Source organism: Ambystoma mexicanum, chromosome 8 (genome assembly GCF_040938575.1).
Source record: "Ambystoma mexicanum isolate Mex_15411 chromosome 8, UKY_AmexF1_1, whole genome shotgun sequence".
Lineage (NCBI taxonomy): Eukaryota > Metazoa > Chordata > Amphibia > Caudata > Ambystomatidae > Ambystoma > Ambystoma mexicanum.
The window spans coordinates 1,019,567,352-1,019,639,440 of NC_090929.1; positions in this window are offsets into that span (position 1 = coordinate 1,019,567,352).

Sequence of the window (72,089 nt, forward strand, 5' to 3'; positions counted from 1 at the left end):
ATGACACAAGAGGGCACTGTAAGCTAAGTTACTGCTCTATTGGGTCTCTAGCCTTCTACAGGCCCTAGATACTCTTTTTGGATTGTAACTGATCGGTGCAAGTGAATCATGGACGGGAATAGTGGCAGCGATCGTTTCTTGTGTTTTGAGCTCCTTTTGGCGTTTTAAGTGCGTTTCTCGCGCTTAGCCCAAAATGGTGGCCTGGCTCCCAAAATGGCCAGACCACGAGGCTCCTTTGTCCTGTCCGCTGACCGTCTTGCTCCCTTCACCTTCCCCAGGTCGAGCCGACCCGGGGCCTTCCTTATTTGGGCATGTACTTTCCTGCGAAACACGGATGCTTTCGCGGGCTTCTACAGGCCTTGTGTGTGCCTCCAGGATGTGGGCTGGGATGTCTGGTCCCAATACACATCCTGGGTGCCAGAGAGTCTAGGGTGGTGTGAATGCCTGGGACCACCGTGGTCCGTGATAGGTCCACGTATGGTGTGAGTGTTGATGAGCGGATCTCCCATTGGGTCCCCTCCGTTTTGGCGCGAAGGGAACCGTGGATAAGAGGGGGCTGTAAACGCCACTACCATGTCGATCTCCTGAGTTCTCACGAACGAAGGAATACAGGAGCCAAGTATCCTGCAACCAAGAGGCTGAACCGAGGAATCGCTGGTGACCCGCTGAAGGACTGCTACTCTGCACTGCTGTCGCCTTGTGAAACCCTTTAAACCTCTGATCGAACCAGAAGGCCTGTACTGGTACTTCGACTCTTGGAATAGCGGGGACAGCTATTCTCGGCATCTTCACCATCTCCTGCACGTAAGCCTTCAGAGGTTTCTCTGGGCCATCCAGCAGACTGACCAGCCTACCCAGGAGTCTTGCTCTGTAACCGCCGCCAGGTTGTGTTGTATTTCAAGTCCTTGTCACTCTCACACGATTCGTACACTTGGCGTTCCCAGGTCTGAAGTGAGTAGTGTACATTTGGCTGAGATACACACGGCCGCTCCGTTGCCCTGCTGTGGTAACAAACTGCGGGTTCACTTCGTTTGGGACATCTTTAACTCAACTCTGCTGCTGCAGAATCTACACGACGACGAGACGTCCCCTGCTCTCCTGAACCTGCCAGCACTGAAACTGACGCGGAGAAGCCTGGGTCTGCTTGCATCGGGGACCGGTGAGTAGCATAGCTAGGAACTGGTCACCCTCCTGCAGGAGCCCATAGCTTTTCCACGCTGTGTCAAAACAGCACGCCTTTCCGTACTTGCGCTCTGCTTCTGCCCACAGTGGAGGCTGCGCTTGAGTCGCGGAACTCTGTTCTTCTTCATTTGTGCACTAAACTGAACTGCCTGATTCCCTCGAAGAGACTCCCCTTTTTGCCCGTTGGCACCAGCGTGTGCAGGTACTTTTGAGCACAAGGCTCCACTCTTCGTAGGGCTTGGACTTCCTTTTAGTTAGGTGCCTCTGAAGGCGGACTGGGTCTAATCATTATTTTTCACTGCCTGTTTTCCTCCCCTTCTAGGTGGACTACACATTTCGTGCATCTAACGCTTTAGACTTGTTTGTATTTGTATATATATTGTATTGGTTTGGTATGTGTTGGTTTACTAGAGTTTTATTGTGATTTCTCGCTACGGTCATTATTGCAAAGGCCTTGGAATAAATGTGTATATATTTTTAATATAACACCTGTTTGGAGTAGTTTGTAAGTGTCCTTGCTTTGTGTGCTCATTGCGGGCTTTCAGTCACCCTCACCCCTCTTGAGACCTAGTCTTGACCGCCGCAATCGCTACCCTGATTGGTCTGGCTTGTCCAGAGGTTACCCTGTTCCAAGTAATTAGGTTGGCCTTCTGAACTTCTGCGCCGCCAGGACAGAGTTCAGAAATCCGTCTTAACAGCCAGCGACAGCTAGAGACATACTCAGAACCAAGCTCAACAAAATGGTGAAGGAGGGCACCATTGAGGAGGTCGAAGCCTCAGAGTCGTTGATCCCCATCGTCCTTATCAAAAAGCAAAACTCAAAAGACTTGATAGTGTGCATTGACCTACACAGCCTTAACTTGGAGGTCATTTCAGATAGCTACCCCCTCCCGAGCAATAATTAACTCATCCTCATGATGAAGAAAGCCAGAGTGTTCTCCAAGCTGGATATGAGGGATACATATCATCAAATTCACCTGCACAAAGAATCCAAGCCACTCACAGCGTTTATCACCCCGTTTGGCACATATCAATTCACTAAGATGCCTTTCGGTTTGTCGTCCGCAGCTTCGGTGATTCAGCGCATGATGGACGTACTACTACGTGACATAGGAAAGGTGTCCTATTTCCAGGACGATATACTGGTCTATGCTGCGGACGAACACATGCATGACGTCACTCTGAAAAGAGTTCTCACCAAATTACAGGATGCCGGAGTCAAATTGAGATGCGAAAAGTGCGTCCTGAGGGCACAATAGGTTTAATATTTGGGGTAAAAGATTTCTTCCCGGGGTATAAGCCCCAAACAGAACCTTGTGCAAGCCATTGTCGAGGCTCCAGAGCCAACCAACAAGGAAGAAGTGAGGTCATTTCTGGGACTCGCAGAATATTATGCCAAATTCATCCCTAATTTTTCAGCAATCACGACGCTGCTCAAAAACCTACTGAAAAAAGGCACAGAGTTCACATGGCTGGAGGCCCAGAAGGAGGCCATAGAGATTATAAAAGGATGGATAGTGGAAGCACCGTGCCTACAGCCGTTCAATCCAGCATGGGATACAATCATTACCACAGATGCCAGTGCATGCCGGCTAGGCACCGTACTCACCCAGAAGAATGGGGACACTGAACATGTTGTGGCAGTCACCTCTAAAGCCCTGTCCACGGCTGAGAAGAATTACTCCACAGTGGAGAAAGGGATGCTAGCCTGCGCATGGGCTGTAGAGCATTTCAGGATTTATGTATGGGCACCAAGTTGAAACTGGTCACCGACTATTAGCCCCTCATTCATATGCTCAGTCCAGGTGGGACAAAATCGTCTACACCCTGGTTGGCATGCATCGCAGCCAAACTTCAGGAATACACATTTGAAATTACCCACCTAGCCGGGTGGAGAAATGCCCAGGCAGACTGAATGTCAAGGTTACCTGGGAACAAAGAGAAGGCCATGACGTTCCTGCAAGAGGAATACATTTTAGCATCAATCCAAGACCTCAGGGGCCCAGAATTCCTAGAATTAAGTGAAGGACATAGGAACGAAGAGGACAGTAAAGACACCAACATGGTGACACTTAGAGAGTGGGTTAGGAACGGATGGGCAGAAGAAAGGGCCATAGCAGAAGGCATGAGGCTGTATTGGAAAGTGGCGGAAGAAATTTTAGAGGTGGAAGGATTGCTCATTAAGGGAGATCAAGTTATACCACCGGTGGGAATGAGAAAAGTCATACTGTGCAGGGCCCACTCAGGCCAATTAGGAAACAATATGACACGGCGAAGGGTGAGAGAAGTGTACTGGTAGCCTGCCATGGACCAGGAAATACTCTTCATGATTGAGAGATGCCATGAGTGACTCAACAGTGACAAACGCTTGAAGACCAGACAAGCCCAGATGATATTACGGAGATCCCAGAAGCAGTGTGGCATAAGGTTGGGTTGGATATCATAGGACCATTGGAGGCAATGGCTCCTGAGCATCGGTATGGCATAGTACTGGTAGACTACCTGTCAAAATGGGTAGAAACAGAATTCATCCCCAACATTACCACGGCTCCAGTCATAGAAGTCCTCACATCTATTTTTCAGAGGGAAGGTCCCCCCAAAGATTTAGTCACAGTCAATGGAGTACCGCTCATGTCACGGGAAATGGAGTCAGTCCTGCACAGACGCAACATAAAACAGAGTAAGGCCCCACTGTACCATCCCCAAGCGAATGGACTAGTAGAGTGGGCGAATAGGTTCATCAAAGAAGCCATCCAGTTTAGCAACTGCTTCCGGTATGGATCACCTCAAAACAGTCAAGGAGGCTGTTGTGGTCCACAGATGAACTCCCAAAGGCATCACCAAAATGTCACCATTTCGAATGCTGGGGGGGTGGAGAGCAGCATCCACACTGGCGCCACCATGGTTGACCAGAGTAAGAGAAGATGTTGAAGTAGACATGGCTGAAGTAGTTTGGAGGCTGGAAAGCGGCAAAGTATGCATGAACAGATGGAGTGATCAGAAAAGAACGACCCAAGGCAGCTTAGTCAAGGAAGGCGATTGTGTCAAAATACGACTACCAAGCATGGACCAAATGACAGGTTCGAAGTTCAGTCAACCAATAAAAGTAATCCACAGAGGGACTAATCACATTTGCACAGAGGATGGCCGCACATGGAACATGGAGCACGTGGCAATGTTTGAGAAGCATTGCGAAGCTGAAAGTACCCAAGAGGAACTCAACCTTTGTAAAAGCCCTGACAGAGATGCCACAAGAGAGCTAGAACGAAAAGTCACCACAAGAGAAATCACGGAGGAAGAGACAGAAAGATAGGTGTCAGAAACATCCCATGAACCGAGTCAAGCACAGGACACAGGTGGTAGGAAGAAAGATCGTCTGAGAAGGGAGCACAGAAGACGGTTGAAGTATGATGACTTTGTAATGCAATGCATTTTGCTGTGTTATCAAAGGGAGGTGTGTTGGGAACTCGTGAGACGCGCTACAGTGTAGTCTTGCGAGTCTTCCTGTGCAACCCGGCGAGAGCCGGCAAAGCACACAACGAAAGGAGACTGAAGGCGCGAATCACACGGAGCAGGTCGCTCTACCAGTGCTCCTCTTATCGCAGTAATTAAAGGACTATTATGGGACTCCATTGCTTGCACTCAGTTGCATTGTTTACTTTCTTTAGTTCTTGGACATTTAAAGAACCATTGCAGTTTTGAACTGCCGAATGTTACTGCAGCAATAAAGTTGTTAAATCCAACAAGCTGATCCCCTCCTTTTATGCAACAGCAGGGAAAGGCAAAAAGCACGTCTTTGCAGAATCTGGCTGCTTACCTCGGAATCATCGAGTGGCTTACCACGAGCATGGCGGTGGAGCCCTCTACACTGCCAGATGCCCGTTACCCATGTCTGCCACTGAAAAGGAGGCCAGGGCTGGCTGGCAACGATGATGCACCGGGCACGGGCCAACCATGATGTGGACCATGGGGCCAACGGCTGGCGTGCTGGTGCAGCAGGCCCTGCTGCACGGCTCAATGTTCTGCATGATGGTTGGGCCTGCATCCAGCCTGCATGGACGGTCTGACTCGGTGGACCACACCCACCGTCTTTCCGAATCCCAGCTAGCGACTACAGTACTCACCTTTGAAGCAGCAGAGCTGAGCTCGTGCCTGAGGCAGAGGCGCTGTTTCTGCTGCTCACACACGTGCTACTGCTGTGCTGGCCTGGATGCTAAACAAAATGGAGCTCAAAGTGGCCATGCAGCCAGTGCCTCGCTTTCGATTTTGCCACTAATCAGCATGCTGGTTGGTGGATTGCCAAGGGTCACAAGGGATTGGTTAGGGGTCTCAAACTAACAGGCAGTGGTCACAACGACGACCCCTTAATGACGTCCCTGCTTTGAACACAGGTTTCATATAATGCCACATTTCCACTGGGATAAAAGAAATCCTTTCTTCAACAGAGGCACTGGTGGCCTTGTTTGATTCCCTGCCAGAAGAATCCAGCTGGGAGTTCGGTGCTCCCGAACAGACCACCAATGACCAGTCAGGAAGCCTTATTTTGAGTTTGCTGTATCAACCCAAGCATGCAGCTGAGAAAAGGGCCTCCAACCTCCCAGTATCTGAACCATCCCAGCTGGAGTCCCAGCCAATCTGCAACAGTAGACCCAGATCCTAAGCTCCCTTTGAAGGAGTGAGCAGAATTTGTGTTTCCCATTGTGAATAATTTGCCCGTGTGATGGCTACTTGATGGCATTGGATATGCTTTAATGTATGTGCACGCTCATCAATTCCCTAGTCTCTTAGACTGGCCTGGACAAGAGGGCACCGTTCTAAAGAGATTAAGGGCTTGCCAGCAATAGGAGCTAAGACACCTGCTTTTTTTGAACATGTGTGTTGTTTAAATGGCTGTTTTTTTAAGGTTATGTTATTAACAGGGTAATTCATAGAATTTCGCACAAAAGTGGCGCACGCGGCTGGCGCACAGTGTCCCCCTGAAAATCCTTTTCATCACACAGCGTATTCATGGATTTTAGCCTCAAAAACCAGCTGTGGCGCAGAGTGGCGCAGCGACCCTGCAGCAGCGCCAGTTACGCCCCAAAGAACGCCCCCGCGCAAGGAAAAGCCGTCAAAATTCCCAAATCATCGCAAAGGGCTGCGCTAACCCTGGACCAGTTCACAGGGCAGCCAAAAAGCAAACGCCAAGCGGGGAACGTGTATTTCAGTGGTTCGCGGGAAGTTTCACACGCGATTCCATCAGGGTACGTGTATTTCAGTGGTGCGCGGGATGTATCACATGCAAAATCAGCAGGGTACGTGTATTTCAGGAGTGCGCGGGAAGTATCACACGTGATTCCATCAGGGTACGTGTATTTCAGTGGTGCGCGGGAAGTATCACATGCAAAATCAGCAGGGTACGTGCATTTCAGGGGTGCGCGGGAAGTATCACACGCGATTCCATCAGGGTACGTGTATTTCAGTGGTGCGTGGGAAGTATCACACGCAAAATCAGCAGGGTACGTGCATTTCAGGGGTGCGCGGGAAGTATCACACGCGATTCCATCAGGGTACGTGTATTCCAGGGGTGTGCAGGAAGTATCACACGCAAAAGCTGCAGGGTACGTGTATTTCAGGGGTGCGCGGGAAGTATCACACGCGATTCCTTCAGGGCACGTGTATTTCAGGGGTGCGCGGGGGGCACTACACGTGAATTGCCCGTGTGGGTCCTCCCAGGTGTTCCCTCTACACCCTCCACGGCCCCTGCAGGCGGCCCACACCATGGGGGACTACCCTGCACATGTCCCGCAGGCAGCCCATCCACCATGCCCCCCGGCCGCCCACATGTCACCTTGCACTACTGCCCACCAACGCATGTCCCTGGACCCCCACCCCCCAGCACTTTGGTTCACCCTCCACCAGGCCCCCACTCATGTCCCCCTGCACCCCCACCCCCCAGCATCCAGGGGCACCCTCCACCAGGCCCCCATTCATGACTCCCTGCACCCCCACCACCCAGCACTGTGGGGCACCCTCCACCAGGCCCCCACTCATGTCTCCCAGCACCCCCACCCCCCAGCATCCAGGGGCACCCTCCACCAGGCCCCCACGCATGCCTCCCTGCACCCCCACCAGTCAGGGACACCCTCCACCAGGCCCCCACTCATGTCCAACTCATGTCTCCCTGCACCCCACCCCCCTGCATCCAGGGGCACCCTCCACCAGGCCCCCACTCATGTCTCCCTGCACCCCCACCCCCCACCAGTCAGGGGCACCCTCCACCAGGCCCCCATAAATGTCCAACTCATGTCTTCCAGCACCCCCACCCCCCAGCATCCAGGGGCACCCTCCACCAGGCCCCCACTCATGCCTCTCTGTACCCCCACCCCCCACCAGTCAGGGACACCCTCCACCAGGCCCCCACTCATGTCCAACTCATGTCTCCCTGCACCCCCACCCCCCTGCATCCAGGGGCACCCTCCACCAGGCCCCCACTCATGTCTCCCTGCACCCCCACCCCCCCCACCAGTCAGGGGCACCCTCCACCAGGCCCCCATAAATGTCCAACTCATGTCTCCCAGCACCCCCACCCCCCAGCATCCAGGGGCACCCTCCACCAGGCCCCCACTCATGTCTCCCAGCACCCCCACCCCCTGCATCCAGGGGCACCCTCCACCAGGCCCCCACTCATGTCCAACTCTTGTCTCCCTGCACCCCCACCTTCCAGCATCCAGGGGAACCCTCCACCAGGCCCCCACTCATGTCCAACTCATGTCTCCCAGCACCCCCACCTCCCTGCATCCAGGGGCACCCTCCACCAGGCCCCCACTCATGTCTCCCTGCACCCCCACCGCCCAGCACTGTGGGGCACCCTCCACCAGGCCCCCACTCATCTCCCCATGCACCCCCACCCCCCAACAGTCAGGGGAACCCTCCACCAGGCCCCCACTCATGTCCCCCTGCACCCCCACCACCCAGCAGTGCAGGGCACCCTCCACCAGGCCCCCACTCATCTCCCCCTGCACCCCCACCCCCCAGCACTGTGGGGCACCTGCCAGCAGGACCCCACTCATGTCCAACTCATGTCCCCCAGCACCCCCACCCCCCAGCACTGTGGGGCACCCTCCACCAGGCCCCCACTCATGTCCCACTCATGTCCCCCTGCACCCCCACCCCCCAGCACTGTGGGGCACCTGCCAGCAGCCCCCACTCATGTCCAACTCATGTCCCCCAGCACCCCCACCCCCCAGCACTGTGGGGCACCCTCCACCAGGCCCCCACTCATGTCCCACCCATGTCCCCCTGCACCCCCACCACCCAGCACTTTGGTGCACCCTCCACCAGGCCCCCACTCATGTCCCCCTGCACCCCCACCCCCCAGCATCCAGGGGCACACTCCACCAGGCCCCCACTCATGTCTCCCAGCACCCCCACCCCCCAGCACTCTGGGGCACCCTCCACCAGGCCCCCACTCATGTCTCCCAGCACCCCCACCCCCCAGCACTGTGGGGCACCCTTCACCAGGCCCCCACTCATGTCTCCCAGCACCCCGACCCCCCAGCATCCAGGGGCACCCTCCACCAGGCCCCCACTCATGCCTCCCTGCACCCCCACCCCCCACCAGTCAGGGGCACCCTCCACCAGGCCCCCATTCATGTCCAACTCATGTCTCCCTGCACCCCAAACCCCCTGCATCCAGGGGCACCCTCCACCAGGCCCCCACTCATGTCTCCCAGCACCCCCACCCCCCAGCATCCAGGGGCACCCTCCACCAGGCCCCCATCATGTCTCCCTGCACCCCCACCCCCCACCAGTCAGGGGCACCCTCCACCAGGCCCCCACTCATGTCCAACTCATGTCTCCCAGCACCCCACCCCCCTGCATCCAGGGGCACCCTCCACCAGGCCCCCACTCATGTCCCCCTGCACCCCCACCCCCCTGCATCCAGGGGCACCCTCTACCAGGCCCCCAATCATGTCTCCCTGCACCCCCACCCTCCTGCATCCAGGGGCACCCTATACCAGGCCCCCACTCATGTCTCCCAGCGCCCCCACCCCCCAGCATCCAGGGGCACCCTCCACCAGGCCCCCACTCATGCCTCCCTGCACCACCACCTCCCTGCATCCAGGGGCACCCTCCACCAGGCCCCCACTCATGTCCCCCTGCATCCAGGGGCACCCTCCACCAGGCCCCCAATGATGTCTCCCTGCACCCCCACCCCCCTGCATCCAGGGGCACCCTCCACCAGGCCCCCACTCATGTCTCCCAGCACCCCCACCCCCCAGCATCCAGGTGCACCCTCCACCAGGCCCCCACTCATGCCTCCCTGCACCCCCACCGCCCACCAGTCAGGGGCACCCTCCACTAGGCCCCCACTCATGTCCAACTCATGTCTCCCTGCACCACCACCCCCCTGCATCCAGGGGCACCCTCCACCAGGCCCCCACTCATGTCTCCCAGCACCCCCACCCCCCAGCATCCAGGGGCACCCTCCACCAGGCCCCCACTCATGTCTCCCTGCACCCCCACCCCCACCAGTCGGGGGCACCCTCCACCAGGCCCCCACTCATGTCCAACTCATGTCTCCCAGCACCCCCACCCCCCAGCATCCAGGGGCACCCTCCACCAGGCCCCCACTCATGTCCCCCTGCACCCCCACCCCCCAGCATCCAGGGGCACCCTCCACCAGGCCCCCACTCATGTCCCCCTGCACCCCCACCCCCCAGCATCCAGGGACACCCTCCACCAGGCCCCCACTCATGTCTCCCAGCACCCCCACCCCCCAGCACTGTGGGGCACCCTCCACCAGGCCCCCACTCATGTCTCCCAGCACCCCCACCCCCCAGCATCCAGGGGCACCCTCCACCAGGCCCCCACTCATGCCTCCCTGCACCCCCACCCCCCACCAGTCAGGGGCACCCTCCACCAGGCCCCCACTCATGTCTCCCTGCACCCCCACCCCCCACCAGTCAGGGGCACCCTCCACCAGGCCCCCACTCATGTCCAACTCATGTCTCCCAGCACCCCCACCCCCCTGCATCCAGGGGCACCCTCCACCAGGCCCCCACTCATGTCCCCCTGCTCCCCCACCCCACTGCATCAAGGGGCACCCTCCACCAGGCCCCCAACCATGTCTCCCTGCACCCCCACCCCCCTGCATCCAGGGGCACCCTCCACCAGGCCCCCACTCATGTCTCCCAGCACCCCCACCCCCCAGCATCCAGGGGCACCCTCCACCAGGCCTCCACTCCTTCCTACCATCCTCCCACCCCCCAGCAGTGCGATACGCCTGTGTACGTGTATATCAGGGTTGCGCGTGTAGTCTGACACGCGATTTCAGCAGGGTATGTGTATTACGGGGTTCGCGGGAAGTTCCACACGCGATTGCCCTGGGTACGTGTATTTCGGGGTGTGCGGGAAGTTCCACATGTGATTTCAGCAGGTTACATGTATTACAAGGTGCGCGGGAAGTTCCACATGCGATTTCAGCAGGGTACGTGTATTCCAAGGTGCAAGTGAAATTCCACACGTGAATCCAGCAGCCTACGTGGATTCCGGGGGTGCCGGCCAGTCCTAGAAGTGAATCCGCCGTGTGGGTCCTCCCAGCTGTTCAACCAACACCAGGCGGCCCACACCACAGGGGACTACCCTGCACATGTCCCGCAGGCAGCCCATCCACCATGCCCATGCCCCCCAGCCAACCCACATGTCACCTTGCACTACTGCCCACCAACGCATGTCTCCCTGCACCCCCACCCCCCAGCACTGTGGGGCACCCTCCACCAGGCCCCCACTCATGTCCAACTCATGTCCCCCTGCACCCCCACCCCCAGCACTGTGGGCACCCTCCACCAGGCCCCCACTCATGTCTCCCAGCACCCCCACCCACCTGCATCCAGGGGCACCCTCCACCAGGCCCCCACTCATGTCCCCCTGCACCTCCACCCCTCACCAGTCAGGGGCACCCTCCACCAGGCCCCCACTCATGTCCCCCTGCACCCCTGCCCCCCAGCACTGTGGGGCACCCTCCACCAGGCCCCCACTCATGTCCCCCTGCGCCCCCACCCCCAGCACTGTGGGGCACCCTCCACCAGGCCCCCACTCATGTCTCCCAGCACCCCCACCCCCCAACAGTCAGGGGCACCCTCCACCAGGCCCCCACTCATGTCCCCCTGAACCTCCACCCCCAGCACTGTGGGACACCCTCCACCAGGCCCCCACTCATGTCTCCCAGCACCCCCACACCCAGCATCCAGGGGCACCCTCCACCAGTCCCCCACTCATGCCTCCCTGCACCGCAACCCCCCACCAGTCAGGGGCACCCTCCACCAGGCCCCCACTCATGTCCAACTCATGTCTCCCTGCACCCCCACCCCCCTGCATCCAGGGGAACCCTCCACCAGGCTCCCACTCATGTCCACCTGCACCCCCACCCCCCAGCACTGTGGGGCACCCTCCACCAGGCCCCCACTCATGTCCCCCTGCACCCCCACCCCCCAGCACTGTGGGGCACCCTCCACCAGGCTCCCACTCATCTCCCCCTGCACCTCCACCACCCTGCATCCAGGGGCACCCTCCACCAGGCCCCCACACATGTCCCCCAGCCAACATGTCATCACAATCTAGATCCCTGGCCCTTATGGTCAGCCTCCAAATGCCAAACACCCACCCGAGTATTGCATCCACCCACCTAAAAGTGGCAATAACATCATAGAACCCCATTTGCAAGTTTGGAAATGAACACATGTCCCTCACATACACCCAATGGGTGTCAGTGAATGTCAAAACCCATATCATGATATGCATGAAACCAATGAGATGATACTACACATTGAAGTTTGAAGAAAAAATATGTATTAAAAGCAACATAAATTGAATCAAAAATAAACAAATAAAAATGGGAATTTTAAAAAAAAAACAGGATGTCTGTGAAATAATGCAAAACCACAAATCATAATCCAAAGGAAAGGTGTCCAAAGTCACAGTCCACAAAAGTAAATCCAATGGAAAATTAAAATCGAAAACCATTGCTCCATGGGTAAATCATAAAAAAAAAATGAAAATCCAACAGTCAACTATATACAGATAAACAATCCAGGATCCATGATCCCAACAGAAGAAATGAAACCTATCTAATAACACTACCTAATAAAAAAAACTATATACAAATATGTGGCCCATTGTCCAAAAGGTCCAAAAAAAAATGCAAAACCAAAGGAAACCTAACACTAACTACAGAACTATTTACAAGGGCAACGGGCTAGTCCGACGGCTCACTTCGGGATGTTCCGGGCCAGGGCATCATCGAACTCCTGCTCAATGTCCCGGAGGCGGTCCTCCTCCATGGCCCCGAAGGTCCGCAGGGCCGTCGACATGTTCACCTCCAACTCCCTGCGGAATGCCTCGAGGCACTCGGCCCGCCTCAGGGCTCTCTGCATGGAGTTCTCCGCCCTGACCATCGTGAGCCGTGCCTCTTCCGCCCGCTGCCGCTCCGCATCTATGCCGTGGCCCAACCGCTGCCACACGGAAGACACTTCCCGTCCTGGGTCCTCCTGCCCTCCGGCCGATGCCTGCCCCTCCGATGTCGAAGGCCCCGAGCCATCATAGCTCCCACCTCGTTGCTGCTGCTGCTGTGCCTCTGCCCGTGCAATGCCTCCTGCTACCTGCACATCCTCCACTGGCTGGGGTGCAGTCGTTGATGTGGCCACCCCTGCTGGACGTCCGACTCCCGACTGTGGCAGGGATGCCTCCTCCATCAGCCTGGCCGCACCGTCAGAGGCAGCTCCACAGGGCACCCAGGTGACTAATGGGTGGGAAGATGGCACGGAGGACGACTGCCGCATAGGGGGTTCAGTTGAGGAGGGGGTCTGAGCAAGCCCCATCAAACGGAGGAATCCGGCCTGGGTGACCTGTCCCAGTAGGCCGACGCGGTCAACGAGCCATTCGAGATGACGTGCAGTCTCCTCATGAAAAGACTGCAGGTCACCTCGCATGGCCCGTTGACGCAACGCCACACCAGTCAGGACAGGCTCAACCCGGACCCGGATAGCCACGTCCGCAGGCAGAGGAAGGCCAGTTGTTGTGAGCTCATCCCCTGCCTGAAAACGGGTCGGGACGTAGGCATCCCTGCTGGTGCATGATGATGCAGTGACAGGATCAGGGACAGGATTGCACACAGGCACCTCCGCGGCGGCCTGTGCTGCCTCCTGTCCCTGGTCCTGCACTGCACCACTAGCACCAGTGGAATCCCCACCTCCAGACCCCGTCTCTGTTGCTTGCATGGCCTCCTCCTCCACCAAACCCCCCACCAACCTGGATGACTCCGTGCCATCTTCCCCCATTGGGCCCTGTGGGGTCCCAGCTGCCCCTTCTGCTGCCGAGGAGTCCAACTCCAACCTCCGCCTCTTGGACCTCCCCCCGGCAGCTGCGGCCTGGGATGCGGCACCGGACTCCTCACTCCCCGACGAGATCACAACCTGAGAGGGGAGCCGGGCCTTGCGTCTCCGGCTGGTGGTGCGATCCCCGCCGCTGTGCTCCACAGCACCTTCTCCGCCCTCTTCATCAGTTGACGCTGCAGACAGGGAGAAATAAAGCACAGGCATCAGGGCCCTGTACAATGGACACATACACACATGACAGTTGTACATGAGTGGCATTGGCAAACCTCAGACATGGCATCACAATCGCCAACACACATGTCATTTCAACTTGCGCACATGAGCCATACCACAGCCATATCGCAACTGCCAGCACCATCCATACACATACAACAGCATGAGTAGGCAAAGGTGAGCCAGACATCACATGCAACACAGGGAGTGCACTACACATGCACACACACCACCACACTTGCATGCATGTGTACACCTCTGCCAACTGTCGCAGTGTTCAGATGGGCATCCATGTCACATCTGCCAATCAGGCTTCCACATCCCGCTGTCACATGCATCCATGTTGCATCACTGTTGCACCCTTGTCAAATACACACACATGCACATGTACACAGTGCTGATACATGCAGCTGAAAACAACATACATGCGTGACATCACGAACATGCCTACTTACATACACATTCATACAAACATGTGTGCCCACACAACTGCATTTGGCATGCAAGCCTACACACACAAGCACCATCCATGTCTCACACATGACAGCCCTCACATGTGTTAGGCTCACGGCCCTGTACACCCCCACCCATACTCGGCCCCATACAAACAGATGTGCAACCTGCACACTACTGGCACATCACCACATGCACAGCTTACAATCATGATGCATGTACACTTACCGCTCGACTCCAGACAGGTGTCACGCTGCGCGCACGCGCACGCGCACCACTTACCTGTTCTGGGGTCCCGGTTCCTCGGCCGCGGAGGTCTCCCTCATGGAGACTGTATCCGCGCTGGCGTCTTTCCTCGCGACGTCCCGCGGTCCGGGCCGGCTCCATGGGAGCGGCCATCTTGAATGCTCTGCGCATGCGCGGATCGTCAGTATCCGACGTTTTGCGCATGCGCAGTAGCGGGAACATGCGTTCCAGGCCTCGCTTTGGCCCCGGACTATAAAGAGGCTCTGCATACACGGGAACATGCGTCTCAACGTGGTTTCCCGTGTATGCGCTGCTGGAGCTCTGCTTGTCTCTGCCTCCAGTCCCCTTCCTGTTTCTGCTTGCCAGACCTTGCCCTGCCTCCTTGCTTCCTCCCTTGGGTCCCAGTCCTTCCTGCCCTCTGCCCTGCTCCTTAGCCCTTGCCTGCCCCCTGATCCTGTTGCTGGGTTTCGCTTGGCCAGCCTGGGCTTCCATCTTGCCTTGCTCATACTACTTAGAGTGATCCTTCCCTGGGTGGGTTACTCCTCCCCTCCTACTCTCTTTTCTTGTGATCCTGTCCTGCCTCCTCCTGCTTATGTTGTGCCCTGCCTGTACCTGTGCCAATAATCTCAGTGGGAGCACTGAAACCCATTTCTGGAACACCATACTGGACTCAGCTTGGCCTTCTCTGTCAGTGGTTACACTGTCCCGACGTCACGTTAATACAGAGAAGAGCTCCTCGTGGCGTTGGGAGCTGGTTCAGTTCCATCCTGTCGTTTATCGTCAGGAGGGGGTTGGGTCGGTTCCTAGCGTTGCTCTTTCCTCAGCTATGATACATCGACATACTGGCAGCCTCAACTCAGCGCTCTCCAGGAAAGAAAGGTAACTCAAGCTCTCGTGATGCCTCGTATAACAGATTGAGACGCCTATCCACCAGTCTCGACATGGATGACATGCAGGAAGTTTGTGATGAAATGCGAGCCCTGCGCCTTCAGATGTCTACCCTTCGCCAGGAGAACGACACCCTCCGTCAGGCGATGGGGCGGGGTGTGAATGTTCCTCCACAACCCGAGAATTCCATGGCCTACACAACCCCCATGAAGTTCGATGGTGATCCACGTCGAGTAGCGGAGTTTTGTACCCATTGTAGGATCCATTTTCAGTTTCGATCAAGTCATTACAACTTAGACAAGGCAAAGATTGGTTACATTCTTGGAAATCTGACCGGTAACGCTCTTGCCTGGGCCGCTCCCCTGGTGTCCTCCAACAGTCCCTTGTTAGGGGATTTTGCTGCCTTTGAGAAGGCCTTCCTGGATGTCTTCAAGCCGCCGAATTTGGCAGCCGTGGCCCAGAATCAGCTATTGGAAATTAAACAGGGATCTGGAGACATCATAAACTACATTAGTCGGTTCCGGCAGCTAGCAACCGACTCCCAATGGCCTGAAATCACTCAGAAAACATTGTTCCGCCGTGGATTGCGAGATGAGTACAAGGACGAATTGCTACATATTCCTGAGCAGAAACATTACCCACATTGTTGGAACAGGTCCTCCGCATTGATCACAGGTTGGCCGAAAGACGAAGTGAACGTCGCCGAATAGACCGATACCATCCGGGGCCCTCGGTACATCCTCCAGGATCGACTACCGCTACCGACGTGGGACCCGAGCCTATGCAACTGGGAGCCATTCGTGGACCATTGTCTGAAGCGGAAAAGAAGAGAAGGCGCCAGCAAAACCTGTGTTTGTACTGTGGAGGTTCTGGCCATTATTTAGGCACCTGTCCGCTACGTCCTTTGAAGAAACAGGAAAACTAACGGGCCCGCTGTATGGTGAGAAGGCAGCGGCGGGCCGTCCTTTTGGATCAGACCTTCCTCCGATGCATTCAGTACCTCTATTGGTCTTAGAAGTAGGCATCGCCTGGCAAGGGAAATGCATGAAAACCCGGGCCCTTTTGGATTGTGGTGCATCGGGTAATTACATCGATGCCTCGTTTGCAGCGTCTAATGGGATCCAGTTGCACCGCAAGGAACAGCCTGCGGTGGTAGAGGTGATCGATGGTACCCTCTTGTCTTCTGGCCCGGTGTGCCAACATTCCGATCCACTATGGCTATCAGTGGAAGGGCATCTTGAACGGAGTTCATTAGACGTCATCAAGTCCCCTTCTTTTCCGGTGGTACTCGGTCTACCATGGCTGCTCTATCACGACCCACAGGTCAATTGGACTTCCAGAACCCTGGTCTTTACCACTTCCCGTTGTCCTCGGGAATGTCGTCTTCATGAAACCTTTCCAGCTGCTTTGGGGACAGTGGGGTCCCCAGCCCTTACGACCACCTTTGATCGTCTATGTGTCACTCAGTCTGTACCACAGGAATATGCTGGATTCCTTAAAGTGTTTTCTAAACCAGAGGACATTCCGCTACCGCCGCACAGGCATTTCGACTGCTCCATTGACATTCTACCTGATGCAGTAATTCCCCATGGCAAGATTTACTCCTTGACACAAACAGAAAAGGGGGTCCTACATGAATACATTCAGGAGTGCCTTGGTAAGGGCTACATTGTACCATCTAAATCCCCTGCGGGTTTCCCACTGTTCTTTGTCAAGAAGAAGGAGGGTACTTTGCGCCCTTGTATCGATTACCGGCAATTGAATGAGATCACGTGCAAGGACAGATACCCCCTACCACTCATCCGGAACATCATTGAGTCTCTAAAGTCTGCCCGGATCTTCACCAAGTTGGATTTAAGAGGGGCTTACCACTTGGTGCGGATAAAAGAGGGTGATGAGTGGAAGACGGCCTTCAAGACTCCCTTTGGACACTACGAGTATAGGGTTATGCCCTTTGGACTTTGCAATGCCCCGGCCGTCTTCCAGCGATTCATGGATGTTGTCTTTTCGGACCTTGTTGGAGTTTCAGTGTGGGTATATCTGGACGATATACTGGTTTTTTCCTCTACTCGCATGGATCACGTCACGCACGTTCGGGAAGTGCTCCGAAGACTAGCCGCCAACCATCTGTACGCCAAGGTTGAAAAGTGTCAGTTTCATCAAGAAAGCGTGGAGTTTCTGGGCTATGTTATCAACAGCACGGGATTACGGATGGACCCCACGAAGCTACAAGCCATACAGGAATGGAAGCAGCCCCATGACATAAAGTCACTTCAACGATTCCTGGGCTTCGCAAACTTCTATCGACGCTTCATACCTCATTTCTCTCACCTTACCAACATGCTAACTCGCCTGACTAGCAATAAGGTGCCTTTTTTCTGGGATTCTCTGGCTGAAGCGGCTTTTCAAGATTTGAAGAAATCCTTTACTACGGCTCCAATTCTGAAACATCCGGACGATGAAAGACCGTTTGTAGTCGAAACCGATGCTTCAGACTTTGCAATTGGTGCGGTCTTATTACAGCATGATCCGGACACGGAAACAGAATATCCTGTGGCATACTTTTCACGAAAGCTAACACCCAGCGAAAGAAACTACGCTGTCATCGAGAAGGAACTTCTAGCAATAAAAGCAGCCTTCGAGGAATGGCGCCATCACTTGCTGGGAGGTAGATATTCGGTGGAAGTACGCACGGATCACCGTAACCTTCAATTCTTACGTTCCTTGCAATGCAGAACCACCCGGCATGCTCGCTGGGCCTTTTTCTTCTCTCAGTTTGATTTCGTGGTGACATACATACCTTGTTCACAGAATATAAAGGCCGACGCCCTGTCTCGTTCTTTGGAGAATGACATCGAAAGAGCCAAGAGCCCAGAACCCTTGATTGCCTCGAAGCATTTCTTGTCGATGTTGACTCCTTGGCTTCATCAACTACTAGATGCCACTCAGATGGATCCCTCCAGGTCTCAAATACTGCAACGTACTGATGTCAGTGAACAAAACGGTTGGTTGTTCTTTAAGGATCGCCTGTACGTCCCCACATGGGACCTTCAGAGGATTGTCCTACAAAATAATCACGACTCCGTTGTTTGTGGTCATCGTGGGGTTAAAACCACTCAAGAACTGGTTGCACGGCAATTCTGGTGGCCCGGATGGGCCAAGCAGGTTAAACAATACGTGGCTTCCTGCCCGGTATGTGCTCAAACCAAGATTCCTCGCAAGAAACCTCTTGGCCTTCTGCAGCCAACACCTACACCACCATACTCATGGCATACTATTGCCACGGACTTTATAGTCGAACTACCACTCTCGGGTGGGCATACTTGCATCATGGTGGTGGTAGACTGTTTCTCCAAGTTGGCTCATTTCGTTCCTTTTCCTAAGCTGCCCACTGCCTCTCAGATGGCGCAACGTTTCCTCCATGAAATATACCGTCTTCACGGCCTCCCAGAGAAGATACTGTCGGATCGTGGGTCTCAGTATATTTCTTCTTTTTGGGATCAACTGTGTCGTCATTTGGATATTCAGCGGGCTTTGAGTTCTGGCTATCATCCCCAAACCAACGGGCAAACCGAGCGTACCAATCAAACCCTTGAGCAGTACCTACGATGTTACGCCAATGCCACTCAAGACAACTGGTCAGGTTGGTTAGACACCGCTGAAGTGGCTTACAACAATGCTGTCCATTCTGCTACCGGACTCAGCCCTTTTTTTTGTTCTGTCGGCTTGCACCCCAAGTTGCTACCTGTTCATCCTACGCCTCCCAGTGCAGTTCCGTCGGCTGATGCCATGGTATCTCTTATCCACGACCAGCATCGTCTAGCGGCCAGTACCCTGGCAGTGGCACAAGCACGCATGAAGGACCAGGCCGATAAACGGCAGAGGCCTGAGCCCGACCTTCGGGTTGGTGATAAGGTATGGCTCTCCTCCAAGAACTTACCGGTTCGCAATTTGCCCGTGAAACTGGCTCCCCACTTTTTTGGCCCATTTCGCATCATTGGGCGGATTTCTCCTGTTGCCTTTCGTCTGTCCCTGCCGCCTTCTTGGCGGATCCATCCTGTTTTTCATGTCTCTCTTCTGAAACCCTGTGTACCCGATGTTTTGGGGCGTCCCTGTTCCCGTCCTGCCCCGGTCTTGGTTAGGGGTGTTCCTGAGTTTGAGGTGCAGGAGATTTGTGATTCCCGGATCAGGCGCGGGGTGCTGCAATTTCTGGTCGGTTGGAAGGGCTATCCGGCTTGTGACCGCACTTGGGAGCCCCGTTCCTCTGTACATGCCCCTCGCTTGGTTCGGGACTTCTACCTCCGCTATCCCTGGAAGCCTGGTGCCCCTGGGTTGACCGGGAGGGGGTATGGTGTCACGCTGCAAGCACGCGCACGCGCACCACTTACCTGTTCTGGGGTCCCGGTTCCTCGGCCGCGGAGGTCTCCCTCATGGAGACTGTATCCGCGCTGGCGTCTTTCCTCGCGACGTCCCACGGTCTGGGCCGGCTCCATGGGAGCGGCCATCTTGAATGTTCTGCGCATGCGTGGATCGTCAGTATCCGACGTTTTGCGCATGCGCAGTAGCGGGAACATGCGTTCCAGGCCTCGCTTTGGCCCCGGACTATAAAGAGGCTCTGCATACACGGGAACATGCGTCTCAATGTGGTTTCCCGTGTATGCGCTGCTGGAGCTCTGCTTGTCTCTGCCTCCAGTCCCCTTCCTGTTTCTGCTTGCCAGACCTTGCCCTGCCTCCTTGCTTCCTCCCTTGGGTCCCAGTCCTTCCTGCTCTCTGCCCTGCTCCTTAGCCCTTGCCTGCCCCCTGATCCTGCTGCTGGGTTTTGCTGGCCAGCCTGGGCTTCCATCTTGCCCTGCTCATACTACTTAGAGTGATCCTTCCCTGGGTGGGTTACTCCTCCCCTCCTACTCTCTTTTCTTGTGACCCTGTCCTGCCTCCTCCTGCTTGTGTTGTGCCCTGCCTGTACCTGTGCCAATAATCTCCGTGGGAGCACTGAAGACCCGTTTCTGGAACACCATACTGGACTCAGCTTGGCCTTCTCTGTCAGTGGTTACACTGTCCCGACGTCACGTTAATACAGAGAAGAGCTCCTCGTGGCGTTGGGAGCTGGTTCAGTTCCATCCTGTCGTTTATCGTCAGGAGGGGGTTGGGTCGGTTCCTAGCGTTGCTCTTTCCTCGGCTATGATACATCGACATACTGGCAGCCTCAACTCAGTGCTCTCCAGGAAAGAAAGGTAACTCAAGCTCTCGTGACGCCTCGTATAACAACGGGTCTGCCTCTCAAGGACCTGGACGTGGAGCGCTGGGGATATGCGTTCCAGGACCCTCATCTGATCTTCCGACAAGTGGCCCCGGCGCACCTTAGCATCCGCTGCATTCAAGAGGCGCCGGGCCTTGTTGAGGGTCCTGGACCTGAAGTCCTCCCAGCGCTTCTTGACATGTTGGAAGTCGCGGACTGCCACCTCCTCCGCGTTGATGGCAGTCACGATGTCTGTCCAGATCCGAGTCCGTCCTTCCTTGTCGGCGCGGGAACTTCCGAAGAGGGCATCATACTGCCCCAGGACTTGCTCCACCAGGACACCAACTTCGGTGGCAATGAAGCTGGTGCCCCTCTGCCTCTCTGGCCGGGGGTTGTCAGTGGTGCCAGATGTTGCAGTGCCCGACATGACAACCCCAGAGGCAGGAGTGGGTGGGCAACTGGGTCCTGGGGCTGGGCTGTGGAGCGATGGAATCCCAGTCGGGAGTCTTCGGTTCCAGCAGGGGTGGTCACAGCAACAGCACCCTGGCTGATGTGCAGGCAGCAAATGGCAGGGCACGTGGGCAGCAGGCAATCAGGCATCAGCAGCTGGCAGGTGGGAGCGTGCTCAGGGCTCTGGGGGGCAGTAATTTGGCCTTCTGGGCAGGAGCGTGCTCTTCCGTGTGCTTACGTGTGGCCAGCTTGATACAGAGTGATTTGGCACGTGAAAATCCAGCACGTCATTCGAGGAAAGGGCCTTAGCGCGTAAGAGCGTCAGCACACGTACGTGAATTCATTGGCCCAAAGGCCAACAGCGCGTATGCGCGTCTGTGACGTGCATGCGCGGGCGTTTACCTGTACTCGGTGCATGTTACACGTCCAATGACTGCACGTCAGAGTGTCAGCGCGTGTAATTGGAGGATGGGGCCTTAGCGCGTACACGCGGAAGTGACGCTGGACGTGTGGGCATGTTTAAAAGGTACATGTAGAATGCCATTTCCTTGTACATGCTTTTCGTGGAGAGCGAGTGGGTGAAATCTGTACTTCTTGTCGGTTCACACGCGATTTACTTCACGGCGTTCCAAGTTCGTACTCCCTGTTACCTCTGACAGCTTTTTCTCTTCTTGTCTTTTTCCTGGGCCTGTTTCCTCAAACAGCGTTCACTTCTCCTGTTGTCCTGTCTCCTCAGACAGTGTACAATTCTTCTTTTGGCGGGGGTGTTGCCAACGCGCACACGCGCATATTTTACACGCGATTTTTCCTGGCAGACGGTGAGTTGCGCACGTATTTGACATCTGTGCTTGCCCCGTGTGTTGCCTACCCCTTCAGAGGTCAGTCTAGGCTGCGTGCGACACGCATACGTTCATTTTTGTGTTTCTGGGTGCCACAGCGTAGTGCAGGTTTTTTTTTCCACGCATCTAGGAGGGGTTGCGTGCACATTATCTACCTTTTTCGGGGTGCCTTAGCGTTGCGTGACCCGTCATCTTCCCCCAGCGGTCACATACAGCCTTGCTAGAGCACTAGGGTATGAATTCCATCTAGTACCCTACCCCTTTGACCCCCAATTGCCCAGGACAATAGTTTACTGCGACTCCCATACGCACAACAACATCAGTGCCATGGTTGGGAGGCGAGCACACGGTAAGGGTGGCAAAGGTGGGCGAGCCACAAGAGGTGGCCATGGTGGATACGGTAGGGGACGTGACCAGGACTTGCAGGGTGCCCCTAGCCCCCCATGTGTGGGTGACCAGTCAGGGACACCTATGACCCCCCCCCTGGTTGAGGGTAACGTGGCTGACACCATCCCTGCTCAGCCCTTGTTGGACCAGCCCATTGTGGCACCAGACCTGGCACTGAGTGACTCCATGGCTGACTTCCAGGTCAGCAGGTCTAGGCCACATGTGGCGGTGCACGTTGGTGTCACCAGCCCACATGGATCAGGGGCAGCTATGTCATCTGCTGCCCCGAGTAGGCAGGGTGGGGAGGCTGCAGGGGCAGCTGCGGCTCCATCCACCCCAGCTCTGAGTGTCCCAGCCAGGACAGTGTCGGTCCTAGTCCATCCTGCTGACGTTCCCCCTGACCACATCACACTTCAGCTAATGCCTGCACCAACTCCCAATGTGAGTGTTCATTCCCACACTCCTAGTCCACAGTCCAATGGGACTCCTGCCCCTAGTGTCCAGAGCGGCGTAGGACACTCAGCATCACCACCACCTTCCAAGCGGAAGAGGAAGAGTGCTCGTCCAGTACAGGCTGATGCCCCAGACACGGCTACACAGTCCGGCCCACCAAGGAAGCCCTGCTTCAATCGGGTCGAACTTGATGCACTTGTGGAGTATGTGTCCGCACATGACAGTGAAATGGTGATTACTGCAGGATGAAAGACACACCTGCACAACGTCAGGCACACTGGCAGACCATTGCGGAACTCATAAGTGCCCTTGGATTCGTGAGCCGCACAGCTAATGATTGCTACAAGCGCCTCAATGACCTTAAGCGCAGGGCAAAGAAAAAGCTGGTCTCAAGTCATGCCGCAACTCTAGTGACTGGAGGTGGGTCTCCGGCAGAGGACATAGAACTCACTCCACATGAGTATGTTGCTGGGACCTACGTCACGGAGGAACAGATCCAAGGCGTGGGAGACCTGCCAGATTACGAGGCATTGTCCGGTGAGTGCACATGCATGTGTGTGTCATCCATGTGCATGGCGTGTGTGTGAGTGCTTCTGATTGAGTGCCAGGTGAGGGGGTGTGTGCCTGAGTGGTTTGGGTCACCCATGTGCTTCATCCAAAACATTCTGCGCACCAGGATTTGGGTGTTGCAGTATCCCTTCTGGCAACAGTAGACATTCAGCCCAACCTCACGCCAGTTGCCCTTGAATTGTCATCTTGCTACAACATAGTTGCATGTTATTCTGTGTTCATTCAGGCTGATTGTTTGCATTCCACCACTTTCACTAGGCATTTCTCAGTCCTATTGTCACATGTGTGACATGGCTAGGGTACATGCCATCTGTGTGATGGCATGTGTCATGTACATGCCAATCACAGGCCAATGTGTGATGGCACTGCTAGGCAGCATGCAGCAAATTTGTTGGTCTTCCATCTTGGTGTCATCAATGTGTGCCATTTGCCTCCCCTTCATACGCAGTGACAGTGCATGCATGGGAGGGTTATAGTCATGTGGGACATGTGTCAATGAAGTACTGTTTCTGTTGCTTCTCAGCCCTAATTGTGTTCCATGTTGCTAATGCCTGTTCCCATTTCTTTTCTTTCATGTCTTTGCAGGGGATGACGCACTTGATACTGCTGGGGTTGTGGAGATGGTGCAGACCCAGGAGGGGTCTCAGGCCCGACCGGGCACCAGTGAGGGACGTGGTGTGGTGGTGGGTGAGAACCCACACTTGCTGCAGGCCGTCATCTCAAGGGGTGTCTCTGGGTGCACCTCCCCCGAGCTCTATTCAGGTGTCGATTCGGATGATGAGACCTATGTGCCGTCGCAGGTAAGTGTCTCTGGGAGGGATTCTGTACTGTCCAACCCACCTGCACCAGGTGTCGAACCCTCAATGGGGATGTCAGTGTTGTTAGGTCAGCCTTTGGTGGTTACGGATGCAGGGTCACACTCCGCTACATCTGATCCTGTTCCTGGGCCAGCAGATCAGAGGGGGAATACAGTCCTGCAGCCTCAGGCAGTGCCGGCACAGCAAGGCGCAGTTCGCCTTGCCCCAGACAGGTGTGGTGCCCGCCGACGCGGTGGCCGTACGCCACCAGGCAATATCGCATGGGAGCAATCTATATACGGTATGGCAAACCAACAGGCAGCATCAACTGAGATGATGGCTCAGGCCATGGATAGGGTGGCCACTTCCATTGTCCCCCAAGAAAGGCTAATTGAACAACTACAGCAGGCAACAGACTCCATTAGCCAGTCACACAGGGAGGACATATTGGCGTCCAACAGGGACAGGCGGGCGGCACTGGAGACTCTGCGGGAAGCCATTTCCATTGAGTCCCAGGGCCACAGGGAAGCCCTGTGGGTGGACCTCCGTCAGCTCAGGGCAACTCTGGTTGAGCTTGAGGCTTCAGCTAACACGAGGACAGAACAGCAGCTGGAGCGGCTCACACGTACGCTCTCAGCTGAGATGCAGGCAACTAGGGCGGAGGTCCGGGCATCCCGTGAGTTGTTGCATGGGGACCTCCGCACAATTATCCTCCAGAACCAGACCTTCCACACCCGCATGCTTGCTGCCATGGAGGACCAGACTAGGGCTTTGCGTGGGCTGCCTCCCATAGTGCCACCACCTCCTGATGCAGCTGCAGAGGGTGAGGAGAGCGACAGCAGCGAATCTCTGACAATAGGGTAGCCGTGCAGGCCATGAGCCCATGGGGGTGTTTTTTTCCGCAAGATCAGCACAGGTGGGTTTTGGTGTGCACCCTGTCCTCTGACCTCCTGGGTGGCCTCCCCACCCCCCTGGCCCATTAATGGCCATTTTTGATTTTTTTTTTTTTTGATTTATGATTTTTTGGACAGTGTGTTGCCTTGTGTGGCTCCCGTGGGCATACGCTGTATTGTGGCTGGGCACATGCAGGCTTGTCCTGAATTTGGGTCAGATGCTTGGGTTTGTGTGACACACACCCCTCCTGCTTCCGGTTTCCATGGGATTGCAAAGGGTGTGCCCAAGTGACATTGACGTACATGGTGACGTTGGACTCCCATTTGATGTGTGGGCAGTCTGTAGTCAATACTGTGTATACATTCCTAGTGCATATTGTTGTTGTATTGTACACTGCATGGTGTATTGATATGTGCCTCTGCATCCATCTCATCCTCCTAATTTGCAGGTCCATTTCTCATGTCTTCACAAGGCGGTCTACTTTGGGACTGGAGTCCATGTTGTAAGCAGTGCACCTACACTCTTGCGTGGCGCTAACACTGTATACTTGGAAGTGTTTGAAGTGCTGCCATTATCAGGTAGTGAGGCTATCAATTTTTTAAGTCTGCACTGTCATGTTTATGGTAGGTTGGAGGTTGTGTAGGTGATTGCTATTCTTGGTAAGTATTTGGTAATGTGTGTTGTTGGTTCTGCATTACTGTGAGCATTTCATGTGTGGCCAGTTTCCATTAGGGACACTGTAGTTGGTGACACTTGGGGCATGTTGTGGGGATTAATTTGTTTGCTCTCACATTGCATGACATGCCATGGTGTGTTGTGTGGCCGTGCCGGGGAGGGGTTGGGTGACATGGCACTGTTCTCATGTTGTATTTTGCAAGTGGGTATTCATTTTTGCTGCATGGAAGTGTGTCTTTTGATGACACTGCATTGGTGGTGTTTGTGTAGGTAGGGATGCACACATTGTGACACTTCCAGATGAACAATCTCAGGCTGCTATGGTTCTGACAGTTTACTGTCCCTTTGTTCATCATAATTGTCAGATTGAGTCATCATTGATTGTCAGATGGTATGTGCCAGGGCAGTGTGCACTCCACAGGGGTGTGCTTTCTATGTGAAGTAATTAGCCACCAGCTGCGTACGGGCTGCCTCACCCCGTGCCCTTTCCCCTCTAATGCGCAGCGGGCGTGCATGTGGTTCAGGATGTGGGGGCACCACCATGTCCACAGCCAGGCCCCGGCATGTTGCAACATTGTGCAGGACACATGCTGCCACTATGATCCTGCACACTACTGGGGGAGCGTATAACAGCTGCCCACCAGAACGGTCAAGGGAGCGAAAGCGTGACTTGAGCACTCCGAATGTGCGCTCCACTGTGCCCCGTGTTGCAATATGGGCTCTTTTGTATCTTACCTCGGGAGGCGTGATGGGGTTCCGAATTGGCGTCATCATGTGTGTGCTCAGAGGGAGGCACTGTCCCCTAGGGAGGTGGTGATGGGATCATTAGTGGGGTATTGGCATTACTCTGTATCTGTCATGCATGCGTGTGCTGTGGCATTTCTACTCACCAAGCAGCCATGCATCGCCATGCCGCCCAGCTTCCATGTCCCGGTTTAGGGTTGACATCCTGTAAATGAAGCTGTCGTGGGTGGACCCTGGATAGTTGGCATATACTGAGGTGATGATTCCCTTGGCATCACATACTACCTGGACGTTGATGGAATGCCACTGCTTGCGGTTTCTATAGATGTGCTCAGATGCCCTGGGGGGACGTAGAGCCACATGGATGCAATCAATGGCACCAAGCACTTTGGGGAATTGTGCCACCCTGTAGAAATCCTGGCTGACAGCCTGCCTTTCTGCAGGTGTTCTGGGCAGGTATATGTGCATGCGGACTGATGGGCGTGCAGCGATGATGGCCAACACCTGGTGTAGACACCGTGACTGCGTGGCCTGTGACACCCCCCCCACTATGGCACTTGTCCGCTGAAATGATCCGGTAGCCAAGAAGTGCAGTACATTGAGGACCTTCTCCATGGGGCTGAGTGCTTGGGAGCACAGGGTGGGTGATGTGAGGTCATCCTCCCACTCACTGACCAGGTCGAGTATTATGTGTGGTGGAAACCTGTACCTCCCATACACCTGGTCATCTGGCATACCAAATAGGCTGGTTCTGGGTGTGAAGATTCTGGCCCTGACTATCCTTCTCCTCCTCCTGCGGTATCCCACGGCCACTGCTGCTAGGAATGGTATATTCATCCTGGCGTATGAGCTTGTTTGTTGTTCGTGCACTCTTTTATGCTGCGCGGGACGTGCGCCTGCTTCATGCTGGCGTACGTGTTTCAGGATTGGTCCTTTTATTTTTTGGCGCGTTGTAGGCGAGCGTGTAAATCTTCCCGCCCACCCCAGGAATACATGTAACACGCTCTCCCAGGCCCAGTCGCGTGTGTAACTTCACGCACACACACCGAAATACACGTACCCTGCTGAAATCGCATGTGGAACTTCCCGCGAACCCCGTAATACACGTACCTTGCTAATATTGCGTGTGGAACTTCCCGCGAACCCCGTAATAGACGTACCCTGCTGATATCGCGTGTCAGACTACACGCGCAACCCTGATATACACGTACACAGGCGAATCGCACTGCTGGGGGGTGGGGGGTGGTAGGAAGGAGTGGGGGCCTGGTGGAGGGTGCCCCTGACTGATGGGGGGTAGGGGTGCAGGGAGACATGAGTGGGGGCCTGCTGGAGGGTGCCCCTGGATGCTGGGTGGTGGGGGTGCAAGGCGACATGAGTTGGACATGAGTGGGGGCCTGGTGGAGGGTGCCCCTGACTGGTGGGGGGTAGGGGTGCAGGGAGACATGAGTAGGGGCCTGGTGGAGGATGCCCCTGACAGGTGGGGGGTGGGGGTGCAGGGAGACATGAGTGGGGGCCTGTTGGAGGGTGCCCCTGGATGCTGGGGGGTGGGGGTGCAAGGCGACATGAGTTGGACATGAGTGGGGGCCTGGTGGAGGGTGCCCCTGACTGGTGGGGGGTGGGGGTGCAGGGAGACATGAGTGGGGGCCTGGTGGAGGGTGCCCCTGACTGGTGGGGGCTGGGGGTGCTGGGAGACATGAGTGGGGGCCTGGTGGAGGGTGCCTTGGATGCTGGTGGGTGGGGGTGCAAGGAGACATGAGTTGGACATGAGTGGGGCCCTGGTGGAGGGTGCCCCTGACTGGTGGGGGGTGGGGGTGCAGGGAGACATGTGTGGGGGCCTGGTGCAGGGTGCCCCTGACTGGTGGGGGTGGGGGTGCTGGGAGACATGAGTGGGGGCCTGGTGGAGGGTGCCCCTGGATGCTGGGGGGTGGGGGTGCAAGGAGACATGAGTTGGACATGAGTGGGGGTCTGGTGGAGGGTGCCCCTGACTGGTGGGGGGTGGGGGTGCAGGGGGACATGAGTGGGGGCCTGGTGGAGGGTGCCCCTGACTGGTGGGGGGTGGGAGTGCAGGGAGACATGAGTGGGGCCCTGGTGGAGGGTGCCCCTGTCTGGTGGGGGGTGGGGGTGCTGGGAGACATGAGTGTGGGCCTGGTGGACGGTGCCCCACAGTGCTGGGGGTGGGGTTGCTGGGAGACATGACTGGGGCCCTGGTGGAGGGTGCCCCTGATGGTGGGGGGTGGGGGTTCAGGGAGACATGAGTGGGGTCCTGGTGGAGGGTGCCCCTGGATGCTGGGGGTGGGGGTGCAAGGAGACATGAGTTGGACATGAGTGGGGGCCTGGTGGAGGGTGCCCCTGACTGGTGGGGGGCGGGGGTGCAGGGAGACATGAGTGGGGGCCTGGTGGAGGGTGCCTCTGGATGCTGGTGGGTGGGGGTGCAAGGAGACATGAGTTGGACATGAGTGGGGGCCTGGTGGAGGGTGCCCCTGACTGGTGGGGGGTGGGGGTGCAGGGAGACATGTGTGGGGGCCTGGTGCAGGGTGCCCCTGACTGGTGGGGGTGGGGGTGCTGGGAGACATGAGTGGGGGCCTGGTGGAGGGTGCCCCTGGATGCTGGGGGGTGGGGGTGCAAGGAGACATGAGTTGGACATGAGTGGGGGTCTGGTGGAGGGTGCCCCTGACTGGTGGGGGGGTGGGGGTGCAGGGGGACATGAGTGGGGGCCTGGTGGAGGGTGCCCCTGACTGGTGGGGGGTGGGAGTGCAGGGAGACATGAGTGGGGCCCTGGTGGAGGGTGCCCCTGACTGGTGGGGGGTGGGGGTGCTGGGAGACATGAGTGTGGGCCTGGTGGAGGGTGCCCCACAGTGCTGGGGGTGGGGTTGCTGGGAGACATGACTGGGGCCCTGGTGGAGGGTGCCCCTGATGGTGGGGGGTGGGGGTTCAGGGAGACATGAGTGGGGTCCTGGTGGAGGGTGCCCCTGGATGCTGGGGGTGGGGGTGCAAGGAGACATGAGTTGGACATGAGTGGGGGCCTGGTGGAGGGTGCCCCTGACTGGTGGGGGGCGGGGGTGCAGGGAGACATGAGTGGGGGCCTGGTGGAGGGTGCCTCTGGATGCTGGGGGTGCAAGGAGACATGAGTTGGACATGAGTGGGGGCCTGGCGGAGGGTGCCCCTGACTGGTGGGGGGTGGGGGTGCAGGGAGACATGAGTGGGGGCCTGGTGGAGGGTGCCCCTGACTGGTGGGGGTGGGGGTGCTGGGAGACATGAGTGGTGGCCTGGTGGAGGGTGCCCCTGGATGCTGGGGGGTGGGGGTGCAAGGAGACATGAGTTGGACATGAGTGGGGGCCTGGTGGAGGGTGCCCCTGACTGGTGGGGGGTGGGGGTGCTGGAAGACATGAGTGGGGGCCTGGTGGAGGGTGCCCCTGGATGCTGGGGGTGGGAGTACAAGGAGATATGAGTTGGACATGAGTGGGGGCCTGGTGGAGGGTGCCCCTGACTGGTGGGGGGTGGGGGTGCAGGGGGACATGAGTGGGGGCCTGGTGGAGGGTTCCCCTGACTGGTGGGGGGTGGGGGTGCAGGGAGACATGAGTGGGGGCCTGGTGGAGGGTGCCCTGGATGCTGGTGGGTGGGGGTGCAAGGAGACATGAGTTGGACATGAGTGGGGGCCTGGTGGAGGGTGCCCCTGACTGGTGGGGGGTGGGGGTGCAGGGAGACATGTGTGGGGGCCTGGTGGAGGGTGCCCCTGACTGGTGGGGGGTGGGAGTGCAGGGAGACATGAGTGGGGCCCTGGTGGAGGGTGCCCCTGACTGGTGGGGGGTGGGGGTGCTGGGAGACATGAGTGTGGGCCTGGTGGAGGGTGCCCCACAGTGCTGGGGGTGGGGTTGCTGGGAGACATGACTGGGGCCCTGGTGGAGGGTGCCCCTGATGGTGGGGGGTGGGGGTTCAGGGAGACATGAGTGGGGTCCTGGTGGAGGGTGCCCCTGGATGCTGGGGGTGGGGGTGCAAGGAGACATGAGTTGGACATGAGTGGGGGCCTGGTGGAGGGTGCCCCTGACTGGTGGGGGGCGGGGGTGCAGGGAGACATGAGTGGGGGCCTGGTGGAGGGTGCCTCTGGATGCTGGGGGTGCAAGGAGACATGAGTTGGACATGAGTGGGGGCCTGGCGGAGGGTGCCCCTGACTGGTGGGGGGTGGGGGTGCAGGGAGACATGAGTGGGGGCCTGGTGGAGGGTGCCCCTGGCTGGTGGGGGTGGGGGTGCTGGGAGACATGAGTGGTGGCCTGGTGGAGGGTGCCCCTGGATGCTGGGGGGTGGGGGTGCAAGGAGACATGAGTTGGACATGAGTGGGGGCCTGGTGGAGGGTGCCCCTGACTGGTGGGGGGTGGGGGTGCTGGAAGACATGAGTGGGGGCCTGGTGGAGGGTGCCCCTGGATGCTGGGGGTGGGAGTACAAGGAGATATGAGTTGGACATGAGTGGGGGCCTGGTGGAGGGTGCCCCTGACTGGTGGGGGGTGGGGGTGCAGGGGGACATGAGTGGGGGCCTGGTGGAGGGTTCCCCTGACTGGTGGGGGGTGGGGGTGCAGGGAGACATGAGTGGGGGCCTGGTGGAGGGTGCCCTGGATGCTGGTGGGTGGGGGTGCAAGGAGACATGAGTTGGACATGAGTGGGGGCCTGGTGGAGGGTGCCCCTGACTGGTGGGGGGTGGGGGTGCAGGGAGACATGTGTGGGGGCCTGGTGCAGGGTGCCCCTGACTGGTGGGGGTGGGTGCTGGGAGACATGAGTGGGGGCCTGGTGGAGGGTGCCCCTGGATGCTGGGGGGTGGGGGTGCAAGGAGACATGAGTTGGACATGAGTGGGGGTCTGGTGGAGGGTGCCCCTGACTGGTGGGGGGTGGGGGTGCAGGGGGACATGAGTGGGGGCCTGGTGGAGGGTGCCCCTGACTGGTGGGGGGTGGGAGTGCAGGGAGACATGAGTGGGGCCCTGGTGGAGGGTGCCCCTGTCTGGTGGGGGGTGGGGGTGCTGGGAGACATGAGTGTGGGCCTGGCGGAGGGTGCCCCACAGTGCTGGGGGTGGGGTTGCTGGGAGACATGACTGGGGCCCTGGTGGAGGGTGCCCCTGATGGTGGGGGGTGGGGGTTCATGGAGACATGAGTGGGGTCCTGGTGGAGGGTGCCCCTGGATGCTGGGGGTGGGGGTGCAAGGAGACATGAGTTGGACATGAGTGGGGGCCTGGTGGAGGGGGCCCCTGACTGGTGGGGGGTGGGGGTGCAGGGAGACATGAGTGGGGGCCTGGTGGAGGGTGCCTCTGGATGCTGGGGGTGCAAGGAGACATGAGTTGGACATGAGTGGGGGCCTGGTGGAGGGTGCCCCTGACTGGTGGGGGGTGGGGGTGCAGGGAGACATGAGTGGGGGCCTGGTGGAGGGTGCCCCTGACTGGTGGGGGGTGGGGGTGCTGGGAGACATGAGTGGTGGCCTGGTGGAGGGTGCCCCTGGATGCTGGGGGGTGGGGGTGCAAGGAGACATGAGTTCGACATGAGTGGGGGCCTGGTGGAGGGTGCCCCTGACTGGTAGGGTGTGGGGGTGCAGGGAGACATGAGTGGGGGCCTGGTGGAGGGTGCCCCTGACTGGTGGGGGATGGGGGTGCTGGAAGACATGAGTGGGGGCCTGGTGGAGGGTGCCCCTGGATGCTGGGGGGTGGGAGTACAAGGAGATATGAGTTGGACATGAGTGGGGGCCTGGTGGAGGGTGCCCCTGACTGGTGGGGGGTGGGGGTGCAGGGGGACATGAGTGGGGGCATGGTGGAGGGTTCCCCTGACTGGTGGGGGGTGGGGGTGCAGGGAGACATGAGTGGGGGCCTGGTGGAGGGTTCCCCTGACTGGTGGGGGGTGGGGGTGCTGGGAGACATGATTGTGGGCCTGGTGGAGGGTGCCCCACAGTGCTGGGGGGTGGGGGTGCTGGGAGACATGAGTGGGGGCCTGGTGGAGGTAGCCCCTGACTGGTGGGGGGTGGGGGTGCAGGGAGACATGAGTGGGGGCCTGGTGGAGGGTGCCACTGACTGGTGGGGGGTGGGGGTGCAGGGAGACATGAGTGGGAGCCTGGTGGAGGGTGCCCCTGACTGGTGGGGGGTGGGGGTGCAGGGAGACATGAGTGGGGGCCTGGTGGAGGGTGCCCCTGGATGCAGGGGGTGGGGGTGCTGGGAGACATGAGTGGGGGCCTGGTGGAGGGTGCCCCTGGATGCTGGGGGGTGGGGGTGCAAGGAGACATGAGTTGGACATGAGTGGGGGCCTGGTGGAGGGTGCCCCTGACTGGTGGGGGGTGGGGGTGCAGGGAGACATGAGTGGGGGCCTGGTGGAGGGTGCCCCTTAATGGTGGGGGGTGGGGGTGCTGGGAGACATGAGTGGGGGCCTGGTGGAGGGTGCCCTGGATGCTGGTGGGTGGGGGTGCAAGGAGACATGAGTTGGACATGAGTGGGGGCCTTGTGGAGGGTGCCCCTGACTGGTGGGGGGTGGGGGTGCAGGGAGACATGAGTGGGGGCCGGGTGCAGGGTGCCCCTGACTGGTGGGGGTGGGGGTGCTGGGAGACATGAGTGGGGGCCTGGTGGAGGGTGCCCCTGGATGCTGGGGGTGGGGGTGCAAGGAGACATGAGTTGGACATGAGTGGGGGTCTGGTGGAGGGTGCCCCTGACTTGTGGGGGGTGGGGGTGCAGGGGGACATGAGTGGGGGCCTGGTGGAGGGTGCCCCTGACTGGTGGGGGGTGGGAGTGCAGGGAGACATGAGTGGGGGCCTGGTGGAGGGTGCCCCTGACTGGTGGGGGGTGGGGGTGCTGGGAGACATGAGTGTGGGCCTGGTGGAGGGTGCCCCACAGTGCTGGGGGGTGGGGTTGCTGGGAGAGATGACTGGGGGCCTGGTGGAGGGTGCCCCTGATGGTGGGGGGTGGGGGTTCAGGGAGACATGAGTGGGGTCCTGGTGGAGGGTGCCCCTGGATGCTGGGGGTGGGGGTGCAAGGAGACATGAGTTGGACATGATTGGGGGCCTGGTGGAGGGTGCCCCTGACTGGTGGGGGGTGGGGGTGCAGGGAGACATGAGTGGGGGCCTGGTGGAGGGTGCCTCTGGATGCTGGGGGTGCAAGGAGACATGAGTTGGACATGAGTGGGGGCCTGGTGGAGGATATGCCCCTGACTGGTGGGGGGTGGGGGTGCAGGGAGACATGAGTGGGGGCCTGGTGGAGGGTGCCCCTGACTGCTGGGGGTGGGGGTGCTGGGAGACATGAGTGGTGGCCTGGTGGAGGGTGCCCCTGGATGCTGGGGGGTGGGGGTGCAAGGAGACATGAGTTGGACATGAGTGGGGGCCTGGTGGAGGGTGCCCCTGACTGGTAGGGGGTGGGGTGCAGGGAGACATGAGTGGGGGCCTGGTGGAGGGTGCCCCTGACTGGTGGGGGGTGGGGGTGCTGGGAGACATGAGTGGGTCCTGGTGGAGGGTGCCCCTGGATGCTGGGGGGTGGGGGTACAAGGAGACATGAGTTGGACATGAGTGGGGGCCTGGTGGAGGGTGCCCCTGACTGGTGGGGGGTGGGGGTGCAGGGGGACATGAGTGGGGGCCTGGTGGAGGGTTCCCCTGACTGGTGGGGGTTGGGGGTGCAGGGAGACATGAGTGGGGGCCTGGTTGAGGGTGCCCCTGACTGGTGGGGAGTGGGGGTGCTGGGAGACATGAGTGTGGGCCTGGTGGAGGGTGCCCCACAGTGCTGGGGGGTGGGGGTGCTGGGAGACATGAGTGGGGGCCTGGTTGAGGGTGCCCCTGACTGGTGGGGGTGGGGGTGCAGGGAGACATGACTGGGGGCCTAGTGGAGGGTGGCACTGACTGGTGGGGGGTGGGGGTGCAGGGAGACATGAGTGGGGGCCTGATGGAGGGTGCCCCTGACTGGTGGGGGCTGGGGGTGCAGGGAGACATGAGTGGGGGCCTGGTGGAGGGTGCCCCTGGATGCAGGGGGTGGGGGTGCTGGGAGACATGAGTGGGGGCCTGGTGGAGGGTGCCCCTGTATGCTGCGGGGTGGGGGTGCAAGGAGACATGAGTTGGACATGAGTGGGGGCCTGGTGGAGGGTGCCCCTGACTGGTGGGGGGTGGGGTGCTGGGAGACATGAGTGGGGGCCTGGTGGAGGGTGCCCCTGACTGGTGGGGGGGTGGGGGTGCTGGGAGACATGTGTGGGGGCCTGGTGGAGGGTGCCCCTGACTGGTGGGGGGTGGGGGTGCAGGGAGACATGAGTGGGGGCCTGGTGGAGGGTGCCCCTGACTGGTGGGGTGTGGGGGTTCTGGGAGACATGAGCGTGGGCCTGGTGGAGGGTGCCCCACAGTGCTGAGGGGTGGGGTGCAGGGAGACATGAGTGGGGGCCTGGTGGAGGGTGCCCCACAGTGCTGGGGGGTGGGGGTGCTGGGAGACATGAGTGGGGGCCTGGTGGAGGGTGCCCCTGACAGGTGGGGGGTGGGGGTGCAGGGAGACATGAGTGGGGGCCTGGTGGAGGGTGCCCCTGACTGGTGGGGGTGGGGGTGCAGGGAGACATGAGTGTGGGCCTGGTGGAGGGTGTCCCTGGATGCTGGGGGGTGGGGGTGCAAGGAGACATGAGTTGGACATGAGTGGGGGCCTGGTGGAGGATATGCCCCTGACTGGAGGGGGGTGGGGGTGCAGGGAGACATGAGTGGGGGCCTGGTGGAGGGTGCCCCTGACTGCTGGGGGTGGGGGTGCTGGGAGACATGAGTGGTGGCCTGGTGGAGGGTGCCCCTGGATGCTGGGGGGTGGGGGTGCAAGGAGACATGAGTTGGACATGAGTGGGGGCCTGGTGGAGGGTGCCCCTGACTGGTAGGGGGTGGGGGTGCAGGGAGACATGAGTGGGGGCCTGGTGGAGGGTGCCCCTGACTGGTGGGGGGTGGGGGTGCTGGGAGACATGAGTGGGTCCTGGTGGAGGGTGCCCCTGGATGTTGGGGGGTGGGGGTACAAGGAGACATGAGTTGGACATGAGTGGGGGCCTGGTGGAGGGTGCCCCTGACTGGTGGGGGGTGGGGGTGCAGGGGGACATGAGTGGGGGCCTGGTGGAGGGTTCCCCTGACTGGTGGGGGGTGGGGGTGCAGGGAGACATGAGTGGGGGCCTGGTTGAGGGTGCCCCTGACTGGTGGGGAGTGGGGGTGCTGGGAGACATGAGTGTGGGCCTGGTGGAGGGTGCCCCACAGTGCTGGGGGGTGGGGGTGCTGGGAGACATGAGTGGGGGCCTGGTGGAGGGTGCCCCTGACTGGTGGGGGTGGGGGTGCAGGGAGACATGACTGGGGGCCTAGTGGAGGGTGGCACTGACTGGTGGGGGGTGGGGGTGCAGGGAGACATGAGTGGGGGCCTGATGGAGGGTGCCCCTGACTGGTGGGGGCTGGGGGTGCAGGGAGACATGAGTGGGGGCCTGGTGGAGGGTGCCCCTGGATGCAGGGGGTGGGGGTGCTGGGAGACATGAGTGGGGGCCTGGTGGAGGGTGCCCCTGTATGCTGCAGGGTGGGGGTGCAAGGAGACATGAGTTGGACATGAGTGGGGGCCTGGTGGAGGGTGCCCCTGACTGGTGGGGGGTGGGGTGCTGGGAGACATGAGTGGGGGCCTGGTGGAGGGTGCCCCTGACTGGTGGGGGGTGGGGGTGCTGGGAGACATGAGTGGGGGCCTGGTGGAGGGTGCCCCTGACTGGTGGGGGGGTGGGGGTGCAGGGAGACATGAGTGGGGGCCTGGTGGAGGGTGCCCCTGACTGGTGGGGTGTGGGGGTTCTGGGAGACATGAGCGTGGGCCTGGTGGAGGGTGCCCCACAGTGCTGAGGGGTGGGGTGCAGGGAGACATGAGTGGGGGCCTGGTGGAGGGTGCCCCACAGTGCTGGGGGGTGGGGGTGCTGGGAGACATGAGTGGGGGCCTGGTGGAGGGTGCCCCTGACAGGTGGGGGGTGGGGGTGCAGGGAGACATGAGTGGGGGCCTGGTGGAGGCTGCCCCTGCACTGCTGGGGGGTGCGGGTGGTGGTAGACATGAGTGGGGGCCTGGTGGAGGCTGCCCCTGGTGGCTGGGGGGTGGGGGTGCAGGGGGACATGAGTGGGGGCCTGGTGGAGGCTGCCCCTGGTGGCTTGGGGGTGTGGGTGCAGGGAGACATGAGTGGGGGCCTGGTGGAGGCTGCCCCTGCACTGCTGGGGGGGTGGGGGTGGTGGTAGACATGAGTGGGGGCCTGGTGGAGGCTGCCCCTGCACTGCTGGGGGGTGGGGTGGTGGTAGACATGTTTGGGGGCCTGGTGGAGGCTGCCCCTGGTGGCTGGGGGGTGGGGGTGGTGGGAGGCATGAGTGGGGGCCTGGTGGAGGCTGCCCCTGCACTGCTGGGGGGTGGGGGTGATAGGTGACATGAGTGGGGGCCTGGTGGAGGCTGCCCCTGGTGGCTGGGGGGTGGGGGTGATAGGGGACATGAGTGGGGGCCTGGTGGAGGGTGCCCCTGCACTGCTGGGGGGTGGGGGTGCAGGGAGACATGAGTTGGACATTAGTGGGGGCCTGGTGGAGGCTGCCCCTGCACTGCTGGGGGGTGGGGGTGGGGGTGGTGGTAGACATGAGTGGGGGCCTGGTGGAGGATGCCCCTGGTGGCTGGGGGGTGGGGGTGCAGGGAGACATGGGTGGGGGCCTGGTGGAGGCTGCCCCTGCACTGCTGGGGGGTGGGGGTGGTGGTAGACATGAGTGGGGGCCTGGTGGAGACTGCCCCTGCTGGCTGGGGGGTGGGGGTGCAGGGGGACATGAGTGGGGGCCTGGTGGAGGCTGCCCCTGGTGGCTGGGGGGTGGGGGTGCAGGGAGACATGAGTGGGGGCCTGGTGGAGGCTGCCCCTGGTGGCTGGGGGGTGGGGTGGTGGTAGGCATGGGTGGGGGCCTGGTGGAGGGTGCCCCTGGTGGCTGGGGGGTGGGGGTGCAGGGAGACATGAGTGGGGGCCTGGTGGAGGCTGCCCCTGCATTGCTGGGGGGTGGAGGTGATGGGAGACATGGGTGGGGGCCTGGTGGAGGCTGCCCCTGGTGGCTGGGGGGTGGGGGTGATGGGAGACATGGGTGGGGGCCTGGTGGAGGCTGCCCCTGGTGGCTGGGGGTGGGGGTGGTGGTAGACATCGGTGGGGGCCTGGCGGAGGGTGCCCCTGGTGGCTGGGGGATGTGGGTGCAGGGAGACATGTGTTGGTGATCAGTAGTGCAAGGTGACATGTGGGTTGGCTGGGGGGCATGGCCATGGTGGATGGGTTGCCTGTGGGACATGAGCAGGGGTGCAGGGTAGTCCCCTGTGGTGTGGGCTGCCTGCAGGGGCCGTGGAGGGTGTAGAGCGAACACCTGGGAGGACCCACACGGCCAAATCACATGTAGCATTCCACGCACCACCTAAATACACGTACCCTACTGAAATTTCGTGTGAATCTTCCCGTGCACCTCTGAATACACGTACCCAGGCCAATCGTGTGTGGAACTTCCCGCGCATCCCGAAGTACACGTACCCAGGCCAATCGCGTGTGGAACTTCCTGCGCACCCCGAAGTACACGTACCCAGCCAATCGCATGTGGAACTTCCCGCGCACCCCGAAACACACGTATCCCGGCTAATCGCGTGTGGAACTTCCCGCGCACCCCGTAGTACACGTACCCAGGCTAATCGCGTGTGGGACTTCCCGCGCACCCCGAAGTACACGTACCCAGGCCAATCGCGTGTGGAACTTCCCGCGCATCCCGAAGTACACGTACCCAGGCCAATCGCGTGTGGAACTTCCCGCACACCCCGTAGTACACGTACCCAGGCTAATCGCGTGTGGGACTTCCCGCGCACCCCGAAGTACACGTACCCAGGCCAATCGCGTGTGGAACTTCCCGCGCATCCCGAAGTACACGTACCTAGGCCAATCGCGTGTGGAACTTCCCGCGCACCCCGAAGTACACGTACCCAGGCCAATCGCGTGTGGAACTTCCCGCGCACCCCGAAACACACGTACCCAGGCCAATCGGGTGTGGGACTTCCCGCGCACCCAGGTACACACGCACACGCTATTTTTCACACAGCAGGTGTCCGTGTTTGTCGGTACCCCTTTGCACCTCATTTGTCATAGAGGGCCACTGTATGGACCATTCATCATGGCTGTATATGGGTGCTTTTTGTTATCGCACATTTTGGCGCACATTTTTTTGCAGGCGCAGGTACGCTACAGCCTGCTTTCTTGTGGCGTACTTGTTTGGCCCTGTGGAAGTCTTTGACCGTGCGCTGGTTTGCCATATTCGATTCCATGAATACGGGTTGTAGGCGAGCGTGTGGGCGTTCCGTGCACTTGCCCCCTGTACTTCCCCCGTGACGCCCATATTTTCACGCGTTGTTCCCCATTCCGAGTGTTACGCCCCATGTTCCGCCTACTTTTGTGATGTGCGCCGCGCTATGTGCGATTTCACAGTGGCCGTGGTGCACGCTGTTGGATGACCTGTGCGCCGGTGTGCGCGGCGCACATTTTAGCGCACATCCAATGTTTTTCTCGCGCACGGACTTCCATGAATCGATGTGCGCTGGTTTCCCTGCGATTTTCGCACTTGCACTGCGATTTTCGCACTTTTACTGCGAATCGCACGTTTTGGGACCTCTGCGCGGGAATTTTCAGCACACATTAATTCCATGAATCGACCCCATAGTTTCTTGTTTGTTAATTAACCTTCTGGAGGGCTTTTGCATATACGGTCAGTTTCTAGACACAGAGAGATATGCTGCCAAGCATTTCTTTGAAGTAGACATGGGACAAGAGAGAAAGCACTGCTATTGCTTTCCTTTGCAGTAATTTGAGTCCACTGGTCTATTTCAAAAGGAAATCATAGCTGTGTTGACTGAAACTGAATTATTGCTCTGTATGTAATTTCTCAGTGAAAATAATACTGCTCTGGAAGGTACTGCCTTACTTCATGGCAATCAGATGAAATACACAGCAGGGCTGTGTTTAATGGAGCAAAACGTTGTGGTGTTTAAAATGAAAGGAGGACAAATTGCAATGCCATCTTGAATGCAGGTCATTTTTCTTGTTCTTGGTTTGAAGCAAAACAAATGCAGCCATTCTTTGGGGTGACAGGGTTCAAAGCTCGTCACACATGTGCCAAGGAGAACACAACACAAATATTTTTGGGTGAAATGTTGAAATGTGTTGTTGTGATGAAATTATCACTTTTATTTCCATGGAAGATTGGGAAGTAGACAAAATGGTTCCCTGCCTCCTTGCAACACACAGGGCTCTTTCTTCCCTTTTCACTTTGTTTAAGATGACCCGCTTTGACAATTCATAAATAGAGCTTCTGGGCAGAGGGCCATTTGCTAAATGAACCTCGAATAGGGATCTAACATTAGCAAAATAATTTAAACTAGCTAACTTCTTTCTCCTACATCTGAGTGCCCGAGTGCATCTGTCATTATTTTTCATATTTCCCGTTGGATTTCTTTTCCACACATTCTTCGATGTAGTGGCATCATCACCCCTGTCAGAGGCTGGGGTCTGGAACCACTAGATGGGAACGTTCATGTCATCTGGGAAGTCATATGTGGCGTCATCAGCAGTGCATTGTGTCGAGATGAGCGACCACGCTCATCAGTATGTGGGCCTCAGGTAGCAAGGCTCGCCTCGTCACGACGTGACGCATGGTAGTGAAAGAGCTATATGAACCACACGGCGCCATTGCTCCCCCAGACACAACACTTCAGAACTTGATTCTAAAATGTGCAATGTAAGCCCAAAATCAAAGTCACACGCTTCAAATCCTATTTCAAAATGTAGGAAAGCCCGCCACATGGAAAGCACACACGCATACGTCGGAAACACTAGCGGAAAACACAAAATGAAAACAATAGCAGCAAAAATGCACCCAATGACATCGCGTCCGCCTGTCAAATCGATAATGTGAACAACGTGTGAAAAACGTAGACGCAGTGGAGACCATGAAAAACTGAAAGCGCACGTGCATACACATCCAACAACTGGTTTTACCAGATGGATGAAACTCACAGTTCATGCGCAGGCACAGCACTCATGTGGAAACAGATATTTTACAACCTGTTTTCTAAACATACATAGCACTATGATAAAGAAACATCTACACAGGCGGAAAACTACACACTTACCGAAAAAAAGAGGAAATTAGTTAAAAAAGCATTCTTTTTTTTACTAAGAGGCAAGCTTACCACATAAAGAAAGTAAAGACTACAGGTGGTGGAAGTGAGAACATTAACAGCTTCAAGTATGGAAGACATTTTGGAGGTCCACGTTCTATCGGCACCTGCATTCATCAATTTACAAATCAATTTATTTGTATTCACATTTTTATTGAAGAATTTATATTAGAACAATGCACACAAACAGGCCAGACAAACTAAACGTGACACGTGTTGATGTCAGATCAAGGACTCTGCCCCAGATCGCCGCGTGTAAATCACCCTTCTTTTGCCTACGTAGGATGACCCACTCAAGCAGTGACATTTTTCGTTGGTCTTTGACCCAAGTTGACAGTGAAGGAAAGGTGGTACGTGTCCAATCCTGCAACACAATCTTCTTTCCAGAGAGAGAGGCCCTGAAGAACCAACGTTTTTGCAGGTATGTCAAATCCTCCAGGAGCTCATTCTCCACCAAGATAACAGTCACAAAATCCAGTTCAGTTCTCAAGGCCCTGTTCATTATCTCTGTAATGTTACACCAGAATTAACTTACTTTACAACATTCCCACATCATGTGCTCAAAAGAAGCCGACCTATGACCACAACCCCACCAAGAATCTGAGCCAACCATACCCCTCGCACTCAACCTGGTTGTCGGCCAGTAAACATTGTTAAGAATCTTTATCTGCCCGCTCTCACCCAGATTCAGTGAGGTCGGGCCAAATTTCTGCACAGCTTCTCCCACCTACCCTCTGTCATGTCCGTGCCAATTGCATCTGACCATGTCCTGAGTAATTGCTCCATTTGACTTCTTACTGTTCATCAGAAACTTGTACATGTTCGAAGCAAAATTGCCCTTTCCCTTAAAATTCAATATTTGCTCATTGAGAAAGCCATGTTCGATCACCTCATTTCCAATCGCTGCCCTCAATTTCCTGTATTCCCCATAGGTGCAGTCATGACGGCTCGTCATTCTTGAAAGTTTTCTTAAACGGAATCCAAATATTGTCCGTGAATAAGTCTGCGATCCTTTGCACACCATTCAGGAACCAGTGCGGTCAAAAAATGGGCTTCTCTCCGAATGAAATCTTAAAGGACCATACACTGCTGCTTCTTGCCCAAACTCTCTTTAAATATTCGGTACTGTACATCAACATTATAGTTCAATACAGTCTTGTGAAGTAGCGGGTAATTGTGAAGTGAGGCTTGACTTGTAGCACATGGACGTTGTTTATATTTGTTGCACAAACCTGGCTATCGGGGTCTAATGACCAGTGACTTAACTGGACATACATGCCAGTTAAGCCATAGGTGGGGGATGCAGGGTGATGTGTAATTCTTAGGTCGTCCACACTGAAGCTTCTTTCTTCCAATCAGAAGCGTCTATGACCATGGGGAACCTGACAGGAAAAGACATTTATTGTATTCCTTTTCCCAGTGAAAGTCTGAATTTAAGCGAGCTTCCGCGAGGCAACCTATAATTGTGACGCAGCCTGTTTTTAAACGTCTCTCCTCCTGTCAGGAAGGACTGAAAATATCGGAATTTGACAAGACACTACGCCCTTCCATCCTCATTTTATGGCGCTGCGTCATCGTTTTATCTTCGATGTTTGCCCAGAAGTAGGTCTATTGTGAAAAGGTTTCAATCACATGTTGGCATATTTTAGCCGTATTATTTTTTAACTCGTTTGTCGAGTCTTGATGCTTTTGTACAGTAACGCATGGAGCTAAATGTTTTGACTCGTGCACTGTTTTTTTAAAAGTTGGATTTGTATGCTTTTCACAAGAAACCAGGGAAGATTAAAACTATTAATAAATGCATACAACAATTGAGTTGATGTATTACTCTGAAATTAGACGCCAAAAGGGTATTTCTCGTCTATGATTGCAAGCAAGTAGAGTCAACTCACATTGAAAGGTGCATATCTTTTGTTAGCAAACATAACAAAAAGAAATTAATTTTTATTTTCACACCTCCGCTGCAAAATATCTTTTATAAAGGGGTTCTTTGGGTTCTTTGATTAGCTTTTTTTGAAGCTAGCCAGTTCTCCACTTCCACAGAGGATGAAATGAACATGCAGTGTACAGAAGCCATAACCCGGGCATTTGTCCATTATTATGCCAACATACATTACTCTTGCTCATTCCTCTTGCCCCCTTCCTTTCCCACCAGTAAGGTGCAGAATGAGACATGTCTTCCCTTTGGCATAAAAAGGTAGCAGATTTATTTTCACGCACATAATAAAAAACACAGCAAACAATTGTGAAAATAGCTCCGAAGGTGCTGCAACTGTTCCGTGTCCAAAACCTGCTTCCCCCTTTTCCCAACCAAGTCCACAGTAGGCACAACTCCCCCAACCCTTCGTGCCTGAGACCCGCCTGCCCCTGCAGGTGTTCCTGGGCTGAGAGAACGCCGTTTGTATGGGGGAAGCTGAGCCATCATTGCTACCACCAAACGCCACTGCGGCTTAGGCTCCCAAGAGGCGCTGGTCAGAGAAGAGCGAAGACCCTTCCGGCTTTCCCACGGCTCATTCAGAGTCGGTCACTTGTCACTGGTCGCCAAAACACTGCCTTGCCGTCCCGCGACGTCAACAGCCATCGCCGAAGCTGATTCTTATGCAGGGTGGGTGGGTGGAAAACGAAAATCCTTCCTGCTGCAGCAGGCGTCCTTCTGCTGAGGGCTGGATGCTTCCTGCAGCAGGACGCCCGCCGCTTATATGGGGCTTGGTCCACCCCTTTTCTTTGTTGCCCTTCGCGGGCTTTGCCAGCGCTTTGACGCACTTTGCCTTATCCCTCCCCTTACCCAGGGAGGAGGGAGGAGGAGGACCCTGCCCGAGTTATCGGGGTGCCTCCTCCATTTTGTCTTTTTTTCCGTCGTCACCTTCAGAAATGGCCGCCGCCTGGGCCTGACACTGTCAAACAAAAGGCCCTTTTCAAGATAGCTGTCAAACCACATAGGGTTTGATGACAAGGCCCTGCTGTACGCCGCCTCCTGACTCATGAGCAGACACTGGCTCGTTCAGATGGGCACAAGCAGGTCATCAATGTCATTCAAAGCACCAGGATTCTGCAAGGAGCCATCCTATCCCCATCCACCTTCAACTTCTACATGGAGCCAATCAGGGACCTCTACCTTGACCTTGATATCAAGATCCATCAGTGAGTGTCAAAAATGACACTCATACTTCTGGGAAATGCCACCAAGAAAGCCTCAGTCCAGAAACTGCTGATGCAAATGGAACTCAGTGGATTCTCAGCACAACTGACACCCTGTGTGAAATGTCTGGGTTTCAATATATACAGCGACCTCTCTTTCAAGGTTCATTCCAGATCTATGTCATTGCTGTGCATTATTTTGCTTCGAAGGCCAAAAAGTGTCGATTTTTATTTGTTTTGCAAATCTAGCAACTCCCCCACCTCCCCCATGCCTAATTAATACCCCTACCACACTTACCATTTATATTTGCGTGAAAAAGTGCAAAAATGCAATGAAAAAACCCTACAATTTTCGGGTTTGCAGGAATGGGATTCGACATTTTCGTCCTACGTCGTTCATTTCACCAAGAATACACACAGAGCCTCACACCAGCGATCCCTTCTGCACAGAATCAAACCATTCATCCCAGCCCCTGAGTTGAGAACAGTCGTCCGCACTTTATTCTTCTCCCACCTGGATGGCGCCAACATTCTCGCTGTAGGCATCTCTGCCTCCACCTTGGATCCCCTGAAGATAGCTCAACACGGCGCTGCCTGCTACATCACAGGGCAGAGGAAATTAAACCACATCACCCCTCCCTCAAGAATATGTACCTGCTACTCCTCTAGGACTGCATTGTGTTCAAATCAGCCTGTATTACCTACAAAGCCCTGGTGACCAAGACACCTTCATCTCCCACTGAAAGACTCACCATCTCAGGATAGCAGCGCACCATGAGAAGCACTGAATGAGGGTATGGGTGAGGGACCACAGTATGTGCACTGTGCCCACTAGAAATAGAGCTTGGGTGATATTGGAATATATTCATCAAAAATGGAGTTGCGCAGAATACAGTAGCCCAATTTAATGAAGATTCATAATTCTTCCGTTATGTCCCAATAGGTGCTACAAGTTGAATATCTTGTAGTGTGTCTTGGTATAATCCAAAAATAAAGTAGTAGCCATATAGTAAGAACCTAATGGTTAGAAATGGCTGTCTCGGGCTTAATCCCATGCGCATAACGGAAGAATTTCATTAAATTGGTGTACTGTATTCTGCGCAAATCTATTTTTGATGAATACATTCCAATCTACCACTTCTTATCAATTCTGGATGACTGCCTTGAGAACGACGCTTGTTGAAACACGTGTCGGCTGACATCTTTTGCTAATAAAAATGTTCTGACTAACTACCAATGAACTGTCTATTGAAACTCCATTTAGTAATATCATCACAAATGTGGACTCATGTATAGTTATACATTAGTTTACACCGTGAGAAGCAATGTCATTGTCAGGCTGGAGTCCAAGGTGTGCAAGAAACAGAAAACTAGGAAACATGCCTTCTCCTCAGTGGTCGGAGTGTATGAAAAGAAGTAGTGGAACTATGTTCCCTGCTGGCCTGCCCCGCTCCCCCACAAAACACCAGCGGCACGCCCCCTCCCACGCACAATCCAAACCCCTAAACAAACACGCCTGCTATTTAAAGGAATGATCAGTGCAGTGCGCTGAAGTGCAAGCTTCAACTTCTTCCTACACTTTTATTTTAAAACAAAACCATTCAGAACGGTTTCTTTTTAAAATAAAAGTATAGGAACGGTAAAACGTAAAAATAAAAAGTATAGGAGCACCGCTCCCGACCTCTCCCGCCCACTTCGACCTCTGCTTCTCCTGAAAGGCTCCATGACTCTGCGATGGGGAGGTTTTGCTGTGGCAGATTATATCGAATTCAATTTCATCAAATTTATTTCAATGAATGTTTCTGCAAATATATGTGGGGGGTGGAATTAGATTGATAAAAAAATGTAGTGGGCTTATGTGGGGTTTGGCTGTGGTGGTCTTCCCCTGCATGTATTTGCAGCAAAATCTACCACAAAAAAAATTTGATTAAATCAAATTCGATACAATCTTTTCAACAAAATGACATAGAACCAAGACATTGGAATACATGACCTCTCTCAATAGGCTGGACCCTCTCCCCTGTATTTCAGAACTGAAGACCCTGCTCCCCCAGGCATGGGCTTAGGGCATGGGGGGTTGGGGGGAGGAATACCCAACAATTTTAAGTGGGGGGATATAATAGCTTTTATCCCCCCCAGATAATTTGTGTCTCACTGCTCGCAGCGTGTAAAATATGACTGCAGCCTGCCCTGCAGGCTGCAGTTGTCTTGTAAGCTTGCTTGCAAAAGTTAAAGTACACTTGCTTGCAAAAGTTGTCTCTGCAACTTCTGCTGCTGCCCCGCGCATGCGCATAATGATCGTGCCCAGCCCAGGCCGGGGAACAAACAACTGCATGTGCCCTGCCTGCGCAGTGCACTGCTGCGCAGCCTCCGTCTTCGTTTTTCAGTACGAAGGAGAAGCCAGGCAGCGACGCGTGCTCCAATGACTCTCTGTGAGTCTGACACCGTGTGTTAACTTATCGAGAGAGACAGGGGGGGTCATTACAAGTTTGGAGGTAGCCATGGTGCTATTAGCGTCATGGCTGCCTCCAAACCCGTATCCGGGTCTGGATTCTTTGAATGGGGCTTACCAGGTCATTCCAACCTTGGAGACACGGTAAGTCCCCATTCAAAATACCCATCCCCATTCCCATTCAAGCCCCCATAGGGCTCAATGGGAATGGGTAGAGAGCTAATAACGTGCCCGTTAATTATGGGCCCGTTATTAGCTCCCTGGTCCCATATCGGCTCCTGCTAAGGACGGCTGGTTTTACCAGCCGGCCTTAGTGGGACCCGCTAAGGGACCTCAGAATACGGTAAGGATGCTGGTGCCGTTAACCCCTTATCGGCGCCGTTAACCTCTTACCGCCACACTCGTAATGACCCCCAGAGTCACTTCCAATAGCGTTGTTTATACGTGTGAATATCCCGTTACTGTAGGTAATGCTCCTGTTAACTCCTTTATTAATGACTTCGTTTATAAACTAAATTAAATGACTAGATTGAGCCTGACTTTGTTTAATATCACTGATGCATACTTGGAATTAAGTTGTCATCTAGTCATATTCCTGTTTAAATACCCCTAACTGTAATTTACATAAGGCTTATAGTGACCTGAATATAGCATCTCTTAGAGCACACCATTACAATTTATGCTGACTTTGATTTTGTTGCCAAGATATAAAATGCATGCGATATGCGCCTCTGCGGATTGCCCGTACAAGGTGGTGAGGGGTGCACATTTACAGGGTAATTCATAGAATTTCGCAGAAAAGTGTCGCAAGCGGCTGGCGCAGAGTGTCCGCGTGCGATTGACTGCGCCAGGCACGTGCGCTAAAACCGATTTCCGCGCACAGCGTATTCATGGATTTCATGCTCCCAAACCAGCCGTGGCGCAGAGTATCGCAGCGACCCTGCAGCAGCGCCAGTAACGCCCCCAAGAACGCCCTCGCGCAAGGAAAAGCCAGCAAAATCGCTAAATCATCGCAAAGGGCTGCGCCAACCCTGGACCAGTTTACAGGGCAGCCAAACAAGGAACGCAAAGCGGGTAACGTGCATATCAGGGGTACACGTGAAGTCATACACGCGATTAGCCAGGGTAAGTGTATTACAGGGGTACACGTGAAGTCATACACGCGATTAGCCAGGGTACGTGTATTACAGGGGTACGCGGGAAGTTTAACACGCGATTGGCCAGGGTACGTGTATTACAGGGGTACGCGGGAAGTTTAACACGCGATTGGCCAGGGTACGTGTATTACAGGGGTACGCGGGAAGTTTAACACGCGATTGGCCAGGGTACGTGTATTACAGGGGTACGCGGGAAGTTTAACACGCGATTAGCCAGGGTAAGTGTATTACAGGGGTACACGTGAAGTTATACACGCGATTAGCCAGGGTACGTGTATTACAGGGGTACGCGGGATGTTTAACACGCGATTGGCCAGGGTACGTGTATTACAGGGGTACGCGGGAAGTTTAACACGCGATTGGCCAGGGTACGTGTATTACAGGGGTACGCGGGAAGTTTAACACGCGATTGGCCAGGGTACGTGTATCAAAGGGGTACGCGGGAAGTTTAACACGCGATTAGCCAGTGTAAGTGTATTACAGGGGTACACGTGAAGTCATACACGCGATTAGCCAGGGTACGTGTATTACAGGGGTACGCGGGAAGTTTAACACGCGATTGGCCAGGGTACGTGTATTACAGGGGTACGCGGGAAGTTTAACACGCGATTAGCCAGGGTAAGTGTATTACAGGGGTACGCGGGAAGTTTAACACGCGATTAGCCAGGGTACGTGTATTACAGGGGTACGCGGGAAGTTTAACACGCGATTGGCCAGGGTACGTGTATTACAGGGGTACGCGGGAAGTTTAACACGCGATTGGCCAGGGTACGTGTATTACAGGGGTACGCGTGAAGTTATACACGCGATTAGCCAGGGTACGTATATTACAGGGGTACGCGGGAAGTTTAACACGCGATTGGCCAGGGTACGTGTATTACAGGGGTACGCGGGAAGTTCAACACGCGATTGGCCAGGGTACGTGTATTACAGGGGTATGCGGGAAGTTTCACATGCGATTTGGCCAGGTACGTGTATTACAGGGGTGCGTGGGAATTATCACACGCGATTTGGCTTGGTACGTGTATTACAGGGGTGTGCGGGAATTATCACACGCAATTAGGCTGGGTGGGTCCTCACAGGTGTTCCCTGTACACCCTCCACAGCCCCTGCAGGCAGCCCACAAAACAGGGGACTACCCTGCACACCTGCTCATGTCCCCCTGCACCCCCACCCCCCAGCAGTGCAGGGGCACCCTCCACCAGGCCCCCACTCATGTCTCCCACCACCCCCACCCCCCAGCCACCAGGGGCACCCTCCACCAGGCCCCCACTCATGTCCCCTATCACCCCCACCCCCCCGCCACCAGGGGCACCCTCCACCAGGCCCCCACATATGTCTCCCACCACCCACACCCCCCAGCAGTGCAGGGGCACCCTCCACCAGGCCCCCACTCATGTCTCCCACCACCCCCACCCCCCAGCCACCAGGGGCACCCTCCACCAGGCCCCCACTCATGTCTCCCACCACCCCCACCCCCCAGCCACCAGGGGCACCCTCCACCAGGCCCCCACTCATGTCTCCCACCACCCCCACCCCCCAGCAGTGCTGGGGCACCCTCCACCAGGCCCCCACTCATGTCTCCCACCACCCCCACCCCCACCCCCCAGCCACCAGGGGCACCCTCCACCAGGCCCCCACTCATGTCTCCCACCACCCCCACCCCCCAGCCACCAGGGGCACCCTCCACCAGGCCCCCACTCATGTCTCCCACCACCCCCACCCCCCAGCAGTGCTGGGGCACCCTCCACCAGGCCCCCACTCATGTCTCCCACCACCCCCACCCCCCAGCCACCAGGGGCACCCTCCACCAGGCCCCCACTCATGTCTCCCACCACCCCCACCCCCCAGCAGTGCAGGGTCACCCTCCACCAGGCCCCCACTCATGTCTCCCACCACCCCCACCCCCCAGCAGTGCAGGGGCACCCTCCACCAGGCCCCCACTCATGTCTCCCACCACCCCCACCCCCCAGGGTCACCCTCCACCAGGCCCCCACTCATGTCTCCCACCACCCCCACCCCCCAGCAGTGCAGGGGCACCCTCCACCAGGCCCCCACTCATGTCTCCCACCACCCCCACCCCCCAGCAGTGCAGGGGCACCCTCCACCAGGCCCCCACTCATGTCTCCCACCACCCCCACCCCCCAGCCACCAGGGGCACCCTCCACCAGGCCCCCACTCATGTCTCCCACCACCCCCACCCCCCAGCAGTGCTGGGGCACCCTCCACCAGGCCCCCACTCATGTCTCCCACCACCCCCACCCCCCAGCAGTGCAGGGGCACCCTCCACCAGGCCCCCACTCATGTCTCCCACCACCCCCACCCCCCAGCCACCAGGGGCACCCTCCACCAGGCCCCCACTCATGTCTCCCACCACCCCCACCCCCCAGCAGTGCTGGGGCACCCTCCACCAGGCCCCCACTCATGTCTCCCACCACCCCCACCCCCCAGCCACCAGGGGCACCCTCCACCAGGCCCCCACTCATGTCTCCCACCACCCCCACCCCCCAGCAGTGCAGGGTCACCCTCCACCAGGCCCCCACTCATGTCTCCCACCACCCCCACCCCCCAGCAGTGCAGGGGCACCCTCCACCAGGCCCCCACTCATGTCTCCCACCACCCCCACCCCCCAGCAGTGCAGGGGCAGCCTCCACCAGGCCCCCACTCATGTCCCCTATCACCCCCACCCCCCCGCCACCAGGGGCACCCTCCACCAGGCCCCCACTCATGTCTCCCACCACCCCCACCCCCCAGCAGTGCAGGGGCACCCTCCACCAGGCCCCCACTCATGTCTCCCACCACCCCCACCCCCCAGCCACCAGGGTCACCCTCCACCAGGCCCCCACTCATGTCTCCCACCACCCCCACCCCCCAGCAGTGCAGGGGCACCCTCCACCAGGCCCCCACTCATGTCTCCCACCACCCCCACCCCCCAGCCACCAGGGTCACCCTCCACCAGGCCCCCACTCATGTCTCCCACCACCCCCACCCCCCAGCAGTGCAGGGGCACCCTCCACCAGGCCCCCACTCATGTCTCCCACCACCCCCACCCCCCAGCAGTGCAGGGGCAGCCTCCACCAGGCCCCCACTCATGTCCCCTATCACCCCCACCCCCCAGCCACCAGGGGCACCCTCCACCAGGCCCCCACTCATGTCTCCCACCACCCCCACCCCCCAGCCACCAGGGTCACCCTCCACCAGGCCCCCACTCATGTCTCCCACCACCCCCACCCCCCAGCAGTGCAGGGGCACCCTCCACCAGGCCCCCACTCATGTCTCCCACCACCCCCACCCCCCAGCCACCAGGGGCACCCTCCACCAGGCCCCCACTCATGTCTCCCACCACCCCCACCCCCCAGCAGTGCTGGGGCACCCTCCACCAGGCCCCCACTCATGTCTCCCACCACCCCCACCCCCCAGCAGTGCAGGGGCACCCTCCACCAGGCCCCCACTCATGTCTCCCACCACCCCCACCCCCCAGCCACCAGGGGCACCCTCCACCAGGCCCCCACTCATGTCTCCCACCACCCCCACCCCCCAGCAGTGCTGGGGCACCCTCCACCAGGCCCCCACTCATGTCTCCCACCACCCCCACCCCCCAGCCACCAGGGGCACCCTCCACCAGGCCCCCACTCATGTCTCCCACCACCCCCACCCCCCAGCAGTGCAGGGTCACCCTCCACCAGGCCCCCACTCATGTCTCCCACCACCCCCACCCCCCAGCAGTGCAGGGGCACCCTCCACCAGGCCCCCACTCATGTCTCCCACCACCCCCACCCCCCAGCAGTGCAGGGGCACCCTCCACCAGGCCCCCACTCATGTCTCCCACCACCCCCACCCCCCAGCAGTGCAGGGGCAGCCTCCACCGGGCCCCCACTCATGTCCCCTATCACCCCCACCCCCCCGCCACCAGGGGCACCCTCCACCAGGCCCCCACTCATGTCTCCCACCACCCCCACCCCCCAGCAGTGCAGGGGCACCCTCCACCAGGCCCCCACTCATGTCTCCCACCACCCCCACCCCCCAGCCACCAGGGTCACCCTCCACCAGGCCCCCACTCATGTCTCCCACCACCCCCACCCCCCAGCAGTGCAGGGGCACCCTCCACCAGGCCCCCACATATGTCTCCCACCACCCACACCCCCCAGCAGTGCAGGGGCACCCTCCACCAGGCCCCCACTCATGTCTCCCACCACCCCCACCCCCCAGCCACCAGGGGCACCCTCCACCAGGCCCCCACTCATGTCTCCCACCACCCCCACCCCCCAGCAGTGCAGGGGCAGCCCCCACCAGGCCCCCACTCATGTCTCCCACCACCCCCACCCCCCAGCAGTGCAGGGGCAGCCTCCACCAGGCCCCCACTCATGTCTCCCACCACCCCCACCCCCCAGCCACCAGGGTCACCCTCCACCAGGCCCCCACTCATGTCTCCCACCACCCCCACCCCCCTGCCACCATGTGCAGCCCCCACCAGGCCCTCACAATGTGCGTATTGGTCAGCCTCCACAGCCAAAAAGCCCTACCAAGTAACCCATTCACCCACATGGAAATGGAAATCACATGTTACACCCCCAATGTTCATGAAGCAAATGAACCCATGTCCGTCACACACATATATTCCAATTGAATGGGAAAACACACAACATGACATGCATGAAACCAATGAGATGAAACCACACAGTGAACAATGTAAAAAAAAATGTATTAGAAAAAAATACGAATGCTAAAGAAAGAAAACTAACTACAATGTAAATGTGAAAAAAGAAGCTGCATGTCCGCATAAAAACACAAAACTAGAAAATCTAATCCAAAAAATGTTGTCCAAAGTGAAATGTCAAAACTCTCCGTGCAACAAAGAACTATGTACAAAAATAACAAGGGTCCATCATCACAACAGAACTAAGGAAACCTCCTAAAAAACCTACCTAAATATCAACTATATACAAAAAGTGGAGCAGTGTCCGTCGACTCCAAATCATAAGAAAAAACAAAGGAAACCTAAAACTAAAGAACTATATACAAAGGCGGCGGGCAAGTCCAGCAGCTCACTCTGTGGTGTTCCGGGCCAGGGCATCATCGAACTCCTGTTCGATGTCCCGGAGGCGGTCCAGTTCCATGGCCCCGAGGGTCCGCAGGGACGACGCCGTGTCCTCCTCCAACCCCCTGCGGATTGCCTCGAGGCACTCGGCCCGCCTCAGGGCCCTCCGCATGGAGTTCTCCGCCCTGACCATTGTGAGCCGCGCCTCTTCCGCCCGCCGCCGCTCCGCACCTATGGCGTGGCCCAACCGCTGCCACACGGAAGACACTCTCTGTCCTGGGTCCTCCTGCCCTCCGGCCGATGCCTGCCCCTCCGATGTCGAAGGCCCCGAGCCTTCATGGCTCCCACCATCTTGCTGCTGCTGCTGCTCTGCCTCTGCCCGTGCACTGCCTCCTGCTGCCTGCACATCCTCCGCCGGCTGGGGTGCAGTTGTTGATGTGGCCACCCCTGCTGGACGTCCGACTCCCGACTGTGGCAGAGATGCCTCCTCCACCAGCCTGGCCGCACTGTCAGAGGCAGCTCCACAGGGCACCCAGGTGACTGATGGGTGGGAAGATGGCACAGAGGACGACTGGCGCGTAGGGGGTCCAGTTGAGGAGGGGGTCGGAACAAGCCCCATCAGACGGAGGAATCCGGTCTGGGTGACCTGTCCCAGCAGGCTGACGTGGTCAACGAGCCATTCGAGATGACGTGCAGTCTCTCCATGAAAAGACTGCAGGTCACCTCGCATGGCCCGTTGACGCAACGCCACACCAGCCAGGACAGGCTCAACCCGGACCTGGATAGCCACGTCCGCAGGCAGAGGAAGGCCAGTTGACGTCAGCTCATCCCCTGCCTGAAAACGGGTCTGGACGTAGGCATCCCTGCTGGTGCAAGATGATGCAGGGACAGGATCGGGGACAGGATTGCACACAGGCACCTCCGCGGCCGCCTGTGCTGCCTCCTGTCCCTGGTCCTGGACTGCACCACTAGCACCAGTGGGATCCCCACCTCCAGACCCCGTCTCTGGTGCTTGCACGGCCTCCTCCTCCACCAGACCCCCCACCAACCTGGATGACTCTGTGCCATCTTCCCCTGTTGGGCCCTGTGGGGTCCCAGCTGCCCCTTCTGCTGCCGAGGAGTCCAACTGCAACCTCCGCCTCTTGGACCTCCCCCCGGCAGCTGCGGCCTGGGACGCGGCACCGGACTCCTCACTCCCCGACGAGATGACAACACGGGAGGGGAGCCGGGCCTTGCGTCTCCGGCTGGCGGTCGGATCCCCGCCGCTGTGCTCCACAGCACCTTCTCCGCCCTCTTCATCAGTTGACGCTGCAGACAGGGAGAAACAAAACACAGGCATCAGGGCACTGTACAATGGACACATACACACATGACAGTTGTACATGAGTGGCATTGGCAAACCTCAGACATGCCATCACAATCCCCAACACACATGTCATTGCAACTGGCACACATGAGCCATACCACAGCCATATCGCAACTGACACCACCATCCCCACACATACAACAGCATCAGCAGCCAAAGGGGAGCCATACATCACATGCAACACAGGAAGTGCACCACACATGTACACACACCACCACACTTGCATGCATGTCTACACCTCTGCCAAGTGTCGCACTGTTCAGACGGGCATCCATGTCACATCTGCCAATCAGGCTTCCACATACCGCTGTCACATGCATCCATGTAGCATCACTGTTGCACCTTTGACAAATACACACACATGCACATGTACACAGTGCTCATACATGCAGCCGAAAACAACATACATGCCTGACATCACGGACATGTCTACTTACATACACATTCATCCAAACATGTGTGCACGCACAACTGCATTTGCCATGCAAGCCCACACACACAAGCACCATCCATGTCTCACACATTACAGCCCTCGCATGTGTCAGCCCCACGGCCCTGTACACCCCCACCCATACTCCACCCCATACAAACAGATGTGCAACTGGCACAATGGGGAATGATCACCACACGCCCTGCTCACAACCAGGATGCATGTACACTCACCGCTCGACTCCAGACGGCTCTGCTTCTCTAGGACCTGGACGTGGAGCGCTGGGGATATGCGTTCCAGGACCCCCATCTGTTCTTCCGACAAGTGGCCCCGGCGCCCCTTGGCATCCGCTGCCTTCAAGAGGCGCCGGGCCTTGTTCAGGGTCCTGGACCTGAAGTCCTCCCAGCGCTTCCTGACATGTTGTAAGTCCCGGACTGCCACCCCCTCCGCGTTGATGGCAGTCACGATGTCTGTCCAGATCCGAGTCCGTCCTTCCTTGTCGGCGCGGGAACTTCCAAAGAGGGCATCATACTGCCCCAGGACTTGCTCCACCAGGACACCAACTTCGGTGGCACTGAAGCTGGTGCCCCTCTGCCTCTCTGGCCGGGGGTTGTCAGTGGTCACAGATGGTGTTAGCCCCGACATGACAACCCCAGAGGCAGGAGTGGGTGGGCAACTGGGTCCTGGGGCTGGGCTGTGGAGCGATGGAATTCCAGTCGGGAGTCTTCTGTTCCAGCAGGGGTGGTCACAGCAACAGCACCCCTGGCTGATGTGCAGGCAGCAAATGGCAGTGCACGTGGGCAGCAGGCAGTCAGGCAGCAGCAGATAGCAGGTGGGAGCGTGCTCGGGGCTCTGGGGGGCAGTAATTCGGCCTTCTGGGCAGGAGCGTGGTCTCCCGTGTGCTCACGCGTGGCCAGCTTGGTACGGAGTGAATTGGCACGTGAAAATCCTGCACGTCAGCGTGAAAACCGAGGAAAGGCCCTTAGCGCGTAAGCGCGTCAGCACGCATACGCGATTCCATTGGACCAAAGGCCCTCAGCGCGTAAGCGCGTCTGTGACGTGACCCGCACGGGTGTTTCCCACACAGCACGTGATGACAGAGCACACGTGGAAAGACTGCACGTCAGAGTCTCATTGCGTGTGATTGGTGGAAATGGCCGTACACCGGGATACAGGTGCGCTGACGTACTTGCGTGTGTAAGTGTCCGCGCACACCTCATATACACGTACATAGGCCAATCGCGTGTACACGCACTTTTGTCCAATTACACGCGATGAGACTCTGACGTGCAGTCTTTCCACGTGTGCTCTGTCATCACGTGCTGTGTGGGAAACACCCGTGCGGGTCACGTCACAGACGCGCTTACGCGCTGAGGGCCTTTGGTCCAATGGAATCGCGTATGCATGCTGACGCGCTTACGCGCTAAGGGCCTTTCCTCGGTTTTCACGCTGACGTGCAGGATTTTCACGTGCCAATTCACTCCGTACCAAGCTGGCCACGCGTGAGCACACGGGAGACCACGCTCCTGCCCAGAAGGCCGAATTACTGCCCCCCAGAGCCCCGAGCACGCTCCCACCTGCTATCTGCTGCTGCCTGACTGCCTGCTGCCCACGTGCACTGCCATTTGCTGCCTGCACATCAGCCAGGGGTGCTGTTGCTGTGACCACCCCTGCTGGAACAGAAGACTCCCGACTGGAATTCCATCGCTCCACAGCCCAGCCCCAGGACCCAGTTGCCCACCCACTCCTGCCTCTGGGGTTGTCATGTCGGGGCTAACACCATCTGTGACCACTGACAACCCCCGGCCAGAGAGGCAGAGGGGCACCAGCTTCAGTGCCACCGAAGTTGGTGTCCTGGTGGAGCAAGTCCTGGGGCAGTATGATGCCCTCTTTGGAAGTTCCCGCGCCGACAAGGAAGGACGGACTCGGATCTGGACAGACATCGTGACTGCCATCAACGCGGAGGGGGTGGCAGTCCGGGACTTACAACATGTCAGGAAGCGCTGGGAGGACTTCAGGTCCAGGACCCTGAACAAGGCCCGGCGCCTCTTGAAGGCAGCGGATGCCAAGGGGCGCCGGGGCCACTTGTCGGAAGAACAGATGGGGGTCCTGGAACGCATATCCCCAGCGCTCCACGTCCAGGTCCTAGAGAAGCAGAGCCGTCTGGAGTCGAGCGGTGAGTGTACATGCATCCTGGTTGTGAGCAGGGCGTGTGGTGATCATTCCCCATTGTGCCAGTTGCACATCTGTTTGTATGGGGTGGAGTATGGGTGGGGGTGTACAGGGCCGTGGGGCTGACACATGCGAGGGCTGTAATGTGTGAGACATGGATGGTGCTTGTGTGTGTGGGCTTGCATGGCAAATGCAGTTGTGCGTGCACACATGTTTGGATGAATGTGTATGTAAGTAGACATGTCCGTGATGTCAGGCATGTATGTTGTTTTCGGCTGCATGTATGAGCACTGTGTACATGTGCATGTGTGTGTATTTGTCAAAGGTGCAACAGTGATGCTACATGGATGCATGTGACAGCGGTATGTGGAAGCCTGATTGGCAGATGTGACATGGATGCCCGTCTGAACAGTGCGACACTTGGCAGAGGTGTAGACATGCATGCAAGTGTGGTGGTGTGTGTACATGTGTGGTGCACTTCCTGTGTTGCATGTGATGTATGGCTCCCCTTTGGCTGCTGATGCTGTTGTATGTATGGGGATGGTGGTGGCAGTTGCGATATGGCTGTGGTATGGCTCATGTGTGCCAGTTGCAATGACATGTGTGTTGAGGATTGTGATGACATGTCTGAGGTTTGCCAATGCCACTCATGTGCAACTGTCATGCGTGTATGTGTCCATTGTACAGTGCCCTGATGCCTGTGTTTTGTTTCTCCCTGTCTGCAGCGTCAACTGATGAAGAGGGCGGAGAAGGTGCTGTGGAGCACAGCGGCGGGGATCCGACCGCCAGCCGGAGACGCAAGGCCCGGCTCCCCTCCCGTGTTGTCATCTCGTCGGGGAGTGAGGAGTCCGGTGCCGCGTCCCAGGCCGCAGCTGCCGGGGGGAGGTCCAAGAGGCGGAGGTTGCAGTTGGACTCCTCGGCAGCAGAAGGGGCAGCTGGGACCCCACAGGGCCCAACAGGGGAAGATGGCACAGAGTCATCCAGGTTGGTGGGGGGTTTGGTGGAGGAGGGGGCCGCGCAAGCACCAGAGACAGGGTCTGGAGGTGGGGATCCCACTGGTGCTAGTGGTGCAGTCCAGGACCAGGGACAGGAGGCAGCACAGGCGGCCGCGGAGGTGCCTGTGTGCAATCCTGTCCCCGATCCTGTCCCTGCATCATCTTGCACCAGCAGGGATGCCTACGTCCAGACCCGTTTTCAGGCAGGGGATGAGCTGACGTCAACTGGCCTTCCTCTGCCTGCGGACGTGGCCATCCAGGACCGGGGTGAGCCTGTCCTGGCTGGTGTGGCGTTGCGTCAACGGGCCATGCGAGGTGACCTGCAGTCTTTTCATGGAGAGACTGCACGTCATCTCGAATGGCTCGTTGACCACGTCAGCCTGCTGGGACAGGTCACCCAGGCCGGATTCCGCTGTCTGATGGGGCTTGCTCCGACCCCCTCCTCAACTGGACCCCCTACGCGCCAGTCGTCCTCTGTGCCATCTTCCCACCCATCAGTCACCTGGGTGCCCTGTGGAGCTGCCTCTGACAGTGCGGCCAGGCTGGTGGAGGAGGCATCCCTGCCACAGTCGGGAGTCGGACGTCCAGCAGGGGTGGCCACATCAACAGGTGCACCCCAGCCGGCGGAGGATGTGCAGGCAGCAGGAGGCAGTGCACGGGCAGAGGCAGAGCAGCAGCAGCAGCAAGATGGTGGGAGCCATGAAGGCTCGGGGCCTTCGACATCGGAGGGGCAGGCATCGGCCGGAGGGCAGGAGGACCCAGGACAGAGAGTGTCTTCCGTGTGGCAGCGGTTGGGCCACGCCATAGGTGCGGAGCGGCGGCGGGCGGAAGAGGCGCGGCTCACAATGGTCAGGGCGGAGAACTCCATGCGGAGGGCCCTGAGGCGGGCCGAGTGCCTCGAGGCAATCCGCAGGGGGTTGGAGGAGGACACGGCGTCGTCCCTGCGGACCCTCGGGGCCATGGAACTGGACCGCCTCCGGGACATCGAACAGGAGTTCGATGATGCCCTGGCCCGGAACACCACAGAGTGAGCCGCTGGACTTGCCCGCCACCTTTGTATATAGTTCTTTAGTTTTAGGTTTCCTTTCGTTCTTATTATTATTTGGAGTCGACGGACACTGCTCCACTTTTTGTATATAGTTGATATTTAGGTAGGTTTTTTAGGAGGTTTCCTTAGTTCAGTTGTGATGATGGACCCTTGTTATTTTTGTACATAGTTCTTTGTTGCATGGAGAGTTTTTACATTTCACTTTGGACATAATTTTTTTGATTTGATTTTCTAGATTTGTGTTTTTATGCGGACATGCAGCTTATTTTTTCACATTTACATTGTAGTTAGTTTTCTTTCTTTGGCATTTGTATTTTTTTCAATACATTTTTTTTTACATTGTTCACTGTGTGGTTTCATCTCATTGGTTTCATGCATGTCATGTTGTGTGTTTTCCCATTCAATTTGAAAATATGTGTGTGACGGACATGGGTTCATTTGCTTCATGTACATTGGGGGTGTAACATGTGATTTCCATTTCCATGTGGGTGAATGGGTTACTTGGTAGGTCTTTTTGGCTGTGGAGGCTGACCATTACGCACATGATTGGGGATTGTGAGGACCTGGTGGGGGCTGCACATGGTGGCAGGGGGGTGGGGGTGCAGGGGGACATGAGTGGGGGCCTGGTGGAGGGTGCCCCTGGTGGCTGGGGGGTGGGGGTGGTGGGAGACATGAGTGGGGGCCTGGTGGAGGGTGCCCCTGCACTGCTGGGGGGTGGGGGTGGTGGGAGACATGAGTGGGGGCCTGGTGGAGGGTGCCCCTGGTGGCGGGGGGGTGGGGGTGATAGGGGACATGAGTGGGGGCCTGGTGGAGGCTGCCCCTGCACTGCTGGGGGGTGGGGGTGGTGGGAGACATGAGTGGGGGCCTGGTGGAGGGTGCCCCTGCACTGCTGGGGGGTGGGGGTGGTGGGAGACATGAGTGGGGGCCTGGTGGAGGGTGACCCTGCACTGCTGGGGGGTGGGGGTGGTGGGAGACATGAGTGGGGCCCTGGTGGAGGGTGACCCTGGTGGCTGGGGGGTGGGGGTGGTGGGAGACATGAGTTGGACATGGGTGGGGGCCTACTGGCAGGTGCCCCACAGTGCTGGGGGGTGGGGGTGGTGGGGGACATGAGTTGGACATGGGTGGGGGCCTGCTGGCAGGTGCCCCACAATGCTGGGGGGTGGGGGTGGTGGGAGACATGAGTGGGGCCCTGGTGAAGGGTGACCCTGCACTGCTGGGGGGTGGGGGTGGTGGGAGACATGAGTGGGGCCCTGGTGGAGGGTGACCCTGGTGGCTGGGGGGTGGGGGTGGTGGGAGACATGAGTTGGACATGGGTGGGGGCCTGCTGGCAGGTGCCCCACAGTGCTGGGGTGTGGGGGTGGTGGGAGACATGAGTTGGACATGGGTGGGGGCCTGCTGGCAGGTGCCCCACAGTGCTGGGGGGTGGGGGTGGTGGGAGACATGAGTGGGGCCCTGGTGGAGGGTGACCCTGCACTGCTGGGGGGTGGGGGTGGTGGGAGACATGAGTGGGGCCCTGGTGGAGGGTGACCCTGGTGGCTGGGGGGTGGGGGTGGTGGGAGACATGAGTTGGACATGGGTGGGGGCCTGCTGGCAGGTGCCCCACAGTGCTGGGGTGTGGGGGTGGTGGGAGACATGAGTTGGACATGGGTGGGGGCCTGCTGGCAGGTGCCCCACAGTGCTGGGGGGTGGGGGTGGTGGGAGACATGAGTGGGGCCCTGGTGGAGGGTGACCCTGCACTGCTGGGGGGTGGGGGTGGTGGGAGACATGAGTGGGGCCCTGGTGGAGGGTGACCCTGGTGGCTGGGGGGTGGGGGTGGTGGGAGACATGAGTTGGACATGGGTGGGGGCCTGCTGGCAGGTGCCCCACAGTGCTGGGGTGTGGGGGTGGTGGGAGACATGAGTTGGACATGGGTGGGGGCCTGCTGGCAGGTGCCCCACAGTGCTGGGGGGTGGGGGTGGTGGGAGACATGAGTTGGACATGGGTGGGGGCCTACTGGCAGGTGCCCCACAGTGCTGGGGGGTGGGGGTGGTGGGAGACATGAGTTGGACATGGGTGGGGGCCTGCTGGCAGGTGCCCCACAGTGCTGGGGGGTGGGGGTGGTCGGAGACATGAGTGGGGCCCTGGTGGAGGGTGACCCTGGTGGCTGGGGGGTGGGGGTGGTGGGAGACATGAGTTGGACATGGGTGGGGGCCTACTGGCAGGTGCCCCACAGTGCTGGGGGGTGGGGGTGGTGGGGGACATGAGTTGGACATGGGTGGGGGACTGCTGGCATGTGCCCCACAGTGCTGGGGGGTGGGGGTGCAAGGGGACATGTGTTGGTGTTCATTAGTTCAAGGAGACATGTGCCTTTGCTGGGGGGCATGCCCATGTTGGGTGGGCTGCCTGCGGGACATGACCAGGGATGCAGGGTAGTCCCCTGTGGTGTGGGCTGCCTGCAGGGGCCGTGGAGGGTGTACAGGGTACACCTGGGAGGACCCACACTGTCAAATCACATGTGGGACTCCCCGGCACCCCTGAAATACACGTACCGTGCAGAAATCGCGTGTAAAACTTCCCGCGCACCCCTGAAATACACGCGCCCAGGCTATTCGCGTGTAAAACTTCCCGCGCACCCCTGAAATACACGCGCCCAGGCTATTCGCGTGTAAAACTTCCCGCGCACCCCTGATATACACGCGCCCAGGCTATTCGCGTGTGGAATTTCCCGCGCACCCCTGAAATACACGGGCCCAGGCTATTCGCGTGTGGAACTCCCCGCGCACCCCTGAAATACACGCGCCCAGGCTATTCGCGTGTGGAACTTCCCGCGCACCCCTCAAATTCACGCGCCCAGGCTATTCGCGTGTGGAACTTCCCGCGAACCCCTGAAATACACGCGCCCAGGCTATTCGCGTGTGGAACTTCCCGCGCACCCCTGAAATACAGGCGCCCAGCCTATTCGCGTGTGGAACTTCCCGCGCACCCCTGAAATACACGCGCCCAGGCTATTCGCGTGTGGAACTTCCCGCGAACCCCTGAAATACACGCGCCCAGGCTATTCGCGTGTGGAACTTCCCGCGAACCCCTGTAATACACGTAGCCCGCTCACCCAGGCCCGATCGCGTGAGGAACTTCCCGCGCACCCCTCAAATTCACGCGCCCAGGCTATTCGCGTGTGGAACTTCCCGCGCACCCCTGAAATACACGCGCCCAGCCTATTCGCGTGTGGAACTTCCCGCGCACCCCTGAAATACACGCGCCCAGGCTATTCGCGTGTGGAACTTCCCGCAAACCCCTGAAATACACGCGCACAGGCTATTCGCGTGTGGAACTTCCCGCGAACCCCTGTAATACACGTAGCCCGCTCCCCCAGGCCCGATCGCGTGAGGAACTTCCCGCGCACCCCTCAAATTCACGCGCCCAGGCTATTCGCGTGTGGAACTTCCCGCGCACCCCTGAAATACACGCGCCCAGCCTATTCGCGTGTGGAACTTCCCGCGCAAACTTCCCGCGCACCCCTGAAATACACGCGCCCAGGCTATTCGCGTGTGGAACTTCACGCGAACCCCTGAAATACACGTACCGTGCAGAAATCGCGTGTAAAACTTCCCGCGCACCCCTGAAATACACGCGCCCAGTCTATTCGCGTGTGAAACTTCACGCGAACCCCTGAAATACACGTACCGTGCAGAAATCGCGTGTAAAACTTCCCGCGCACCCCTGAAATACACGCGCCCAGGCTATTCGCGTGTGAAACTTCACGCGAACCCCTGAAATACACGTAGCACGCTCCCCCAGGCCCGATCGCGTGAGGAACTTCACGCGAACCCCTGTAATACACGTAGCCCGCTCCCCCAGGCCCGATCGCGTGTGGAACTTCACGCGAACCCCTGAAATACACGTAGCCCGCTCCCCCAGGCCCGATCGCGTGAGGAACTTCACGCGAACCCCTGTAATACACGTAGCCCGCTCCCCCAGGCCCGATCGCGTGAGGAACTTCACGCGAACCCCTGTAATACACGTAGCCCGCTCCCCCAGGCCCGATCGCGTGAGGAACTTCACGCGAACCCCTGTAATACACGTAGCCCGCTCCCCCAGGCCCGATCGTGTGAATAACTTCACGCGAACCCCTGTGATGCACGTACCCTGCAAATCGCGTGTGACACTTCCCGCGCACCCCGGTATACATGCACACGTATTTTTTGTCAGCGGGTGTCCGTGTTTGTGGGTACCCCTTTGCACGTCATTTTTCCTGGAGGGCCACAGTATGGGACATTCATCATGGCAGTATATAGGTGCTATTTGTTGGCGCACCTTTTGGCGCACATTTCTTACAGCCGCAGAGACGCTACCGCCTCCTTTCTTGTGGCGGTCGTGTTTGTGCCTGTGCGCTGGTTTGAGCGTGCGCTTTTTTCCCCTATTCTATTCCATGAATACGTGTTGTAGGCGAGCGTGTGGGCGTTCCGCGCACTTGTGCCCTGTACTTCCCCCGTGACGCCCACGTTTTGGCAAGTTGTTCCCCATTCCGAGTGTTACGCCCGTGTTCCGCCTACTTTTATTGCGTGCGCCGCGCTATGTGCGAATTTCGCTGTGGCCTGTGCGATTTTCGCTGTGACCTGGCGCACGCTGTTAGATGGCCTGTGCGCCAACGTGCGCCAACGTGCGCCGCGCACTTTTTTTTCGCACATCCGCTGGTTTTCTCGCGCACGGCCTTCCATGAATCGACGTGCGCTGCTTTTCATGCGATTTTCGCACGTTCACTGCGATTTTCGCTATTCCACTGCGATTCGCACGTTTTTGCCCACTTGCGCCGCGCTAATTATTCCATGAATCGGCCTCTTATTCTGCTGGCCACAATAACTGCTCGTTGATGGCCATGGAAACGTGACTAAGTCTAAAGTGTTTGGGGTATCCTCTGAAAGCTTGACAATTTGCGCAGGGTCTCAACAGTGTCAGCGTGCAAGAAGACAGGTGTCCGCAGCAGGCGCTCAATCCAAGGGGCTATCGTCCATGCGCCTCCGCCCATGCCCTCTAAGCCTCAGGGGTCGTCTGGTTTTCTGTCAAGCAGGAAACAACGTATTTAACCTCTCCTCCCCGCCGCCTGCGTCTGCGTCTCCAGCTCCCCACGCCCTCGCTTTCATTTCACTTCACAGCAGTTTCAAGTCAACCCGATTTTTTTCAGCCCGATCCCCATCAGCATTAGGAAACTTCAACTGTTTAGTTTAGTTTAGTTTGTTTATTTATAAAGCGCAACCAAACCCTCAGGTAACTGGGCGCATAATCATGTGTACAGCAGAGTTACATATCGTTACACGAACATCATAAATACAACAGACAGAGCGTACATTAGTTCAGGCTCTGAAAGTTTACATACAGGAGTAGAATATACTGAGAACAGAATGTACAGAGGGCAAGTTACAGTGGCAGATGCGGACCGGGTTACAGGTTGGTCCTAAATATGCTATGTATAGAGTAAACATTGCTATAAGTCGAGCGCGGCAGCTAGCCAGTCATGTCGGTGAAATTCTGGATGTTTAGGCTAGTAGCCATGATTTTACCATGGTTCTGAATGGCCAGAATGCGGTTTCCGATCTAATTGTAGTGGGGAGGGTGTTCCAAAATTGTGCTGCGAGCACTGGAAAACTGGAGCCTCCTGCAGTTTTTAGGTTATACTTGGGGATCTTTAGTTGGTGCAGGTAAGGTGTTCTGGTGGGTCTAATGGGGCAGTTTCTAGAGAATTTGTCAGAAAGATAGCGTGGGGCAGTGCGTGATAGGCACTTGTGGGTGATGACCAGTGTTCTTAGCTTGATTCTATCATGGATCGGGAGCCAGTGGACTTCTTATTGATTAAACCTTGCAGTTAGAAACCGAATCTCTCTGATTTGACAGAGCTGGCAGGGATCAGTAGCAGGCGGCCTTGAGTGCACGAGTAGCAACTGTGGGGGCTAGAGATTGGTGGGTGAGGGGGATCTCTTAGGGCTGAAAGAGGAGGCAGAGGAAGTGAGGGCACATCAGGGGAGCTGAACTTTATCAAAATAAAAGGCATCCTTTGCTGCAGAAGAGGGTATTTTTTGTGGCTTAGGCTCCCTCCATCTAAGCCCCCCCCCCCATTCCTCTGCTCCGTGTTTATATCCACATGTGCTGTTAGAACCCCCTCTTTCTCTTCTGTAAGCCCTCTGCCAATGCAACCTTCTGCCACTGTGCCCCCTATTAATCCTCCTGAGGCAACCATTTGTGCTCTAGGATTTATCATCGATTAGGGCTTCTCTCTCTGGGCTGTATCTTGGATGCAAAAGATGGCTTCTTGTGGCGCGTTTCTGCATTCTGCTAAAAGACAAATATGATTTAAAGAGGGGTGATGAATGTTACTTTTTGATGATTGTGCCACCCCATCTTTGAGGGATGCGAGCTAGGCAATTTTACTATAAAATGCTATATTAGAAGGTTGACAGATCCCCAGAAACTCCTGTTCCGATGAAACATTTTTTGGGATCCCTGTAGATTGCATAAGAGCGGCGTGAACAATTGCAGGTGTCTAGCGTTGAGCCACTCGTAAGGTTTTGTATATTGGTTCCTCTTCTACTCCTTTGGCAATTAGGATTATAGGAGAAGTATGAGGTCATGGTGCAGAATAACATTTATCATTTGCATTGTTGGGTGCCATTATCGCCCTTATGTTGACATATGATGGTGATGAGCGCAGTGTACATATTTGATACATAAGTCTGTTTTTCATATTGCTGACAGACACCCTACGAGGTAAATCTCTTCACTGATGTGTTTTAATTAGTCGTAACTGGTTTACATGACGTTGATCAATTGTCTGAAAGTACATTTGCACGCTGTTTCCACACCCTAGTGTGTGAGCATGGATCCGGATAGGGTACGGATGGCATCAGAGTGTTGCGAGCAGGTTTGTGGTATCAATGTGGAAGGTGCTTGTGGAGGGCAGTTTGGTGCTTAAGCTGTTAGGGAGATCTTGATTCTAAAAGAGCTAGACGATTCAGTGCGCTGAAGTTGGGTATTATGGTGATGATGACTGAAGGCTGGGCGAATTTGAATGCTGAAGGGGAGCAAGCTAGAAAAAAGTTGAGAGCTTTTAAGGAAATGATGGTGCAGAAGGAGTTTTACACATATGTGTGTGTGAGTGTGTGTGTGCCATTTTTATCATATGCACTAAACTGTTGAATTAGACGATTCAGTGCGCTGAAGTTGGGTATTATGGTGATGATGACTGAAGGCTGGGCGAATTTGAATGCTGAAGGGGAGCAAGCTAGAAAAAAGTTGAGAGCTTTTAAGGAAATGATGGTGCAGAAGGAGTTTTACACATATGTGTGTGTGAGTGTGTGTGTGCCATTTTTATCATATGCACTAAACTGTTGAATTAGACGATTCAGTGCGCTGAAGTTGGGTATTATGGTGATGATGACTGAAGGCTGGGCGAATTTGAATGCTGAAGGGGAGCAAGCTAGAAAAAAGTTGAGAGCTTTTAAGGAAATGATGGTGCAGAAGGAGTTTTACACATATGTGTGTGTGAGTGTGTGTGTGCCATTTTTATCATATGCACTAAACTGTTGAATTATACCTAAAACTCAACACAAGGGATGCTCTCTACTGCTAAGTCTGATTGTTGTTCACATAATTTAACATCAATGATTCATGGATGCACCGAGATTCACAAAGTATCCACATTTAACTATGGGCCGAGAATAGGCAAGGGGATCTGTTGCTTTGAGAAGAAGCATGTTGCCATCTTCCCTTCTGTTCCCTTAGCACATCCAGAACAGTGCACTAGTTTATGGAAGTTCAAGTGGCTTATAATCCCCATTACCCACTTGCCCTCCTACCTCGAAGCTGGGTCCAACATGGACTTCATCACCACAGAGCGATGAGTGTATGTATACTGACACTGCGTACAGTGCAGGTGAGGCAAACATGTGGTCTCAGACCAGTGCGGTGCAGGCTGGTATGGCGGTATCCAGCAAGCGGCAACTCGAGCAGCAAATTAGTGTAAATAATAAATACAAGCATACCATGAAAGCCTTTTGACCTGGAAAGTGGTAACATTTTTACGTGAACTGAGCCTTCTGAAGTGAGACGCCAAATTGTAGGATTTTGTACCCTGAACTGCTTTTCTTTTTCTTTTCTTCTTTTCTCTTGTTTTATACAGTGATAATATATATGATTTAATATTTACTGCTATTTTAATTTTGTGAAAAGTCGAGTTCTGTCACTAAAACACAATAAATAAATTAAAAAAGCAAAGTCCCAAGGTGTCCCCTGTCCCCCCTAGATTTTATGGGTCTCCTACGCCCCTGCCCCAGGAATGCTTTCTTCAACTCTGACTGCTCAATCTCCAATGGCCCTCCTACCTCCTGGTTGTAAATTCTGTAGTGCCATCCCCCTGTATTGTTCAACACTCTGTTGCTATCCAGCTGGGTTGGCGCTATAGAAATCACATACATGCTTTCAAAAAGTGCTGATGACTACCTAGACTTGTAATTGCGCAATCTGCATTTTTACTTATATCCTGCACAATATGTCATTGCAGCTTCATGGTGCCAGCCCAAGACGGGAGGGTGTGGCTTAGGGTGTAGGAGGCTTATGTCTGAACATTCAGGTTTTTAGATCTATATATCTATATACAGGTTATTAATGTTCAGATGCTTAATTAGGGCCTGTTTTACAAAGCATGGGATTGCACCATTGTAAAGCGCTTCTGCAAATCAGGCCCAAGGTTTTTCACTGCCACTTCACAGCGCTAGATGCATCGGACGGGATACGGTTTGATCTGATACATCAACACCAGAAGGATAAAGGATGTTTCCCACATTGCACTCTGCCTTGCCCAGAGCAGAAGCCACACCATGGCCACCGATCCCACAATGCAGTGCATGTAGAGTCGCCCGCAAGACTACACATTAATGTTAATGTTAATGTTAAAGGATATTTGTACTGTGCACTATCACCACCGGAGTGGTCGCCTGGCGCTCTGACGGCTCTGAAAAAGGGAGAAAAGGGTGTGAGGGTGAGTTAGTGGGCAAACATCTGGTAAAGTGCAAGAGAGCAGTGATGAGCTGTTCGCAGCCTCAGCCCGGTGGGTCAGTTGGCAACAACAAAACAAATCACACATAGACTCGCACAAAAGCATACAACGACCACCGACCGTAAAACACCCCAATCCTTGGGGTGTTTTACGGTCGGTGGTCGCCGTGTGCTGTTGTGCGAGTCTATGTGTGATTTGTTTTGTTTTTGCAGTGTGGTGAAGTTTGTGCAGATTATTGTGTTGTAGGTTTGTGGTTGTTTTTGGTTAGAGTTTCAGAGGTGTATGCAGAGGGGTGAAATTGTTAGTGGGTTGGTTAATTGGCATTGCTGCCTGGAAGTGATACGCTGAGTTTCCGTGTTCTCTCCAGATGTGGTGCAGGAGCATCTCTGCGTCTTCTGACCTGATATGAGCTGTCAGATATTCAAAGTCCCCTTTCACACATGGCATGCACTCGCATTCAAAACCCCATCCAAGTTCGCCTTCGGCCACCAAGTTGACACCTGTCTGTATGCGGGGCAGGCAGGTGTTTGTGCGCCCCTTACAGTGTGGCCCAGAGAGCATTCCCCATCCAGTCGGTGCGCTGGAGTGCCTAGCTAAGGCTACTCCATCCATATGTGGCGGGTGGTTGGCAATCAGCATCTTATTTGTTTATTTTCTTATTTATTATGTTTTTTTTCTGGCTGTCGCTCCCATCCCCTTTGAGACGTGGCGCATGCCTTAACTTGTAATTACGTCCAGAGGCGGCATCCGCTTTCATTCACGACTCCATACGGTCAGTGCCCGTGCCAGTGTCCACAACTTAGTTGAAGTGTGGCAAGTGCTAACATTCACACAACTCTATGCAAGTATGATAGTTGGTAGCGATTATGGGGCGGGTGACGTTGTTGGCATTGGGTTGGCTAGGGATGGTGATTCCTGTCCTCAAGGGCGTCGCTTGTGTCCTCTTCGACTTAGCATCGTCTCTCTAGTAGTAAGAGTTTCTCTGGTCGGTTATGGGTATTGTCAGTGTCATTGTAAATTTAGTAATCCTTTTTCTTTGTGTTTCCCGTTCGGTTGTTTAGTTTTTTTTGTTTTAGTCACTGGTGTTGAAGAGCCAGGTTTTTAGTAATTTTCTGAATTGTAGGTGATCTTTGGTGTTTCCTATTTCTTTTGGGATGTTGTTCCAGGCTTTTGCAGCTAAGTGGGAGAAGGAGGAGCCCCCAAGTGTTTTCTTAAGGTGTGGTTTTTGTTCCGGGAGGATTTTATTGCTTAATCTGAGGAGTCTTGTTGGCTTGTAGATTGTTATTTTCTTTTGTAGGAATTCGGCTCCTTGTCCGCTGATTGCCCTGTGCGTTATGCACATTGTTTTGAAGGTGATGCAATATTTTACTGGGAGCCAGTGCAGTGTTTTTAGGGCTGGAGTGATGTGGTCTCTTCTGGATAGTTTGAACTATTTACACGTCCGAAAGGCACACTGACTCACAGTGTACAGAGTCACCCACAGCCCTGCATCAACTACGTTTTGCACAATGGAATCTGTCTCACACAAACGCACACATTACACAGGTCTCTCCCAGGCTTTTGACCCAAAAATGTGCTTTTCTTATTCAGGGACACACACCCACGCAGGATTGCTCTTCACTCAGTACAAACATCTTCCAGGAGTACATGTCCAAGAATGAACTCTGTCTCACAGGTGCAGTTGCTATAGGAACACACAACTCAGACTGATTTCCGCTTCATTCAGTACAGAGCATTCCTCCTCAGAGCTTTACGCGGCCCAGAAGGCACCCTTTCTCACTCAGTGCAGAGGCCTCCATGTTACAGAATAGTTTCTGCGTCACTCAGTGCTGAGGCCACGCAGGGCTATATGGGGCCATAATGCACTCTGCTCCCCTCAGTGCACGCACTCCTAGTAGATTAAGTGCACAGGGATACATTCAGCCTCACTGCCTGCAGAAGCAATACAAGACTACATTTTCCAGAATGTCCTCTGGCTCACTCAGGGCAGAAGACCCACAGTGAGCGCCCTAGAATGCACTCGGCCTCTCGCAGTCGAAATAGCCCCCAGTACCTCTGGTACACCCATAGGTGTAGACAGGATGGGCATTGATTGGGAAAGGCCCACCCAAAGTCTGTGAGTACCCACTGAGAAGTGTTGTGTGGGCATTTACAGATGTTAATGTCACTGTGGTGGGCCAAAGTACATTAGCTTCATGCCCCACTTGTTAGACAATACCGGCTACACCTCTGGGTACACCCATGTTTGTCATCATGAGATTGCCGTTTGGCACACACTGGCCATTTTGGATTTGGTTTTCAAATGCATTAGCTCTGTCTAAGTGCTAAAACTCTCTGTAGACAGACCGGGCTGCCTGCCAGGACGTTTCTATGTGACTGCTCCAAAAGCATAATAATCATATGTGCAGCGGGCCAAAATATCCCCTGCCCCATATTCCATGCAACACAGGCGCATATAATGGAAAGCAGCAGCACTGGATTTTACACTCAATACATCTCCAATGACTTGAAGAATCCGAAATGGCCTGCAATAGCATGCCTAACAATGGTACCAGAATGGATGCAGCATAACAAACTCTGCCTCAGTAGCTCCAAGTGCGAGCTCCTGCTCCAGAGTCAGCCTGACCCACCTGTTTTCAGATCACGTGTCCAGCACGCAAAGGGCAGGGGGTGACTTCCTGCCCTCACACGAGGTTGACATGCGATGGTAAACATCCCTTCTCCTCAAAATCAAAGCTGCCACCAAAGGTTTTTATCATCTATTACTCCTCTCCTGCCAACTCTCCCTTTTTTGAATACACGCTATCTACAATCACTGCACCTTACATCATTTATATCACCTCTTTCTATCGACCAGGTCCTGCTGGTAAATACATTGATCGACTCTCCCAACTAATTGACTCCATACCCCCTGATCACCACCTCATAGTTACTGGGGACCTTAAGCTCCCCTCCTTCTCAAATCCCCTATCCGCTGACTTTAACTCTCTTTTCTCTAACCACTTTCTTTCCTCTGTCCATTCCCTGCCCACAGCCTCAAATGGGAACTCCCTGGATCTTATTCTAATCTCATCCCAATTCTCCCCCTCCAATATCTCCACTGGCCCCTCTCTCTCTGCCCACTCTATAGTCTTTGGCTCCATCACCACTCCCACTTCCTCCTCTCGCCCTCCACCTACCGCCAACATCACCAAGCTCACATTTCCCTCCCTTAAACTTCCTAGCTACTTATCTGACTTTCACTGCTCTCTCTCCTCCCATGCAAAAACCATCTTCCCGTCCACTCATTAAGCCTTTAATAAGTTCAACACCACCCTCAACTCTACTTTCTCCTCTCACTTCCCTATCACCACATTCACTCCTAACCCCTCCACGACCCAGGATCACATCTTCCATCCACTCCTTGAAAACTACTATGAGGAAACACCTTTGCACTTGGCAGAATTCTAGGCACCCCTCGGATCTCCAAACCTATCACACTACTCTTAATAGCTACACCTCTGCTCTTGACAGGACCAAACGCAACTTTGATATCTCTCTCATTTCATCTCAATCCTCACAACCTAAGCACCTCTAAATTCACTCATCGCTATTCCCTCTCCTCCTAAACCCTCCTCCATCTCCTTTACTCTCTCGGCCAAAAATCTTGCTTCTTACTTTGACTCAAAAATGCCTACCATCTAAAATACCCCCACTTCCTCCCTCAGACCAATTCGATTTTCTTCACTACCCTTACCCTCCTCCCCCACTACTTTTTCTTTGTTTACCCCCACAAACCCTGATGAGATACTTAACCTTCTCCTTAGGGTCAATCCTTCCTGTGCCCCATAGATTCTATATTCCCCAACTTGTAAAACTCATAGCTCCCAATGTTGGTATATTCCTTTCTTCCATCTTCAACACCTCTCTAGAGCACACCACTTTTCCAACAGTGTACAAGTCTGGGAATGTAATTGGGAGGAATTCGACCATCAGCACGGTGGGTGTGAGCTCGCCTGCGATTTTTGGAAATTTTAAATTAAATTGAATGATGGTAGATCAACCTCTGGAAAATGTATGAGGCTAATCTGCACACATTTTACTTTGTTCACCACACATATACGCATAGACCCGTGTACTCTGGGTGGGTACAGCCTACAGGTGCAGTCCCCCTAGTTATATTTAGTTGGGATTTAGTTGGGATCTGACAGGTGGAGTACACCATGCATTTCCAGAAGGGGGAGGGCCAAACCTTCCTCGTGCCATGGGCAGCATAATTAACTAACAAAAGCTCCATGGATCCACCCAGTTCTTTTGTTGAGCAATGTAGCTGGTGGCAGCATGCACATACTTATCAGAGTGTAATTCAAACAGGCCCACGCGGGGCCTGGCTGCAGAGACTAACAAAGGAGACAGGTAACCCCAACACCCTTTCATATGCACTGTGTCACCCTGAAACCAGCTCCCGCCCTGAGTATCAATTGACAGTGAAATGTCATGTCTGGAAATGTGTGTTTACTGTAGTCATCCCCGCAGGGGCACCCCGTTCAGAAGGTATGAGTATATGGTTTGACGGGCCAGAAAGTCTGGTCTTGCTGCAGCTTCAAGGGAGACCTGCTGCTTTACTCAGGAACCACAAAGAGCTCCATTAACCAGAGGGACCCTTTGATCCACAACAGACAGGAAGATGGGTGGGGCT